Consider the following 72089-nt stretch of genomic DNA (forward strand, 5'->3'; position numbering starts at 1 on the left):
CTCATATATTTCTTTCCTTTGTTGATTATACTAAATAGTAAAAAAGAAAATGAATTGAGGAAAATGTAAATATATATTGAACAATTGTCTCTGAAGTAACTCATATTCAAATTTAAGATATAAAAATATTGTTATTAAAATAATACTTCCTTGAGGGAAAAGGAAAGTTCATGTAATAGCTGCTAAAGGATAACTTAATTTATTGACAAGTTAAATAAAATTATAAATAATAGGTTGTTATTTTAGAAAGACATTAGTACCAAGTACAATTTTTTGAATGTTGCAGGGGAAAGAACCATCATGTGCATTAATTATAAAAAGTTATTAAAATAAAACAATAAATAGCATGTGGTATAATCACAAATAAATGCATTATATTCCAAAAATCTCAGTGTAATTTGAAGCTCTGATATCTTAAAACTGCACTAAAATTTTTGAAAAAATTATTATATTAATGGAGTTAAGAAAATAGATCTATACTTCCTTACTTATACACATATAAAAATATTGAACAGATGAATAAACATATCTAGTGATTGAATTGTGTTATTCAAAATTAGACACTGGGATGCAAATTCTTACTGATGATCACTGTTAGTTTAGTTAGTCAAGTTTTCTGGATCATACTTCAATTATTTCGTGTGGTTAGCATGGTATCACGAAGAGAATCAGAAAGATCAAATCCCACCTCCAACATTTATTAACTGTATGATGATGGAAAAGTGACAATCTCTGAGGCTCATTTTTTTCTCATTTGTAAAATGAAGATAATCATGCAGTGTGTACCTCATAGGAGTATTGTTAGGCTTAAATGAGATAAAATATGAAAAGAGCTTTGCAAATACCAAAATACCATGTAAATATCTGCTATTGTAATAATTATAACAAACAAAATGGGAATAATGCACTTTCTTTTTTTTCCTACTATTATGACAGAATAAATGGTCTGTGCATAGTATAACCTAGTTTGGTAGAGACTTGAAACCCAAGTTTAAAGAAAAGACTGATTTAATGTGTTGCCTTATCCATGCTTATCCAAACTGAACCTCCTTACCTATTACAGTTTATCTATCCCTAATTGTTCATTTAGAGCAGTCATCATTAACCTGTGCCTCCAGTGTTAGGGTGATTCCGCCTCCAATCACCTCCTCAACTCAGGCATGAATCAGGTTGCAGGCACAGCAAGCAGAATGAGCAACAAAGGGGTTGTTACTACAAAGGGACAACTTTGTAAATGGGACAGAGCTGCCAATATCTCTTCCCACTCTACAAATTAGAAACTGCTAGAAGGAAAGAGGAAGAACCCTCCTCTTTTGTAATAGCCAAGAAATGAGACTGTGGAATATACAATTTATAACTGTAATTTATAATCGTTTATACTGTATATTAGTTAATGTCCATTATTCTGATTATTTATATTTGAGTCAAGGGAATGATCTCAAATATTTATTATTAAAATCTTTCCCCATTGGTATTTTCTATAGAGGATTCTTAAAAGGTTTTTTTTAAAAGAAAATATTTATTATATAATTTTAAAATGTCTTTTAACAAGTTTTGATTACAATTTCTTAGGAAAAGTAGTCCATATATAATTTTAGAAGTAGAATATTTCTATTAACATAGTATTTGCTGTCACCTGATCCTACCTTGCTTTTATTTTTATTTTTTTTTTTTTTTTTTTTTTTTTTTATTTTTATTTTATTTTATAATTATAACATTTTTTGACAGTACATATGCATGGGTAATTTTTTACAACATTATCCCTTGCACTTACTTCTATTCAGATTTTTTCCCTTCCTCCCCCAAACCCCTCCCCCAGATGGCAAGCAGTCTTATATATGTTAAATATATTACAGTATAATTTAGATACAATATATGTGTGTAGAACCGAATTTTTTGTTGCACAGGAAGAATTGGATTCAGAAGGTAAAAATAACAGTTTACATTCATTTCCCATTGTTCCTTTTCTGGATGTAGCTGGTTCTGTCCATCATTAATCAATTGGAATTGGATTAGCTCTTCTCTATGTTGAAGAAATCCACTTCCATCAGCATACATCCTCGTACAGTATCATTGTTGAAGTGTATAATGATCTTCTGGTTCTGCTCGTTTCACTCAGCATCAGTTGATGTAAGTCTCTCCAAGCCTCTCTATATTTCTCCTGTTGGTCATTTCTTATAGAACAATAATATTCCATAACATTCATATACCATAGTTTACCCAACCATTCTCCAATTGATGGACATCCATTCATCTTCCAGCTTCTAGCCACTATGAAAAGGGCTGCCACAAACATTTTGGCACATACAGGACCCTTTCCCTTCTCTTGTAGTTCCTTGGGGTATAAGCCCAGTAGTAGTATGGCTGGGTCAAAGGGTATGCACATTTTGATAACTTTTTGGGCATAATTCCAGATTGCTCTCCAGAATGGTTGGATTCTTTCACAACTCCACCAACAATGCATCAGTGTCCCAGTTTTCCCACAGCCCCTCCAACATTCATCGTTATTTGTTCCTGTCATCTTAGCCAGTCTGACAGGTGTGTAATGATACCTCAGAGTTGTCTTAATTTGCATTTCTCTGATCAATAGTGATTTGGAACACTCTTTCATATGAGTGGAAATAGTTTTAATTTCATCATCTGAAAATTGTCTGTTCATATCCTTTGACCATTTATCAATTGGAGAATGGCTTGATTTCTTATAGATTAAAGTCAATTCTCTGTATATTTTGGAGATGAGGCCTTTATCAGAACCTTTAACTGTAAAAATTTTTTCCCAATTTGTTACTTCCCTTCTAATCTTGTTTGCATTAGTTTTGTTTGTGCAGAAACTTTTTAATTTGGTGTAATCAAAATGTTCTATTTTGTGATCAATAATGGTCTCTAGTTCTCCCTTGGACACAAACTCCTTCCTCCTCCACAAGTCTGAGAGGTAAACCATCCCATGTTCCTCCAATTTATTTATGATTTCGTTCTTTATGCCTAAATCTTGGACCCATTTTGATCTAATCTTAGTATGTGGTGTTAAATGTGGGTCCATGCCTAGTTTCTGCCATACTAATTTCCAGTTTTCCCAGCAGTTTTTGTCAAATAATGAATTCTTATCCCAAAATTTGGGATCTTTGGGTTTGTCAAAGATTAGATTGCTATTTTTATTCACTATCTTGTCCTGTGAACCTAACCTATGCCACTGATCAACTAGTCTATTTCTTAGCCAATACCAAATGGTTTTGGTGACTGTTGCTTTATAATATAGCTTTAAATCAGGTACACTTAGACCACCTTCCTCTGACTTTTTTTTCATTAGTTCCCTTGCAATTCTCGACCTTTTATTCTTCCATATGAATTTTGTTGTTATTTTTTCTAGGTCATTAAAATAGTTTCTTGGGAGTCTGATTGGTATAGCACTAAATAAATAGATTAGTTTGGGGAGTATTGTCATCTTTATTATATTCGCTCGGCCTATCCAAGAACATTGAATGTCTTTCCAATTATTTAAATCTGACTTTATTTTTGTGGCAAGTGTTTTGTAATTTTGCTCATATAATTCCTGACTCTCCTTTGGTAGATATATTCCCAAATATTTGATACTATCGACTGTTATTTTGAATGGAATTTCTCTTTGTATCTCTTGCTGTTGGATTGTGTTGGTAATGTATAAAAATCCTGAGGATTTATGTGGATTTATTTTGTATCCTGCGACTTTGCTAAAATTCTGAATTATTTCTAGTAGCTTTTTAGCAGAGTCTTTGGGGTTCTCTAAGTATACCATCATGTCATCTGCGAAAAGTGACAATTTGATTTCTTCATTTCCTACTCTAATTCCTTGGATCTCTTTCTCGGCTCTTATTGCCAAGGCTAGAGTTTCTAATACTATATTGAATAGTAATGGTGATAGTGGGCAACCTTGTTTCACTCCTGATCTAACAGGGAAAGGTTCTAGTTTATCACCATTACATATGATGTTTACTGAAGGTTTTAAATATATGCTCCTTATTATTTTAAGGAATAGTCCATTTATTCCTATACTCTCAAGCGTTTTTAGTAGGAATGGATGTTGGATTTTATCAAATGCCTTTTCTGCATCTATTGAGATGATCATATGGTTTTTATTAATTTTATTATTAATATGGTCAATTATACTAATAGTTTTCCTAATATTAAACCAGCCCTGCATTCCTGGTATAAATCCCACTTGGTCATAGTGTATTATCCTGGGGATGATTTTCTGAAGTCTATTTGCTAATATCTTATTTAAGATTTTAGCATCAGTATTCATTAAGGAAATTGGTCTATAATTTTCTTTCTCAGTTTTCGATCTACCTGGTTTAAGTATCAGTACCATGTCTGTGTCATAGAAGGAATTTGGTAGGACTCCTTCAATCCCTATTTTTTCAAATAGTTTACATAGCATTGGAGTTAGTTGTTCTTTAAATGTTTGGTAGAATTCACCTGTAAATCCATCTGGTCCTGGGGACTTTTTCTTAGGAAGTTGGTTAATAGCTTGGTCTATTTCTTTTTCTGAGATGGGACTATTTAGACTACTTACTTCTTCCTCTGTTAATCTGGGCAAGCTATATTTTTGAAGGTATTCTTCCATTTCATTTAAGTTATCGAATTTATCGGCATAAAGTTGAGCAAAGTAGCTCCTAACTATTGTTCTAATTTCCTCTTCATTAGTGATGAGTTCACCCTTTTCATTTTCAAGACTATCAATTTGCTTTTTCTCTTTCCTTTTTTTAATCAGGTTTACTAAGGGTTTGTCTATTTTGTTGGTTTTTTCATAAAACCAACTCTTAGTTTTATTAATTAATTCAATAATTTTTTTACTTTCAATTTTATTAATCTCACCTTTTATTTTTTGAATTTCAAGTTTTGTGTTTGTCTGGGGGTTTTTAATTTGTTCCTTTTCTAGCAATTTTAGTTGTAAACCCAATTCGTTGGCCCTCTCTTTCTCTATTTTATGCAAGTAGGCCTGTAGAGATATAAAACTTCCCCTAATTACTGCTTTGGCTGTATCCCACACATTTTGGTATGATGTCTCATTATTGTCATTTTCTTGGGTGAAGTTATTAATTATGTCTATGATTTGCTGTTTTACCCAATCATTCTTTAGTATAATATTATTTAGTTTCCAATTATTTTTTGGTCTATTTTCCCCTGGCTTTTTATTAAATGTTATTTTGATTGCATTATGGTCTGAAAAGGATGCATTTACTATTTCTGCCTTACTGCATTTGATTTTGAGGTTTTTATGCCCTAGTATATGATCAATTTTTGTATAGGTTCCATGAACTGCTGAGAAGAAAGTATATTCCTTTCTGTCTCCATTTAGCTTTCGCCAAAGATCTATCATATCAAACTTTTCTAGTATTCTATTTACCTCTTTGACTTCTTTCTTATTTATTTTGTGGTTTGATTTATCTAATTCTGATAGTGCAAGGTTGAGATCTCCCGCTATTATAGTTTTGCTATCTATTTCCTCTTGCAGCTCTCTTAATTTCTCTTTTAAGAATTTAGATGCTGCACCACTTGGTGCATACATGTTTAATATTGATATGGCTTCACTATTGATGCTTCCCTTTAGCAGGATATAATGCCCTTCCTTATCTCTTTTAATTAGATCAATTTTTGTTTTTGCTTGATCTGAGATGAGGATGGCTACTCCTGCTTTTTTGGTTTTGCCTGAAGCATAATAGATTCTGCTCCACCCTTTTACTTTTAGTTTGAATGTCTCATCCTGTTTCAGGTGTGTTTCCTGTAAACAACATATAGTAGGATTCTGACTTTTAATCCAGTCTGCTAACTGCTTCCTCTTTATGAGGCAGTTTGCCCCATTCACATTTATGGTTAGAAGGACTAATTCTATATTGCTTGCCATCCTATTGACCCCTGCTTATGCTTTTCCCCTTTCCTTCCCTTTTACCCTCCTATCCAGTATTAAACTGGTAAACACCACTTGCTTTTCACAGCCCTCCCTTTTTAGGATCCCTCCCCCACCTTAAAGATCCTCCCCTTATTTTATCCCTTTTCCTCGAAATTGCTGTATTCCCTTCCCCTTAGCTTACTCCTTCCCTTTCACTTTTCAATGAAGTGGAAGAAGTTTCACCACAAATCGAATATGTCTATTGATACACGCTATGTTCATCTCCCTCCTTTCTTTCTCTCAGATACAATAGGTTACCTTTGCCTCTTCATGAGATGTAGTACCACCACTTTATACTTTTTTATGATATAATCTCCTTTCCACCTCTAGTTTCTAAGACAAATTGTACATATGTTCTTTACATATTTTTTTGACAGAAGTATAGTTCTCAAGATTTCTTTTTACCTTTTTTAGAATTCTCTTGAGTTCTGTATTTGAAGATCAAACCTTTTATGTAGGTCTGGTTTTTTCATCAAAAATAGATGGAAGTCATTTATTTCGTTAAATGTCCATCTTCTTCCCTGGAAAACGATGCTCATTCTTGCTGGGTAAGTTATTCTTGGCTGCATACCAAGTTCCTTAGCCTTTCGGAATATCATGTTCCAGGCCCTGCGTTCTTTTAATGTGGACGCTGCTAGATCCTGTGTTATCCTTATTGTGGATCCTCCATATCTGAATTGTTTTTTTCTAGCAGCTTCCAATATCTTTTCCTTTGTCTGATGGTTCTTGAACTTGGCCACTATATTTCTTGGCGTTTTGATTTTAGGGTCCCTTTCAGTAGGTGATCGATGAATTTTCTCAATGTCTATTTTACCCTCTGTTTCCAAAACGTCTGGGCAGTTCTCTTTGATAATTTCCTCGAAAATGGTGTCCAAGCTCTTTTTTTCCTCCCATTTTTCAGGGAGTCCGATTATTCTCAAATTGTCTCTCCTGGATCTGTTTTCCAGGTCTGTTGTCTTTCTGGTAAGGTACTTGACAGTCTTTTCAATTGTCTCATTTCTCTGGTTTTGCTTGACTCCCTCTTGGTTTCTCCTTGAGTCATTCATTTCTACTTGTTCCAGTCTAATTTTCAATGATGTATTTTCTTCACTCACTTTTTTTATATCTCTTTGTAATTGTCCAATTGAGTTTTTATCTTCTATGGAATTTTTTTCCATTGTATTTTTTAGAGAGCTGATTTCTTTTTCCAGCTCTCTAATCCTGTTTTCCTTGGAGTTGTTTACCTTTTCCAGCTCACTAATCCTGTTTTCCTTGGAGTTGTTTACCTTTTCCAGCTCACTAATCTTGTTTCTCAATGATTTGATTTCTTTATCCATTCTGTCTTTGAATGCATGGGATGACTTCTCCAGGCTCTCCCGCCAAGCCTCCCTTTCCTCTTCCCACCTCTCTTCCAGCTCTCTTGTGAGAGCCTTTTTGATTTCCTCCATGAGGTTCTTTTGTATTGAGGAGCAGCTTATATCCCTCCCAGGGGATACATCTGGGGACATTCTGTTCCTAGTCTCTTCAGCATTTGAAGTCTGCTCCCTCTCCACACAGAAGCTGTCAATGGTTAGAGCCCTTTTGAATTTTTTGTTCATTTTGTCAGAGTAGGAATCAAAGAAAACAAACTGACAAGAGAAACAATTGGTCTGTTTTGCGGGGGATAGGGCTGGATGGTATTAATGGGCTTCCTCTACAGACTGGGGGTAGGGCAGCAGAGAGCCACTAACAGAACAGCAATGACTGTACTGAGTCTGCGCTCTGAGGCTCCGAGAACGCACCGAGTCAGTCCAGGTGGGGGTTGGGGGTGGCCGGGCTCTGAGAGACGCTGGCTTTCTGGGGTTTTAATCTTCACCTCCAGTGTTTACACCCTCTCCACCGCTCCTGGCTTGCTGCCAAGACGGAGCATCCACACTGGGGCAAAAGCCCTTTTGCAGAAACGGCTGAGATCACACCCCTCCCCCTCCGGTCTGAGCTGTGTGAGCTGCCTGTCTTGCTCTGGCTGTCTGCCCTCAGTCTGCGCCCAGTCTGATTGACCCTCCCCCGAACAAACACAGACCTTTTCTGGCGACTTTCAAGGATGTCTTCTCTTGGTGATAATTTGTGGATTTCTTTCTGGGTCAAGCATTAAGTCAGAGGCTTGTCATGAAGTAAGTTCTGAGAGAAAACGAGGAGCTCAAGCAGCTATCTGCCTCCACGCCGCCATCTTGGCCGGAAGTCGCTTTTATTTTTATATTGAAAAAAAAAGTGAAGTTGGGTTTTTAAATAATTTAATTTTTGGTTCATTTTTTACTCCCACATAGATTTATCTCTCTTTTGAATTTAAATCTCCAATTAATAATGAGCAGAAATTCACCTGAAGTTATACAGCACACAGTGGCAATATCAGTTGGAACCCAGGAATACTTATACTTTTTTCTTTTGTTATTGTTGCCTGTTGTTCTTTATTTAATAACAAATCTTATGCCTTCCTGGTTCCTATTTTATACAAAACAAAACAAAATGAAAGAAAAAACAAAATCAAAAACAAAACAACCACCACCAACAACAACCAAAAACCATTCCCTAATGGAGGAACTAGGTTATAGTGAAAGAAAATGTTTTATATCCATATGTATATATATATCCATATCCAGATATATATATATATATATAGATAGATAGATATAGATATAGATATATATAGATATAGATATAGATATATATATCACTTTACCTTCAGTTAGAAAACTGATTGATATTCTTAAAATCTCCAAAGGGCCCCTGCTTGCTATTTCAAAGGAGAAGAGGGTTGGTGTGTCTAAATTGAGCAAAACATTTTTCTTAAATTTGTTCTCAAAATAGGAGCATAGAAATTAGTACAAAAAGACTGTCATCTCTGACAACTTACAGTTAAATTCTTCCACTAGAAGGTAAGTGCCTGGAGGACAGAAATGATGTTGCCTATTTTCTTTGGATTTCCCCATGGTACCCTCTGTAATCTTATACATGCAAGCAATTTCTGTCTGTCAGAGAGTGACTACATGTCAAATTACAGAATCAGAAAGTTACAGAATGTAAGAAGACATCTCTAAGGCCATGTTAGTTGAAGCCATATCTGAATAAGAATCCTTTATATGATGCCAAATAATCATCCAGTTTGTTCTTGAAGACCTCATATGAAGGAATGGTTGGTATATCCCTAAGGTAATACTTGCTTACATCAAACTGAAACATATATCAGTGTATGCAGACATTAGTAGCTACATATTCTTTAAGAATCAGACCTCCTACTATTTATCTGGTGACTTATATTTCCCAAATTATTTTCATATGCAGTACAAAATTTACACTTCAATGTAGGGAGGGAAGAGATCATTTTTCCCAACTTTCCCAGTAAAGAAATTGAGACTTAGATATTTTGTAATTTTTCCAGGTCACACAGTAACAGAACAAGGCAATGAAATAGAGTAGAAAAAAAAAAGCGAATTTAGAATGAAAAGGACTGAATTCAAATCCAATTTCTACCTCTAATTTCATTTTCATGGCATTTCAGGCATATCACTTTTCCTTTTTAAATCTTGGTTTTCTCCTCTGTAATAGTAAGGGATTCTACTAGATTACTTTAAGGTTACTTTTCAACTGTATACCTATGATTTTATGATCACAGGAACTGAGCAAGGATTTCTCTTTATCCAGTATGAAGCACTTATTTTTATCCTTTTATACCACACTCTAAAGAATTAACAAGTTGCACATAACAATAATATACAGGAGTAATTTTATGCTTTGTGATTATGCTTAGTTTATATGCTTAGTTTAAAACTAATTTATTTCTGTTATGATTAATTTATCAAGCACTAAATATTGTCCCAATCCATCTTACACTGAAAATTTTGGTGGTGACAGTAACAACAACTCTACAAAAGAGGAGTGTTATCCAATACATCTAGTTTCAGAAAGATTTTCTCCACATTAGAAAGGATTTGGGAAAATACAGAAATAGTAAGAGTGATATAGTGATTGGGGAAATACAGAAATAATGGCAAGGTAATTCACATATAAGACATGGTTTCATCAAACTGCGATGACAGAAGACAAGTACCAGTTTGGAAAGATAAAATATAAAGCTCAGAATAGATTTGATAGATTAGAGAGAATATAAAAATTAACTAGTAACAACATGTTTGTCACAAATTGAAGGTAAAGTTTCTCCTGCTTGAATACTCAGAGATTCCTTAATCCCATTTTGATTCACTCTGGAATTTTATCCATTAGTATATTGTTTGATTATAGGTTGATCTACTGTAGATTTAATCATAACTTCTGTTTTTTTACTATATGACTGTTGTAATTTTACTCTCTTTTGTGCTATTTCTAATAAGAAATTGACATGTAACTTTATTCCAGTTTTAAACTTGAAAACTTAAAGAAATATGTTTTTCTTCCCCAATAATGTAATAATAGTGTCCTTTCTTTTTTAAAAAGTTGACTATTATATGCAAATACTATTTTTTTATTTCAAGGAACTTTAGCATTTCTTCATATTAGATGAAAGAAAAAGGTTGAAATACCTCAAAAATATTAGTTTAGAATTTGAGCATATATTCTCTTTTCAGCTAGCTTTTTATTGTTGAGTTTAAACCAAATTCTGAGAGTAGGATGTCCAACTATTCCTATTGGTAATTGAATTCTCCTGACTGACATAATTAGACCCTATCAGTTAAACCTATTGTGTCAAAATTTTCTTGAAGAGTCTTCATTTACATATTTCTAGCACAGCAGAACTATAATAGTCTGTTCTGTCAAGGCCCAGTGTAGCATGCTTTCACTCTCAGATTGACAGTGATAATAATTGATACTATGGGTCTTTTATGTTACAGTGGCTGTGTTTTTGGCACATAATATTCAAGAAACCAAGCACTGAAAATCCTTTGGAAGTGTTATAGCAGGCATTTCTCACCCAATCTCTGTCCCTGTTATCTCCTATATTTGCCAATGGATTGTATTAAACTGTCTCTAAATGTTTTAAGAATGATTTTAGTCCTCTGTTTCAGATATCCCTCAGTCTACATATACATTATCTTTTATAATTACTTTGGTTTCTTGAGTATTGATAATACTTTTAAAGAGAACTATAATTGCCAATTGTCACAACCAAATGAAAGTAGACTAGAGTTATAACTATATCAAGGAAGGTGGATTTTTGCTTCAAGAAAGAAAATTATAAATGAATCTGGCATGAATACTCATTCTTCCCTGGCAACAATAGTCACCAGAATCATCACAAGATCTTGTGGTAGAAATATGACAGTACACTGGAGTTAGAGAAGCTCCTTAAGGAAAAAAAACACTCCATCTCATATTTCAATCAAATATTCTATTTCAATAAAATATTCCTACTACCTAGGTAAGTTATTTCTAACTGCTGCAGTAGTACTATTGTTCGCACCCTAGGAAAGAAGTCCTGCCTACCTTGCCTGGTTATTGCTATGCTTAATAGTTTCATTTTCTCTTATTGTTGGAGAAAATAACTCTTTCTATTTTTATCTTGAAACCTATGACTTTAATAAGGAAGACTTTGGTGTTCTCCCCACCCCAGTAAAACCAGCTTAGCCAGTGCTTTATTTTAAAATTACAGAAAAACAAAACAAAACAAAACAAAACAAACAAAAAAAACTAAGAGATAGATTTTTAAAATACGAAGAAAATATATTTCCACAATTTATAATATTTTTGTTTTTATGTTTGTATAGGACATCAATAATCTTTAACTTTCTAGCTATCCAATTCCTCTAATACTTATTCACTGTCTTAGAAGTAGTAGTTTTAGAAAACATGCAATTGCTTAATTATTGTGGTGTCTTTGGAATATCTGCATTTTTATATTTTAACAAAACCTGAATTCACTGATTATGAGAGAAGGCAAGAAGGATATCCTTTTAATTTGTTCTTTATCTATTTGGTAGTAACTGTTGTGCTAACATATCTTTTGTTTTAAAAATATAGGGAATGGTATTTAATAGCAGCAACAAGAGGTCATGATGAAATTTTTGTGTAAATAAGGTCTTGCACAAAAAAGTCTTTAAAGACTACATAATCCAGTCCATAAACTCCATATATAAAGGAATTGAGTATACTTATATATGTACATCTATCTATTGATATACATATATATATTATATATACATATGTATATGTGTGTATATATACATATATATATATGCATGTATATATACTTTTTTTCCTGTGTTTCCAACAGTCATGTGATTGTGTTTAAGTATTGATCTGCAATTTGAAACTCCTGGATTGGAGGGTTAGCTTGTTTAATATATGCCTTGGGAAGAATCTGTTTGGTAAATTTAAGAATCAGACATTAATTCATTAGTTCTATATTTAAGTTCTATAGCTCAATGTATAAACATAAAACCACTTATGCATTTAGTATATTAGTCAATAAACATTTATTAAGTGCTTACAAAATGCCTAAGTACTATACAAAGTGCTAGGGAGATAAAAGCAAAGAACAGTTTCTGCATTGAAGGAGCATACTTCCTATTGGAAAAGACAACATGCAAATAATCAACTATATTCATGTTACGTCCAGAGAAGGTAATCTAAGAAAGGAAGTAATTAGAAACTAGGGGTGATGAAGGCTCTTATACAAAGTAAAATTTGACCTGAATCTTGAAGGAAACTAGAGATTTACTGGACATTTTCAGAATGGAAATGGAGCTTTTTTTTTTTAATCTCACAACTCTTTTGCATTATTTTATTTTTTATGCAACTTCATGTAGTAACTAAAATGTCACATAATTTCAGAGCTATAAGTGCCGTCAGAGACTATTCCAACCTGTCCCTAAACAAAAATCCCAACATCCAACAAATTGGCCTTCCAACCTTCACATGAAAATTTCTAAAGAGGGAGTAACTACTGTTTACCAATTCAAAACATTTTATTTTGGGATGGCTTTAATTGGTTTTCCTACTATTAAACTAATTTCTCTACACCTTTCACATTTTCTTCCTTGAGTCTTGCTCTCTAAGGAAAAGCATTAGCAAGGCTAATTTTTTGATCACATGACAGTCTTTGAGCATATAAAGTTAATTATCATGTTTTCCTATAAGTCTTCACTTTTCCTTCAAATAATACTGATGATTATGATGACAACAATGATGATGATGGTGATAGTAATCATATTAATAGTTAATATTTATAGAGTGCTTCAAAGTTAGAAAAATACTTTATAAATAATATTCATTTTATCCTCATAATAACTCTGGGAAGTGGGTAATATCATTATCCCCATTTTATGAGGAAACTGAAGCTAACAGAGATTAAATGACTTGCATAGAATCATACAGCTTGTATCTTAGACCAGATTTTAATAGAGGCCTTATTGATCCCGTGTTCTGTCTATTGTTACCACCTGTCTCTAATGTAGCATGGTTTTCAGTAATTTCATCATCCTAGTCATCTTCTTTTGAATGTACTCCAAATTGTTCATATCATTCCAAACAAATAGTGAACCTGAATCAAATAGATGTGAGTTGAAATTCAGCCTTAGACACTTATTAGTTGTATGAAATTGGTCACATGGCTTAACCTCTGTGTACCTCAGTTTCCTTAAGTGTAAAATAAGTTATAATAACATTTACTTTCCAGAGTTGTTTTAAGGATCAAATGAACTCCTAATTGCAGTCCATTTAGCATAGTATCTGGCATATGATAGGTCCTTCCTTCGTTCCTTCCTTCCTGCCTTCCTTCTATCCTAAAATATGCTATTAAAAATATAACAGCACAGTATACCAAAGGTATTCTGATTTCCATAAAATTAGAAGTAATGTCCTGCCTTACGAAACCTAAGGTTACAATTGCTTTATTCACCACCGTATTGCACTGTGATCCTACATGCTAGTTGCAGTTCAATAAAACTTCCAGACCTTTTCCAGATAAACTGCTGTTTACCCACACTTTTCCTGTTTTATACTTGTGGCTATTTCAAAAGACCAAGTGAAAGGTTTTCATTATCCCTATTAAATTTCATCTTATCTTATTCTTCTTCTGTCAAGATCTTTTTTAATCTTTAATTCTGTCATCCAGTGTATTGGTTGTGGTTCACAGCTTTGTCATCTGAAAATTTGATAAGTATGCCATCTATCCCTTTATCCAAGTCATTGATTAAAAAATTTTTTTGATAAGCATAAGAGGAATAATCACAGATTTCTGGGGCACTGCCAAACTGTCCTATTGACTGAGTCATTAAGTGCACACTCATGTGTCCCTCAGTATCTGGCAGCTCCTAGATCAACCCTTTATCTTGGCCATATTCTCAATAAATGCACCTCCCCGTTCTCTCTAACATCTTCAACATTTGAGCACTATAGCCAAATAAATATAAACAGTGCTACAGGATAAAGGCATATCAAATAATGTCACTTAGGGCTCTAGTCATCAAAACTATGATTTACAAACCAAAACACTCTTTATGGTTCACCTTCAATGCCATATAGATGCTGTCTTATCCCTATTAGAATGTAAATTTCTTAAGAGTAGGAATTGCCTTGCTTTTATATTGTGTTGACAGTGTTTAGTTCAGTATTTTTAATATAGTAAGGAAGTTCTTACTAATGAGTCCTAATGAGCATTTTTCATTTATTTATTCAAATTAACATCAAACCATTATACCTACTCATTCATTCAATTCTAGAATTCATTGAATTGTCCTATTTTTCTAGCTTTCATCTTTCCCCCATATATTTCCACCAATAATATAAATGAATTCATTAAATTATTCACCAAGACCTAGCTAAACTACATCTATATCATTTCCATTATTTACCAAATAGTCAACCTATAAGCACATATTACACATTTTCTGGTTGCCAGAATTATTGTTAAGGCTGAGGATTCAAAGAAAGGCAAAAGCATGATCCATGCTCCCAAGGAATCAAAAATCTTGCAAGAGAGACATTATTAAGAAAAACAAACTATACACAAGCAAATCATATAATATAAATGGGAGATAATCAACAGAGGAAAGGCACTCACACACATTCAAGGGGATTAGGAAGTGCTTATTGTAGAATGTGGGATCTTGGCTGGAATTTGAAAGGAGCCAGGAAATTTAGGAGATGGAGATAAGGAGACAGCAAATTTCAGGCATGGAAGACGGCTATTAAAATACCCAAAGTTGAAAGATAGAATGTCTTATGCAATGAACAGCAATGATGCTAGGGTCACTGAATTACACAGTATTTTGGGGAGAGAAAAGTGAAAAAAGACTAGAAAATTAGGAGGGAACAAAGTTATGAAGGAGGTAGAGGCCAAAAAGAGAATTTTATATTGATCCTGAGGGCAATAAGAGGCAAATATATTTTATTGAACAGAGGGAGATATGTTCAGAAAGTGGACAAGGAAGAAGATTGGGGGGGGAAAGTAGTAGATTTTGCATTTAAAAGATTGTTGGTAATTTTAAAGTAAGCAGATTGGGATGAATGATGGTGCTGCAGATGGCCTTCTTAAGGAATTTAGCCACAAAAGGAAGAAGAAAAATAACAAGCAGAGATCAAATGGGAATTTTTTGAGAATGAAGGAGCCAAGGATGCATTTGTAGAGAGTAAGGAAACATTTAATATATGAGTCAAAATTGAAGATTAGTGAGGGAGTAGTAGTAATAGAAGGTAAAATATGCTGGAGGAGATGAAATGAAATAGGATGATTTATGAATACAGATGGATTTATCTTGGCAAAGAAGTCCACCTCTTCATGTGAGAAAGGGGTGAAAGATTAGATAATGGCAGAAGCATCTGAGTGATGGGAGATGATCAGGCAGGGAGAAAGGGAGTCCTTGGCTAATGGCTTCGATTTTTTCAGTGAAATTTAAGGTAAGGTTCTCAAATAAGATAATGGAGTCAGGAACAGCTATGAAGGATTACAATGCCTATTTAATTTTCTTCCAATTTTTTTTTTAATTCTCTATAGTGAGTAGGGTAATGAACCAGAGAAATATAAAAGATAGCCCTGTTTCAATGAGGACCAAGTTAAAATAATGTACCATAAATATTTTTGTGGACAAGTCATATGGATTTTCTCCATAGTTTTTCATGACTCCATGAGAAAGAGTGAAAGTCGTGGTTGGTGGTTGTAATTAAAAGATGAAGTTTGGTAGGGCAAGATTAGTTATAAGATAAGGTGACAAGATAAATGAAATAAGAAGACAATGTGGAATTGAAATTAAGGGCTAAAAATAGGGAAGAAAGAAAGGAAAATATAGCCTGTGAAGCTCTTATAGTATGTGGAAGAACTGAGGCATAGAAGTATTGGAGGACACAGTGAGTGCACAGGATAGTCAAAAATTCAAGCCAGAGGGAAAGAGAGGTGGAATGATATTTGATTTTGATCAAAGAAGGGAATCTTAGAATTATGAATATGGAAGGGGATTGTTTGTAGATGATGGAAAGATTAAGAGTACACACATCTCTATTTATACCTGAGGTGGAATGGAGAAGAGTGTCATGCAAAATCAATAAGTTGAAAAGCTTGGAGGTTAGAGAATTTGAGGGAATATTATTATTCATTTTGAAGTCCTCTAGGATAAAAGCAGAAATTGATGAGGACGTAAGTAAGGAGTAAGGTCTCAGAATCACTGAAGAAAAAAAGGTATTGTGCAGTAGTCAGTAGGCAGCAGCTATGAGGATTTTAAATGAGTGATAAATGTGGATTGAGTGAATTTGAAAGGAGAAATTCCTAAATGGTGCTGGAAGAAAGAAGAGCTTGGAAGTGACAGCACAGAGAAAGGAGCATTTCAATTTTCCTACCTTGACCAGTGTGAATTGGGGGAAATAAGTAAAAGTGTAATTTGTGATGGAAAGGGACTATAGGCTGAGAAGCAAAACTCTTAGGAATTATACAGATTATTGAAAGCCAGAAGATAAGAGCAGGAAATAAATTAGGATGAAGGCAATCTTAATAACCCTGTCTAAAAGGGAGGAAAATCAGTGTTGCATAACTTGATGAAGTCATGCTAGCTTTTTGTGATCACTAATATTTAAGTAAACTTATGGCAAAAATCAGAACATTCAACTTCCCATTCCCAGAAACTATGTTCAATTATCAATCTAATGAAAACTATTCTCACATCTATTTGACAAGTCATATTTCCTCTGAGTTTCAGTCCTGTATTGCCAATGCCTTTCAAACATCTCATACTCAACAAGTTCAAAACATAACCCATGTTTTGCCCTTCAAAGTTCTGTGCTTGTAAACTTCCCTGTTATGTCAAACATACCATCATACTTCCAGTCTCTCAAGCTGGAAATCTCATCTTACTTAAATTCTTTCTTCCACTCACCTCACCTACCTAATTAGTTGCCAAATCTTATCATTTTTTTCTCTACAAGATCTATTATAAGACTCTTCTTTTCCCAAGTCACATAGCTGCCATTTTAGTTCAGATATTTACCACATCTTGCCTGGCTGATTACAATAGATTTCTATATGGTCTACCTGCCAGATGTCCCTTCTCATTCTAATCCATTCTCTTCAAAGACAACAGAGGGATTTTCTTTTAAAATTATGTCTTGTCATATCAACTTCCTAACTAAATAGGCTTTAATGTCTCCCTAATACTTCAAAAATCAAATCTTATGCTGAATATTTAAAGATCTTCATAAATTGGTCCCTTTCATTTCAATCCAATCTTTTTAATTTTTACTTCCCTCCATGGACTATTATGGTATATATAGTCATCCTAGTCCATTTGCTGCTCCTCTCACACAAAATAGATCATTTTTTTTTTTACTTTCAGGTCCCATTACTGGAATCTTCTTTCTCCCAACATCTGATTCTTAAAAATATGGCCTTTTAGAGATTCAGTTCATGTGTTTTATTCTCCAGAAGGCCTTTACTAACTCTCTACCCTAAAGCTGCTAAATATCATTACCTTCCATATCTACTCTACTTTTATTTAGTACTCTCTGATGCCAGATAAATTGTTTGTTTCTCAATTGGATTGTAATTTCCCTGAGGTTAAAACTATTTTTGCTTTTTATTTATATCCCAAGCTTACATACTGATATATAGTGAACATTTAATAAATAATTTTTGATCAGTCTTTTGCTGGACAAAATTATATTTTGGTGGTCCCTGTTGATTTATGTTATGCTTTCAGTTCACTAAAACTTGCATTTTTTTTTCAAAACAATTGTGATTTAACCATGACTCTAGCTTATTGTTGAGGTGATATTTTGTGTGTCTACCTGTAAGGTTATAAGTTTATCCCTACTAAGTTTGATTCACTGTTCTAAACCAAAAAGATCAAATTGGATCCCAACTGTCATTCAATATGTTAGTTATTCCTTTCAGCTTGGTATCATCTGCAAATTTGATGAAGATGTCATCTATCCAAATTACTGATAAATTTTGAACATCACAAGACAGATGTATATCCTTATACTCAGTTCTACCATATTGACATTGAACTATTAATAACTAATCTTTTACTCCAACCATCCACCCATTTCTAAATACACTTAACTATATTCTCTTTTAATCGATATCACTCAATTTTCTGGGCAAGAAATAGTATGACATACTTCATCAAAAACTTCTCTTTAATATGGTTAACTTATATGCAGCATGCCCTTATCTACTACCTTAGTAGTCCTTTCCAAAAAGAAAATGAGGTTAGTCTGGCATGACTTAATTTTTATAGACACTTGCTAACATTGTAAACATCACTTGCCTTTCTAGATGTTAGCCAATCATCTTTTTTATGGTCCATTCTAGAATTTTTCTAGGAATTTAAGTTGAGCCGACTGGCCTATTTTCTATAGGCTCTGTTATTTTCCCTTTTTGAAAACTGGAATAGTGTTTTTCCTTCCTCTAATTTTGTGGTACTTGTTCCATTTTTCATTATCTTTCAAAAAAAAAAAAAAAAAAAAAAACCTCTCATAGTAGCTCAACAATAACATCTGCTTGTTCTTTTAGTTCCCATCTGGGCCAAGTGCCTTAAATTCAAGGGAAGTTTGGATGCTGTTTTTACTATTTTCTTATTATCTTGGGTATCAGATCTCTCTTAGTCATTTTTGTTCTATCATCTCCATAGAAAGGTCATTCTCCTTAGCAGAGAAAATAAGGAAAATAAGAATTTAGCAACACTTTTTTTTTTTCTTGGTTGTCTGTCATCACCATTGTCATCCCTTTCTATAACATTATCTGGTACATGCCAAAGAAAAGTATTATTCCTTCTTTGATTTTTCCACCTCAAAAATTGCTTTTAAAAAGATTTATAAAATGTTCTCTTTTCAGTCCCCAAAATATGCTGTGCACTTCTATTACCCCTCTGTTATCCAACTTTGCTTCTCTCTTTTGTAAATTTTAAAATATGGGTTGTTCAGTGAGTTTCCTGTGCCAAAATTATTTTCTTTAAGCTTTGTGGTCTATTTTCTTTTTTTTTTAATTTCTAAATTATTTTTTTAATTTAATTTTTATTTTATTTTATAATTATAACTTTTTTTTTTGACAGTACATATACATGGGTAATTTTTTTACAACATTATCCCTTGCACTTACTTCTATTCAGATTTTTTCCCTTCCTTCCCTAACCCCCTCCCCCAGATGGCAGGCAGTCTTATACATGTTAAATATATTACAGTATATTCTAGATACAATATATGTGTGTAGAACCGAATTTCTTGTTGCACAGGAAGAATTGAATTCAGAAGGTAAAAATAACAGTTTACACTCATTTCCCAGTGTCCCTTTTCTGGATGTAGCTGGTTCTGCCCATCATTAATCAATTGGAATTGGATTAGCTCTTCTCTATGTTGAAGATATTGTGGTCTATTTTCTTAAAAAAACATAATAAATAAATATTTATTGTATTTCTATATTATATTTATATATAATCTTCATGCTTGCTATGTTTGCTTGCTATTGAAAATGCAGTGGACTAGAAATGCAAAAGAATAAAATATATGCTAAATAATATAACAAGATAATAATATTAAGCATAATTAACAAATAATTTTGAGTTTTATTTCAAAATATGTTTGCTTCTTATGCTGAAAGAATTTTTAGAATAGAAATATGTTCAGATTAAGACAGTAAATAATGAGGGGCCATTTTGATGAGAAAAGCTAACTACTGATAATAATTAAACAGGAAATTTTAGTTATTTCTAGATTACTATTGAAGTTTAAATGAGGTAATTCCAGATCAAATGAGATAATATTTGTAAAACACTTAGCAAAGTGCTTAGAACATGGCAGGTCTTTCCCTTCCCATACATATATACCTAGCTCAAGTTCCAAAATATTAAGAAGACGTCAGTGGCTAGACCTAGAAGCAGAAAGACATGAAGTCAAATTGAATCTCATTTATTGTCTGATCCTAGAGAAATCACAATTTGTGTCATGATTTCATGCTGAGAGGTTCCACTACAAATTTATGTTGTATATCAACTAAATACTATAGTGAAGCAATTCTTTGACATTTCCTTAATTGACTTAATTGACTATTATTTTCCACAGTGGTTTTTCCAAATATTTTCATTACTCCTCTCTACCTCAACTTTCTCAGCTGAAAATCTTGCCTTTTATTTCATAGGGGAAAAAAAAGGCAATTCAATAAATACTCCATTATCTTTCTTTCTCTTCATCATATGTCATTCAGATGTCTTCTGGCATTTTTCTTTTCCTTAACCTTTATGTTACATGAAGGAGTAGGCTTCCCCCTCCCCCCCCTTACACAAGTGATCCTATTCCTGTCCCATCTTTTATGGCAATTTGCCTCCTTTTATCATCATCACTCTCACTAATCTTTCATCTCTCTTTGCTGCCTGTTTCCTTACTGCTTACAGACATGCTCGTGTCTTTCTCAACTTTGAAAAACCTTAAGTTGATCCCTGTAAGTTACATCTTATGTAACTTCTCTCTTTTGTTCCTAGACTCCTGAAGAAAGGCTTCTACAGCAGGTATATCCACTTTATTTCCTCTCACTCTCTTCTTAATTCTCTGTAGTCTGGCTTCGATCCTCATCATTCAACTGAACCTGCTCTCTCTAAAGTTAATAATGATCTCTTAATTGCAAAATCATATGGCCTTTTTGTGATCCTTGTTCTTCTTTATTTCTCTAGATTGGTTATCCTCTTCTCCCAGATACTTTATTCCATCTAGTTTTTCATGACACTCTTGTCTAGTGATTTTTTTGCTACCTATCTGAAAGCCTTCTCAGATTCCTTTGATGTATTTAAATATTGATTGGGGGTTGTCTTACATTCTTGAAGAGGACCAAAATGAGCTCACTATGTTAGAATCAAGTTATAATGTGTCTGAATGTGGCCAATCAGGCCATTACAAGCTCAGAATGCTCTGCCACAAATCAGACACACATAATCCATGTGAACATTTGGAATGGATTCTCTAAATATGTGCATCTTGTATTTCTTTTACACTATTTCAACCCTTTAGTCATAGAGCACAGTGCTTTCTTTGTGGGTATACTATGAGGGGTCCTTTGCCAATGCCTTCCATATCATATAATCAGTTCCAAAGTTCTTCAGAGAGACAAAGTGTCCTTGTGTTGTTTGTTTATTTGCTTTCTGACCAGCCTATGAGTGTATTGTATGAATTCTCCATAAAATAATCTTTTAGGCAAGTGTATGTTTGGCATTTGAACAACATGACCCACCCATAAGAATTATACTCTCTGCAATAGAGTTTGAATGCTTGACTGTTTAGTTTGAGAAAGGACCTGAATATCTGGTACCTTATCCTGCCAGGTAATCTTTAGAATCTTCCTACAACAATTCAAATGGAAGTGATTCAGTTTCCTGACATGTACTGATATAGTGTTCAGATTTCACAGGCATACAACAATGGGGCAAGCATATCGACTCTGTAGACCTTCAGTTTAGTAGGAAGTCTAATATCTCTTCTCTTCAAACATATATAAGCGATATAAAGAGATAATTCCAATAGTCAATATAAATTTATTAAGCTTATACTGTGTGCCATGTACTCTGTTAGGTACTAGAGATACAAATATAAAAAAAAATCAGGAATATATAATCTGATGGAGAAAGACAACACATAAAGAAAGCTTAAAAGATGGCAATGGTTTGTTGTGGTTATAGGGAGTATCTGTCATGGAAGCATGATAGGAAAATTCAATATATCACAAAGTGATGTACATATCTCAGCATACATTCATACATATATTATTTCATCCTAACAACATACATATATGTAATACATATTTGTATATCATAAAATTTGTAACCTTTAAACTTTTTATTTTGTTATTGTTATTTTAGTGGCATCCAACCCTTCCTGATCCTATTTCGGATTTTCTTACCAAAAATACAGAAGTGATTGGCAGTTTCTTATTCCACCTGGTTTTACAGGTGATGAAACTGAAATAAACAGGGTTAAATTACTTGCAAAGGGCAATAAGAGGCCAAATTTAAACTCAAGTCTTCTGACTCCAGACTTAGAGCTGTATCCTCTGTACCACATAACTGTACCCAAAGCACTATATAAATATTATTATTATTATTATTATTATTATTCTATTTTATTATTCCTCATTTGATGAAGTTTGAGAAATTTTCTCTTCTGATGAATTCAAAAGAGCATTGAAATTAACCAATGTATTCTATATTAGCTAATAATAAATTTAAAGAAATGAATCTAGAAAGGATTTTGATACTACCCTTCCCCATGCAAATAGAATAATTATATGTAATGCAATCTCTTTTATTTCTTATAATTAATATTCTTCTTGCTATACATTTTGGATATTGGTAGAACTTCTACAATTAAACAATAAAATGTAAGATTTCAAAGAACTTATGATTTCATACTTCACAGTTTCCTTTCTATTTAACGTTTATTCGTTCTAAAAAGTGATTAAATATTTTTAAATGTAGAAGAATTTTTAGGTGCTGTCGACAGTTTCCAGATTCATAAATGTGGTCATCCATGATGGAACTCTTCAGTATTTTTTACAAAATAAATAAATAAATAAATAGATGAACCTGTATTTTTCTTAATTTAAAGAACTCCTGGTTTAGAAACCTTTCTACTAATAAAGCTCAGCATCTTGACTGACACAAGGAATATTAAGGAATTGCTTGCCAAATGGAAAAATTAAGTGACCTGCCTCTGATCATGTAATAGTTATAGATCAGAGGTAGTAAACAAACTTTGGACTTCCACCATCTCTACACATTTGCTTTTCATTCCATAGAAATAGAATTCAGAAGCCATTTGATTTTGGAAAATCACAGATTCTTAACTCCCATGGTTTCAATTTTAGATACAGAAACCCCAAAGTTCACAGATCCCATTCTTAACTCTTTTCTGAGATCCATTCTCACATCTTCAATTGCTTTTGGTGTATCCTTTCAAATATATCCTGCAGGCATCTCAAGCTCAACATTTCCAAAACATCCTAACTATCCATATCTCCATTCCTTTAGTTACTAAGTTTTATAATGAGGAGTTAACCTTGATTTATTACTCTTACTTATGTGTACTGTCCAAACAATCACTCAGTCACATCACTTCTTATTCAATTTTACATCTTCACTTTACCTTTGAAAGAACAGCTGGCAAGTGATTTCATTGAAATCCTTACTATTACTCATGAGAAAATAAGTTAAAATTCAGATAAATTCAGTTACTGTTTATTAATGAAAAACTGAAATTGAAAATATCTTGAATTCTAGGACAATGCTTTTTCTCTCCTGGAAGAAGTATGATAGAGTTCTTAGTTCATATTTCAATACTTCAACAACTCATGATTTCATCAATATAGATACTGCATCTATTACTACATCTCTCAACTCCTTAATAACTTGTTAAGATATCTTTGAGACTTCCCAAGAACAACAGCAACAAAGTCCATCATCTCAATTGGTCAACAGGTATCTATTAAGCCCTTGTACCAGGCAATTTGCTAATCATGAGAATGCAAAGAAAGGCAAAAACATGGTCCCAGCACTAAAAGAGTTTATTTTCTAGTGGGGGAGATAAAATGTAAAACAAGAGTTCAGATAAGATATATACAATTTAAATGGAAAGTTATCTCAGAGGAAAAATTTAACAATGTCAAGAGATTCTGCAGATGGTGTTCTTTGAACTGAATCTTGTAGGAAAGCTAGAAGGTAGAGGGAAGAACATCCAAGATGTGGGATAAAGACAGTGAAAAAGGTATGGAGTCAGGAAATGGTTGAGGAGCTCCCAGTAGGCCAGTATTTCTTAATCATAGAGTGCATAGAAGAGATTAAAGTAGGACAATAGAAAAGTAGAAAAGGACTAATATGTAAAAGGCTTTAAAAATCAAACAGAATTTTATATTATATTCTAGAAGTAATAGGGATTCAGTGGAGTTTATTCAGAAGAAAAAAGGTTGGTATAATCTGACCTGAAATTTAGGAATATAACTTTGGCAACAGAGTGAAGGATAAATTCAAGTAAAAAGAGACCTGAGACAAGAAAATCAACCAGAAGTGTGTTATAGTAGTTTGGATATGATATGATGAAAGCATCATAAACCACTGTGTCATGAATATGTGTATGAGTGGAAATAAACCACATGTGTATGAGTAGAGATAAAAGATATACAGGAGAGAAGTTGAGAAACAAGTTTTGGCAACAAATTGGATATTTGAGATAAATGAGATTGAAAAAATTGCACTGAAACTGGGAACTTAGATAACCTGGAAGATTATAATATTTGTCACAGTAATAGGGAATTTTAAAAGGAAAAGTGAAAGAAAGTGAGTTCTCTTTTGGACAGGTTAAGATTGGACATATTTAGAATTGCTGTGAATCATCCAGGTTGTGATGTTTAAGAAGGAATTGGTGTTGGAGATCCTAGAGAGTGGTTAGAGTTTATATACAGCTGAGGAGCAACTTCATAAAGATCACAATTGAACCCACACATGTTAAAAAAGCCTCCCATAAAGATAATATGGAAGGAGAAGATTTGAAAAGTCTAGTATAATTCCTAGGGGAAATCAATCAAATCACTAGCTTTTTCTCTTGGAATTTAGCTGGAAATTTTGTTGTTGTTATTATTGTTTATTTTTAACACAGATATAGAATCCGTCCCTGGTCCTACACTTGAGGTCCATTATTATTTAGAGGGCTGAACTGGAGCGTAACCTTTGAGAATTCAGATGCGGACATCAGAGTTGATCTTTTTTCTCAATTTTACAGATGCATTGGAATAGGTATATGTATGCATATGTCTATACATATGCATACATATACCTATTCCATCTTTTCATTCATGTGATTATTTATTTATTCAGGAGAATTAGGTAAACAAATCTTGAGCCATCAAAAATTAAGCCAACTTTCACAATTTGATGTATTTAATTAAAAAAACCACCAGCTTATTACTGACCATGCCCTACACAGATACAGATTAAAATGTAGATATTACATGATTGCCATGATAGGAATGAAATGCCTTCTGAAATAAGTTTCAGAAGACTTTTTTCAAAATTTGCTATATGATCAACATGATTGTCTTTAATGCTATTAAACATGCTATTGATGGGGGGGGTCCCTCAAACTATCCTCTTTGAAACTGTCCTTGACTTTTGGGGTGAACTCTGAAACTCTCCTCTGAGAGGGACCCACCCTTCAGGGCAGTTTCATTAAGATTAGCCTAGGACCATTCCCTATTTAGTTCAAACTTAAGTGGTCTCATTTAGCTGGAGATCTGGACCTGATATTTCTATTGAGTAACTGTAGCCTCTATTGTGCTGGAAATTAGTCCAGGACCACTCCTACTTAGCTCTAAATTAAGTGGTCTTATTCAATTGGAAATCTAGACCTGGGGACAGTGACAACATTGAAGAAATTTCATTCAATTGAAACTTCAGTCTCAGATTTCTTATTAAAGGGCAAGTTAGGGCTCATTTCTTTGCAGAAGGCCTGAAGTAGGAATCATGCCATGCCAAGGAACCTCTTTCCCCTTGGCACAGCTGCCTACCAGGAACCCTGCCCTCTGTGAAGACACATTTTCTTCTCAGTGATAAACCTTTTGTTATCTCTCTGCCAGGATTTCTCGGCTAATACCTTTATTTCTCTGCCAGGACTTTGTTACTTGGGAGTTAGTCTCTTAGCGAAGGTGACTTCTGCAGTGCCAACAATAAACTTCCTATTGCCAGTCTAATATTTTGGGTTCCTGAATTCTTTCACATGGCACTGGTGGACCAAAGAGGGGTTCCCACAACTCTCTGCACTACCACTAACCACATCACTATAAACATGTTTTTTTATATCACATTCTTGCTACCATCACAGCTATGATGATCTGGAAACATTTTTAACTGGGTGCTAAACATAAAACTGAGATTTTTTTTTTTTAAATTGGAATAATTAAATGTAAGCATTATTTCAGTTCTATGGAAATTTAGATAAACACCCTCAATGTTCAAGCTATCTTGTAAGCACTAGGGATAAAAAGATAAAAATAAAATTCTTGAATCAAGGATGTTAAGTTCTACCTATATAAATAAATGGAAGGTAATTTTGACAAGAGAGGAAATCTATGTGGCAGGGGTGAAGAGAACTTAGCTCTGAAGAAATTGCAAAGTTATAACAGGTACAGGTGAAAAGGGAAGTGCATTCCAGACATAATAAGAAAGATTGTGCACAGGCTTTGGGGAGGAGATGGAATGTTGTATTCAAGGCATTGTTTCTAATCCAATTTGGCTGGAACACAGAGTACATAAAGGCCAGAAATAACAGTGGAAAGTTGTATTGGAGCTGAATTGAAGAAAACTTTTTTGTTTGTTTGTTTCTTTGTTTAATCAGCATAGATTTATCTTGACTCCAGGTAGCATTCAACTCCCATTGTTCAATGAGAGCTACTTAGATAGATAATACCTCAGGACTTAATAACAAACTAGTATTTATACTGCTTCTTTGGTGACCTTTGTATTTGATCATGTATTAATTGATCTTAGTGAGAGATGAAAAGATTCTAACTATGCCATTTACTTCATTATCTCCTTATTGTCCTAGCTAAATATTTTTGGGTTTGTTTATTTTTAATTTGAATTTATCAGTTACATTTAAGAAAAAAATAACCTTTTTTTTTTTTTTTTAGTTTTTAGTTGAAAATTCTGTCCCTTCTCACCACTCAAACCTTTCTGAGAAAGCACTCAATTTAGTTTCAATTATACATATAAAATCATGTAAAACATATCTCCATAAAAACCACAATGCAAAAGAAAATGAAGACAAAATGATAAAAATAAAGAAAGTAAAAACAATAGGCTTCAATCTTCAATCAGATTTTACCAGTTCTCTCTATGGAAAGGGAAAACCTTTTTCATCATGGGTCCTTTGGAATTGTCTTGGATTGTTTTCCTCAAAGTAGCTAAGTATTTTCACAGATTATTACCATAACAATATAGCTATAACTATTTGCAATGTTCTCCTAAGTCTGCTTATTTCACTTTGCATCAGTTTATATAAGTTTTTCAAGTTTTTCTGAAACCATCCTTTTCATCATTTCTTGCAATACAGTAGTATTTAATTACAATAATATATTATTTCAATATTCCCTCAATTTTCAATTCTTTACCACCACAAAAATAACTTCAAAAATATTTTTGTATATATAGGTCTGTTTCCATCTTTTAAAAACTCTTTTGTCATTTATCAGCTAGATTAATCTAGGTGGTATTATCATTTTTATTTTATTGCCATGAGCAATTAATATTTCTCCACTTGTTTGGTTCTGACTATTTCTATGAAAGTTGTTCATAATTGTGTTCATATAATTCCTAGATTTTTCTTGATTGGTAGGCTCATAAGTATTTTATATTGTCTGCTATTATTTTAAATGAAATTTCTTTTTCTATCTTTTGCTGCTAAGTTTTCTTGGAAATATATGGAAATGCTAATTATATGTATTATTCTATGTCCTGAAATTTTAATGAAGTCATTTCAGCCATTTTTTTAGTTGAATCTCTGAAGTTTTCCAAGAATGATAATTTTGTCTCTAGATTGTTTATTTTTATTTCAATTTTGTTGTTTTATTATTATAGGCAGGTTTCTCATAAAATAATTGAATAATAGCAATTGTAGTAGATATCCTTGCTTCACTCCTGATAAGTTTGGGAAGTCTTCAAGTTTATTTCCAGTACAGAAGATGTTTGTTCTTGGTTTTAGATAGCCAAAACTTTTCATTTTAGGCAAGATTACATTGATTCCTGTATTTTCAATTTTTTTTTTTAATAGGAATGGATACTGCTTTGTGTCAAAGGATCTTTCTGCATCTATTGATTTAATAATCATATGATTTTTGCTTTTAATTATATGGTCAATTATTCTGATAATTTATAATATTGAACCAATCTTGCATTCCTGGCACAGATCTACCTATTTTTAATGTATGGTCTTTGGGTATTATAATCATACTGCTATTTAAATTTTTCACCAATATATGAAGGAGATAGCTTTCTGTCTCTGTTTTTGCTCTCCTTATTTTAGGTTCCATATTCTTATTTGTTTCATAAAAGAATTTATTATGAATTTATTTATTAGTACAATAGTTTTCTTAGTTTCAATTTTATTAATTTCTCCTTTGAATTTCAGAATTTCTAATTTGATCTTTAATTGGGGGTTTTTAATTTCTTCTTTTGTCTCACTATTTTAACTGCATGCAAAATTCATTGATCTCTTCTTTTCAGACATATAAAATTTCCCTAAGAATTAATTTGGCTGCATCCCATAAGTTTTTGTTTTTTTCTCATTATTGCCATTCTCTTGGATGAAACCATGGATTGTTTCTGTAATTTACTGTTTGACCTACTCATTATTTAGCATTAGCTTATTTAATGTCCAATTGGTTTTTAGTCTATTTTTCCCTTGCCCTTTAGAGAAAATAATTTTTATTGCATTGTGGTGTGAAAAGGAAGCATTTATTATTTCTTCCTTTCTGCATTTGATTGTGAGGTTTTTATACCCTAACACATGGTCAATTTTTATGTAGGTGCCATGTACTTCCAAGAAAAAGGTGTATTCTTTTCTGCCTCTTATTCAGTTTTCTTCAGAGGTCTATCATATCTAGATTTTCTAGGATCATGTTAACCTCTCTAATTTCTTTCCTGTTTTTGTTGTTGTTGTTGTTGTTGTTGCTGTTGTTTTTGTTTTGTTTTGTTTTGTTTTTTTGATGGTTAGATTTGTTTGATTTTGAGAGGGGAAAGTTGAAGTCCCCCACTAATATTGTTTTGCTATCTGTTTCTCCTTTAAACTGACTTAATGTATTCTCTAGGAATTTGGTTGCTCTACAACTTGATGCATATGCATTTAATATTGTTACTACTTCATTGTTAACAGGACCGTTTATCAAGATTTTACTTTCCTTCTTTCTTTCTTTTAATTAGATCTGTTTTTACTGGTCCTTTATCTGAGATCAGAATTGCTACACTTTTTTTTTTTTTTTTTTTTTTTTTTTACTTCAGCTGAATCACAATAAATTCTGTTCCAGCTTTTTTATATTTACTGTGTATTGTCCTCTCCATGTCATTTGTGTTTCTTGTAAACAACATATTGTAAGATTCTGTTTTTTAATCCATTCTGCTATTAGCTTCCATTTTATGAGGGAGTTCATCCCATTCCTATTCACAGTTATGATTACCACCTCTGTATTTCCCTCCAACCTATTTTCCCCCTTTGTATACTTTTGTTCCCTCTTTCTACCCTGTCCTTAGTAGTATCTTTGTTTTCTTTTGTTTTGTTTTTGACCCAGCAAACCCACTCTTTTATCTCCTATCACCCCCCTTCTCTTACCCTTTTTCCTAATGTTTCTGGCCTTACTTCTATCTAGCCTACCCCTTTTCTTTCCTCGTTCTCTTCCTATTTTTATAAGGTTAAATAAATTTCTACACCCAAATCCAGGAGAGCTCAAACTGATGAAAGCAAGCTTCAGACAATGCTCATCCTCCTTCCTTCTTTCCCTCTATTGTAAAAGAACTTTGTTGTCTCTTCAAGTGATCTAATTTGTACCATTATACCCTTCATCCATGTGGTGCCCCTCTCTGTCTGACCAGTAACAGATACAGTTCTGTAGACTTACAGATTTCTTCTCATCTAGGGATGTAAATAGTTTAATCTTTAAATAATATGTTTTCCATTGTTTTACCTTTTTACATTTCTCTTGAGTCCTGTTTTTGAAGATTAAATTTTCTTATTAGTTCTGTTTTTTTTTTTTTTTAATAGAAATGATTGAAAGCCTTCATTGAAAATCCATCACCTCCCCTGAAAGATGATGCTCAGTCTAGCTGAGTAATTCTTGGTTGTAATCCCAGTTCCTTTTCCTTCTGAGATATGTTGTCTCAGGTCCTTGGATCCTCATTGCAGAAGTTGCTCCTTGATATTTGAATTGTTTTTGTTTGGTAGCTTGAAGTATTTTTCCCTTGTGATTGAAGTTTTAGAGTTTTGCAACAATATTCCAAGGGACTTCCCTTGCGTGATCCCTTTCTTAAACTGATTGATTGATTCTTTCAGTGAATATTTTCCTTTGTGTTTCTAGAATATTGTGGCAGTTTGAATGCTATCTAGGCTCTTTTCTTCTTTTGTTATGGCCTTCAGGTAAAACAACATTTTTAAAATTATGTCTTCTATATTTCTTTTCTAGCTGTTTTCTAATGAGGTATTTCACTCCCCCCCCCCCATTTTTTCATTCATTTCTGTTTGTTTGATTCTTCATGTCTCATAGAGTCATTATGTCCCATTCTAGTTTTTGGTGTGTGATTTTCTTTAGGTAGCTTTTGTATTTTTTTTTTCAATTTGATTAATTATACTTTTTAAGGTGGTGTTTTTTCAGTTTATTTTTTTTCCATTTGACCAATTGTATTTTTATAAAAAATTACCTATTACCTATTTTTATAAATAATTACCATGTTCTTGAACACTGACCAGATTACGCAATAAAGGAGCAGAGCCAGGACAGAGGAACTCAGTTGCTGATCTACTATGTTTAAGACTGTCCCAGAGTTTTCCCAAAGTCCATCTGAGCTTGATTGAGTACTCTTTTCATCCCAGTGAGACTGACCTTTCTTGAAGTTCTTCCAGTCTATCTTGAGGTGGATACTGGTTTCATAATGTCAGATTCTATTCAAAGACTTGGTTTCATGTCGTTTTTGAGGAAAACTAGGACAGCTCTCTACAGTTTCCTGAGTTCTCTCCACCATCTTGACTCTACCTCTGGAATTCCTGCACTGCTATTTCACAAATAATCCTTGGAGTTTGGAAATTTTTGATGAGCTGGAGTGTGGTATAATCATTATTATCTTGGTCTACACTCTGGTCTTTATCCTAGAAAGTCTCCTGATCCCATGGGATTGCAAATAATACTCCTTCCCAGTGCCCTTACTACCTTGGGACTGAAAATGGTGTTGTGTGTAGAGTTCCTGATCCCTTTGATCTAGAACAAATACTATCCCTTAGAGTTCTTTATCTCTCTTGATTAAAAGTGCTCACTCAGCCTTTACATGATCCAGAAGTGGATATAAACAATAGAATTGCCCAATAGCATTTGTTCCTGTGTCTAGTGTTAGTACAGGGGAACCTGATAATCATATTATGTCAAGTTTCTAGATTCTCTTATTTTCTCTGTTGTGGGAGCTTCTGAAGCTGCTTCTGCTTTTGGCACCACCACCTAACTCTGCCACTGATATTTCATGGACATGAGCTCTGGGTCAGCATCCTCCCCCATGTCATATAGTTGTCTTTCTGATTTCCTTTACTGTCTTGGGAAGAAGAATATCTCATTCTGACTTCTTATTGACTCTTCTACTTCAGAATTCAATTTGAGATATTCTTTTAAAGTTGTTTAGTATGAAGTGTTGGGAAAACTCAGAGAAGCTGAATGCTTCTCAATTCTTCTATCTTGATTTAGGAAATATGTTAAATAATTATTTTAAGATGTATCTTACAAGAGAAAATTTCCATATGTTTGACATATATCAAATAATAAATATTTATAGAACTATTTATTACTAAATAACATAGAAGACCATTTCTCCTTATATGAAATAACTCTTATTAAAAACAGGCATCATACTCAATTTATAGATTAGACATTCTCCATTTTATGAAGAGTCACTCTGATTAGTTGACTTTCAGTATTATGAAGTACTATTATTTAGTATCTTAGTTTTTAATGTCTTTGAAGTACCATTGTGTGAACTATAATAATCTGAGAGGGCAGTCAAGGGAGCTATTGAGGTCTAATGAAAATAAGTCAGTATCTGCTTCTTAAAAACAAAATAAAACAAAAAAATCAAGAATTTCTGCTATGTTTATGCCTCTTGATCTTGAGACTTCTTGATCTTGAGGTACCTTGTTCTTGAGAGAGTTCTGTCCTATCAGTATAAATTATATTCTATCCCTTTTCCCTCTAAGTTCCATAACAATATTGAATACCAATAAAGCCTCACAGATGTCTATATCTTGTGATTTCTTTTCATTAGGTACCCATTACATAATGAATTAGACATCCCTTTGATATGTTTTGTAATACTTGTATGCAAATCATTGTTGATGATATGGTAGCCATTTCCCTTGGGTTGACTTGAAATTTTAATTCCTCTAACACTGCTTGGCAGATTGTCATAGTTTATAGAATGCTTGTCTTGGGATTAGCAAAGCATGGGTTTGGGTCTGATTCTTTTGTCAGTATGACCATAGGCAAATCACTTAACAATTATAAGCCTTAGTTTTTCCATTTGTAAAATGGGAGTGACACTTCAAATATCTGATTCATATAATAATTTTGTAACTCTTATGAAATAACATACATGAAATCCCTTTGTAAATTTTAAAGTGATTTAATGATTTCATTATTAAATTTTATAATCATTTAGCATAATTGGAAGAATATCAATGTTAAAAAGAAAGATTTTTATTAAAAGGAAGCTCAGAATTATTGAAAGAATTATAGAATGTTTCTTAAATGATCTATTCTAGTCTTTTCTTCTTGTTCAATTCTGAGCTTGCTTTATTATCCATCTTTATTTCCCTTACCTACTGCCACACAGTGTTGAGTTGGTATATCAAATCAGTAGACTGTTCAGGCAACTACAAGACAACAGGTATTCTTCATCCGTTTAGCTTTTCCTTTATGATTTATAAGTCTAAACCTATTTGAGTAATTAAGTACTTAATTTAGAACACTTCAAATAGTTTCAGGTCTTAATATAATCAACAATATGTCATCTCTTTACCATACTAAGTAAAATTTCCTCTCATTTGAACTCTAGGATGCTCATCATCCACTTTTTTTCATCATATAGTCCTCTATTCTATTTTCCAAGTTATATGAATAATTAGGGGATTGACATTTTGTCTCAATTATTCTATTTTTTAAAGGACTATTATATGATTTCAACATATGCATGGAAGGCATCCTCTTGGATCCGATTCATCAAGGCTGAATTTCGCTTTCCAAATCAAATACTTTTAAGTAGTTCAACAAAAGGTAAGTAAAGATCTTATATTCATTTAAAACTTCAATTTTGTAACTATAAAATATGGTTAACTATAGAAAAGTATTTGTGAAAATCTCCTCATTCCTTTTTAATGTTTTCAGCAAGGCAATATCAATATATGCAAATATTATTTTCATAAAGAAAGGCAAAATATTTGTTTTGGTGTCTTTAATAATTTTAATAGTAAAACTATTAAATTTTTCTAATCTTTTCATTCCTGCATTTCAGAATTCTTAAGAATCAATCCCTCAATATCTTAATATTTTCTGTTTTTTCTTAAATATATCTATATATCATGATCTCACTTAGCAGCACTTTTCTTTCTTGTTTTCTTGTTTCCATAGTCAGGGTTGTGTTGTCATAGTACAGCTGTGGTAACTCTTCTGTAATTGGTGGAGAAAAAAGTTTATTAGAGAAATGTAGACTTAATTGTGCTTTACAACCAATCTTTCTTCAAACTTCTTTTATCTTGAACTATTTTTCCATCTTCTTTAGGATTTTGCAAATGAGTATAGAGGCAGATGGGGCTTAGTAGATATAGTGCTGGATTGGAATAAGAAAGAATTGAGTTCAAATTCTTGTGTGGGCCTGGGAAAGTCACTAAAGTCCTGCTTGCCTCATTTTTTTCTCATCAGTAAAATGGGAATAATAGTAACCGTGAACTCAATGAATCATGAGGATCAAATTATGTTAGAATTTTGGAAAATATAAAGTACTAAATAAGTAATTATTATTATTATCATTAAATATTAAACACATCTGGTCTTGGATGTCACATGTTTGTGCTTCTAAAGGAGATTAAGTTTTTGTTAAATTATTCTTTTGGCTTTTGTATGGTGATTATTTTATAAGTTAAATTTAGAAAATTTTGAGAGTAGATATTCAATATTTATTATTTGATCCATTCACTTTTTTTGTGGGAAATAGTTTATTTCAATATGTCATCCAATTGGGTATTAATTTTTGTTTTGATAAGTTGATGGTCTAACTTTACTTAGAAAGTTGATTCAGAAATTACTGCCATATCAGTTACCAGACATTTACTATTTATTAAGATAATATAAAAATTTAATTTAAATTGTGTTTTTACTTTTGAATATTAAATATGCACATATATGTATATATATATATATTACACTTTCTATTTAATTTATTTTATTGATTAATTTCTATTAATTAGTTTCTATTAATGAACTGTATTGCTATAAAGTTTACTAAGAAAAAAATATGCAAATTATATTAGGATTAACATTCTGTTAGTTTTGGAGTATATGAGGCAGCCATACTATAAGTTTTGCCTAAAAGCAGCAGGGATTGATTGAAGAAAATTGTACTTGAAAAATCTCCAGTCTGAATTATAATCACACTTCACAGAAATTACTTCTGAACATACTACATGTGATACATTTTTTTTCTATTAAATCATGCCACTTTATGGCACAATTCTTGTTAAGCATTTTGTCAATTAAATCAGGATCATCTACTGAGGAAAATAAAATAATACTTGAATCAAATAAAACAAGTGTCAAAGACTGCTTTCAGTTCATTCTGATTTTTCCACATGCATTTGTAGACTTAAGAGAATTTGTTACCACATCCTTGTTTAGGGACCAAAATGCAAAAAATAGTTCCTTGATAATAGTAATAAATACATCAGCTCTTTTTGAATTATTTTATCTATTGTATAAATGACACGAGATTATTTTCAACTAAAATATTTATTTTAAAAAGTTACCACATGTTTGAAAAAGAAAAAGGCACAGAGTAGTGAGATGAAAAGTTAGGATATCAGTTATTTTAGTTATCTGACCATTTGTTAGAGTTCTTTTTCTATCAAAAGCAGTCACTAATATTTCTTCAATTCATATGATACAAATGTCATTGTAAACTTCTCCTATCCTCTAATAACACAATGAAATGAACATCTGATTATTTTATATAGGATTCTTACCAATAAGGAAGGATATAAAAAGGTGGCACCCATTTGTAAAGTGAGCATCTTTGAATATTTAAGTCAACATTTGCTGAGCTTTCTTACAATTCCCATCTTAACAACTTCAATTTGTGGAAATGATTTTTTTTTAATTTCATAAAATAAAATTTTAAAATGCCTTAGGGGCAGAAGCTGTAATAGTGGAAGCAACACCAGCCACTAGCACTGAAAGTGGTACCAGGGGCACTCAGCATCTTGCCATGATAATGAAGTTGCACATCTACTCAGAAAGAGACAACAAGGAACCCTGTACTAGCACTGGTCACACAAGTGGGTGACATTTGGCAATCCCATTGTTTTTTTATCCATTTCTAGGGCAAAGAGGAAGTCCTGATGTCAAAAGGAATCAGAGATCCTTTTTTTGGGCTCACTTCACAGTAACAAGGCAAAGAGAAATTGTGTTTATGAGAGAGTAGAAACACTAGCTGGGAAGGGCTAGAGTGTAGGACAGTTATCTTACTTCTTAGGCAAATTATTCCAACTTGAAAGCACTAAAAAACTCATAGGCTCCCAGAGGTAGTTGTGAAAAATAGCTAAATATAAAAGCCAGAAGCTTTGAATAGTCACCCTACTCTCTCTCTCAAGGTAAGCAAAACCCAACTCTAACAATGACACTAAAGTCAATAAATGACCTAGAAAAGTGAACCAACAATGACAACAACAAAAACCTGAGTGTAAAAATATGCTATTAAAACCCCAACACAAATTCAGAAAAAAATAATAACTTGCAAATATTTACAAGCAAAGCCTAAAAATAAAATAAAGATTGGATACAAGCCAAATAGGAATAACTAGAAGAAGAAAGATTTTTTAAAATAATCAAATGGATGAAAATATTAGGAAAACAAATGAGAATAATGCAATAAAAATACAAAGAGATTAATAAGCTGATAAAATTCAATTTTCAATTCAATTAACATTTATTAAGTGATTTTTGTTTGCCAGACACTGTGATAAAAGAACAAAATTATTAATGAAAACAAGTAAAAAAAATTCAGAATTGGTCATATGATAAAAAAGGTACAAAATCTAACAGAAGAATTTGACTCCTTAAAAATTAGAATTAGGTCAAAGTTAATGACTACCTGAGAGATCAAGAAATAATAATTGTAAAAGACTGAGAAAATAGAAGAAAAAATGAAATAATCTACAGGAAAAAATAACTAACAGATCAAAGAAAGATAACTTAAGAATTATTGAACTACCTCAAATTCATATGTAAAAAAGAACCTAGATGTCATTTTTCTTTTTTTTTTTTTTTTTTTTTTTTCTTTTTTTTTTTTTGCTGAGGCAGTTGGGGTTAAGTGACTTACCCCAGGTCACACAGCTAGGAAGTATTAAGTGTCTAAGACCAGATTTGAACTCAGGTCTGCCTGACTTCCGGGCTGGTGTTCTATCCACTACTCTACCTAGCTGCCCTCATTTTTCATTTTTTTAAGAAAATATGTATCACTTAATTTGTGTCTCATCTTGTGCAGGAGCCATGTTAATCTTCTCTGATTCATTGCCAAAGTGATCACTAGACATTATGTTTAAAGAAAGTAAAAAGGAAAATTGCCCTGTTATTTTAGAACAAGAGGGCAAAATAGAAATTAAAATTAAGACAACTTTGAGATACCACTACACACCTGTAAGATTGGCTAAAATGACAGGAACAAATAATGATGAATGTTGGAGGGAATGTGGAAAAACTGGGACACTGATGCATTGTTGGTGGAGTTGTGAAAGAATCCAACCATTCTGGAGAGCAATCTGGAATTATGCCCAAAAAGTTATCAAACTGTGCATACTCTTTGATCCAGCAGTGCTACTACTGGGCTTATATCTTATATCCCAAGGAAATACTAAAGAAGGGAAAGGGACCTGTATGTGCCAAAATGTTTGTGGCAGCCCTTTTTAAAGTGGCTAGAAACTGGAAAATGAATGGATGTCCATCAATTGGAGAATGGTTGGGTAAATTATGGTATATGAATGTTATGGAATATTATTGTTCTATAAGAAATGATCAACAGGATGAATACAGAGAGGCTTGGAGAGACATTAACTGATGCTGAGTGAAATGAGCAGAACTAGGAGATCATTATACACTTCAACAACAATACTATATGAGGATGTATTCTGATGGAAATGGATATCTTCAACATAGAGAAGAGCTAATCCAATTCCAATTAATCAGTGATGGACAGAATCAGCTACACCCAGAGAAGGAACACTGGGAAATGAGTGTAAACTGTTAGCATTTTTTGTTTTTCTCCACAGGTTATTTTTACCTTCCAAATCCAATTCTTCCTTTGTAACAACAACAACAACAAAATTCGGTTCTGCACATATATATTGTACCTAGGATATACTATAAGATATTTAATATATATGGGAATGCCTGCCATCTAGGGGAGGGGATGGAGGGAAAGAGGGGAAAAATTTGGAACAGAAGGGAGTACAAGGGATAATGTTGTAAAAAAAATTACCTAAGCATATGTACTGTCAAAAATGTTATAATTATAAAATTAATAAAAAAATAAAAAAAAGAAATAACCATAATTTTAAAAAAAGTAAATAGGCAAAAATGCATTTTTAAAGGAAACCCCCCAGGAGCAGGTGGATTTATAAGGGATTATTTATAAAGGATTTAAGGAAAAAAGAAGGGATCCTACCAAATTCCTTCTTTGACAAAAATATGATTTTGATTCCGAAATAGAGACAGCAAAATCAAGAAAGAAAATGAGACCAATTTTCTTAATAGATATTGGACAAATATTTGAATAGAATATTAACAAGGAGATTTCAGAAATATATTATAATGATCATACACTTTGAAAACATTGGATTTATGTCAGGAAATGAAGGTCTGATTCAGAATTAGAAAAATTTTCACCATAATTGATCTTATAAATAACAAAAGAAAAAGTATAATGTAATTATATGCATAAATGCAGAAAAAATTTAACAAAATGAAATGTCCATTCATTAAGAAACATTTGAAAGAATAGAAATTAATGAATGAATCTTTTCTTAAAATGACAAGTGTTTATCTAAATCAAGATCAGACTATTTGTAAAAGGGATAAAATCTGAGCCTTTCCAGTAAGATCAAAATTAAAAAGCAACATTCTCTATTATCACTGTCAGTATCTGATATTGTACAGAAATTCTAGTTATAGCAATAAGACAAGAAAAATACATTGAAGGAATTTGAATAAGTAATGAAGGAATAAAACTATCACTCTTTGCAGGTCATGTAATGATATACTTACAGAATTCTGGAGAACTGATTTAAAAAATAGTTGAAATAATATCTTTAGCAAAAATGTAGGATATAAGCTAAACCCATATATATCATTAACACTACTATACATTGCTAACAAAACCCAGCAGTGGGATAAAAAAAGAGCAATCCTATTTAAAGTAACTATGGATTATAAAGTACTAGGGAGTCTATCTGCCAAGATAAACCCACGGACTGACTATACAAACACAATTTACAAAACACTTTCCACACAAATAAAGAAAGGAGTCAATATAATAAACTACCTTAATTAATTTACCTATTCCGTGCCATAGAAATTAAACAACCAAAGAATGATTCTGTAGAACTGGTATAAATAATAACAAAATTCATCTGGAGGAAGAAAAAGAAATCCAAAAATATCAAAGCAATAAATGAAGAACATAAAGGAAGGTAGCCTAGTAGTATTCAATCTCAAACTATATTACAAAGTGGCAATCATTAAAACAATTTGGTAGCAGATAGCAAATAGAATAGTTGATAGATGGAATACATTAGTTACACAATGTACAAAAGACCCAAACTATTGGGACAAGAATTCACTTTTTGACAAAAACTTCTGGAAAATGTTTAAGTCAGCAGAAATTAGATACAGATTATAGCTTAAATCTATACCAAGAGAAGCTCAAAATGGGTACATAGTTTAGAACTAAAGGGTGATACCATAAGCAAATTACATGAACAGAGTTGGGAGGGGGGATAACTCTCAATAAATGTAAAAGGGAAGAGTTCATGACCAAAAGAGAGAAAATTCATAGTAGGTAAAATGGAGTGTTTATTAAATAAAATTTTAAAGTTTTTTTTTAATAGGATCAAAATACATGTGGGCAAAATTAAAAAGAAATCAAGAAACTAGGAAACATTACAGCAAGTTCATTTCTGAAATATATAGGGATTATACCAAATTAATAAAATTAGTCAATCCCTAATTGATAAATGGCCAAAAGATATGAATAGGCAGGTCATAGAAAACAAAACCAAATTTTCATTATCATTATATTGCTTTCTAAAAGAATTAAATCTTTGTTATTGATTAGAGAAATCCAATGTAAAATGAATCAGGGGTATAACTTCACACTCATCAGATTGGCTAAGATAACAAAAAATGCAAATAACAGATGCTGAAGAGATGTGGAAAACTTGGGATACTAGAGTATGATTTATAGTTCTGTGACTTGGTCCAACCATTCTGGAGAACATTTTGAAATGTCATCCAAAGAGTTATAACATTGTACAGTATTGCTATTAGGTCTATACCCCAATGAGATCATAGAAAAGGGGAAATATATATATATATATATATATATTCATATATAAATCAGCTATTTTTGTGACAGCAAAGAATTGGAAACTGGCATGTTCAGCAATTAGGGGATGTCTGAACAAGTTGGAATATCTGATTGTGTTGAAAAATACTCTTGTGCTGTGAGATATGATGAAGGGAGTGGTTTCAGAAAAAAAAACTGGGAAGCTTTCTATATCCTGTTGTAAACTGAAGTGAACAAATCAAGGAAAATATTATGCACAATTATATTCATGTTGTAATGATAAGCAACTGTGAAAGACTTAGAAACTTTGTTAAATGCAATAATCCATGATAATTCCAAATGGTTTATGATGAAAAATTCTATCCATTTACAGAAAGATAACTAATGAACTTGGAGTGCACATTGAAACATCTTTTTTTTTTCTTTATTTTTATTGTTTTTCCACACAACATGATTAATGATGAAATGCTTTTGCATGATTTCTTATGTGGATATTGTATTTCTTACTTCTTCAGTAGTTAGGGGAGAGAGTAGAGAGAAAGTATTTGGAACTGAAAATCAAAATAAAATTTTTAAAAATTTACAAAGAACAATGCATTTCTGGTATTGTAGAAATGATGGAAAGTTAGGTGAAATTAAACCTCTTTTTAGAATTTATTGCATACAAGAAGAAAACTAAGCAAAAACATGCATCCTGAATTTTGGAAGATCAGATTTCAAAGGATTTAGAAAAAAAGGAATGTAAGATCCTATTGTCTACAATTCTATAAGTCAGACAACCCAGGAGGCATAGGAAGCTCTCAAAAAGGAATTCTGGAAGACATGAAGAAAAAAATTTATTTTTTTTTTAATGATAAGAAAAAAAATGGAGTTGTTTAAAGTGACCAATATGGATATAATGGAATCTTCTTGATCATTTTAGCTTTTAATAATATAACCTAAGCCTATCAATAAAACATATTTACAAAAGTGTATCATGGTCCTGTGAAATAGCAGCAAGCAACCTTTTAACAATGGTGAACAAATTCTCCAAATCACTGATTACAAGACAAATGCAAAATAAAACAATTCTGAAGCTTCATCTCACTTTACAAATTGACAATGATAAGAAAGGTGAAAGTGTTGAAGTGCTAGTGAGATGATAGGTTTATTAGCATATTGTTTGTGGAACTGTGAATCAATACAATCATTTTGAAAAGCCATGTGGAATTATGCATAAACAATTGATTAATATACCCAGACCCTTTAACCAAGGGATTCTACTACAACAAATATTCCAAGGCTATTGATAAGAAAGTCCTATCCAAATACACACACACACACACACACACACACACACACACACACACACACTTTGTGATAAAGTTGCTAATTGTTTGAAGATGGCTAAACAAATTGTGGTTCATAAATCTATAATAGAATGTTACTATATTTAAAAAAAATGAAAGTTAAATCCTGAGAAGCATCTAAAGATCTATATGAACTGATGGAGAATGAAGCAGGAAGAGACAAAAATATATATGCTACATATAACGAATTCAACAATGTAAACAAAAATAAGAATTTTTATTTCTATGATAGCTTTATGCAACTAGATATGATTGTTTTCATTGTTATAACATTAAATTGGTAATAATATTCATAAAATGCTTTAAAATATTTCATTTCATGATTCTATAAATTGGAGAAAGGCCTATTTCTTCTTTTATATATATAGAATCTATTTCCTTAGCTTCATATTAAGTTTTTTTTTTTTTAACATTGTTTTTAACATGGTTTATTCTCATTTTTTATATTATTCTATTATCTCAGACAAATTGAAATGAAATAACAAAAAGCTTTTTCTGAGAGAGAATAAGTGATTAATGCAGAGCATCATTGGTACTTAATGGCAGAGCTGAAATTTTTAACATGTGTCCTGACCCTCTTTGTTCATTGTACTATACAACTCTGTCCCTTCAGGATCATTTTCAGGGAAGTAAGATGCAGTCAAATGCAGTCAAATTTCCAGCAAAATAGCTTCTCTGAGGTATCTGTGTGTGTGTGTGTGTGTGTATCTTTCCTTTCACTTAATAGTATTTTATTTTTTCCAATTATATGTAAAAATTGCTTTCACCTTTTACTTACATAAGATTCTAATTTCCTTTTTTCTCCCTCCTTCCCCAAGATAGCAAGCAACCTAAATTAGAAATATAATCATATTAAACATTTCCGCATTAGTTATGTTTTGAAAAAAAAGAATTGGGAGTAATGGAGGAAATAACAAAAAAAAAAAAAAAAAAAAAGTGAAAATAGTGTTTCATTCTGCATTCAGACTCCATAGTTCCTTTTCTGGATGTTGATAGAATTTTGCATCATGAGTCTTTTGGAATTGTCTTTGATCATTGAATTGCTAAGAACAGCAGTCTATCAGACTTCATCATCACAATATGTTGCTGTCACTGTGTATAGTATTCTTCTGGTTCTGCTCACTTCACTCAGTTCTAAGGTATCTTGATCTTGAATTTGAGTGTTGCAGGGCAACCAGCCTAAGAGATAATTTATCATGGCAACCTATGATGAAATAATGACAATTCTACCATATATCTGTTTAACAATTATTTATTAAGCACTTACTATTTGCCAGGAACCAGGTTAAGTGCTAAGGACACACACACACACACACACACACACACACACACACACACGTGAATGCACTAATGCACCAAAAAACAAACAAAAAACCAATCCCTAAAATCAAGAAACTTACATTCTAAAGGGGATAACTGTATAAATATTTACTATTATAAATATAAGTAATTTCCAGGAAGAAAACCCTAGCAGGTGGGCTTCAAACAGGAAGTAATGATTGATGGAAATTTTCAAGGTATTAGGGACTCTACAAGGTGGTAGTAAGGATGCTTATTCCAAGCATAGATAATAATCTGAACAAAGAAACAAACAAACAAAAAACCAAGTGGAATGTCTTATATGGTGAACTGTGCGAATGGAACACAAATTTGACTGAAACATGGAGAGTAATATTCAGTAAGCCTAGAAAAGCAGGCTGGATCCATACTATGAAGTGTTATAAATGTCAAAAGAAAAACTGCATCCTTCATATTGAATATTGCTCTTGGTCTAACAATTATTATTTTAAAATGAAATTACCAAATTTTAAGGTATTTTGAAGGACCTTAATGTTTAATATTAATATTAATGTTTGTCTAGTTATGTATAATTGAATCCAAATAAAACCTCTATAGAAATCAATACAAGGTAATAATCATTTTATTTCATCATTTTATTTTTTTATTTAATATATATTTTAGAAGAGAAACAGTAACAGACAGCAAAATATGTTACTTATTTATTTGTATGTCTATATGTTATAGAACCATGAAAAAGAATAAAAAGATGCTCCTGCTTTAAAATTTTGTCTTTGTCTTGCTAAAACTATGGCCTATGGGGGGAAATCGTATGATAGGAGCAGTTATTCTTCTGTAAACATGAAATTATACTATTATAGAAAAACGAAGAGATGTTTCTGGAAATATTTGTTCCAAAGATTTCTCCAAACATGTTTATAGTAACTTACTATTTGAATTAAGTTGCAAAATTCAATTTTAGAATTTTCTTCTCTTTCAAGGAACTCTTTTTTTTCTGTTTCATTAGTTACAATTCATTAAATACTCACAATATTTTAGATACTATGAAAAATTGAATAATCTATAAACTTCTCTCTGAACATGTATATTTGAAGATTTTTAAAATCATTAAATAATTTATTATATTATTTCAAAAGAATCATGGGAGCATAGGAGCATTTCCCCCCACTGACTTAGATGGAAATCATTCCACATTATAGTAGATGATTTTGTGGATTATAGACACCAAATTAATTAATTATATATTGGTCAAACAGCATATCTCTAAGTTATATCTCTCTGACTTCAACTAGGCTTTCCCTCAGAAACTAATTCATTATACTTTAAAGTTCTACAAAATCACGATTTGAAGTTATAACTTTAGTTGACTAAAAAATGGAGCATGACACCTTTCTCTTAGAAGAGAAGTAATAGATTGTGGTAAGAGAATGAAAAATGCATTTTCTATACTTATTTTCCAAAAGGGAGAGCTTCAGTTGAGATAGGAGATGAGAGAAGCAAAAAGGAAAGAAAATAATATCAATAATATATTTTAAAATATGTGGAGGAAAGTATACTATGTTATATTTTTATAAAATTAAAAAAACCCAAACTACGTACTATAGGGATATATAGTTGTATATCAATTGTTTTTGAATAATGAAACATTGATGTTTCTTGAAGATAACTAAATTCATTTTAAAAAATACTTTTGTAAAAAAAAGAAAAGAAAGAAACAAAATAATCCATGATAAGGGCTGTACTAAGACTTTTCCTGGATTGTTAGAACTTTCCAAAAATTTGTTTTACAGATTAAAAAAAAAAAGCAGACTCAGATATATAAAATATTTTTGTCCATAATCTCATGACTAGTAAGTATCAGGGCTGAGAAATGAATTCATATTTTATAATCCAGAGAATCTAACAATCAGAGAAATAGAAATCTTGGTAGGAGTTGGAGCATCTTAAAACAAGGCATCTTACCTAATTGGATTATTTTTCTTTCAGGTGCTTGCCAGATAAATAAGGTTATATCTCTTTTGTCTAATGGGATCAGAGAACTTCATGGCCTAAATTTTCCTAAATGCAGCTTAGCCTTTTTATAAGGATAAAGTTCACATGTTTACTTATTAAGTTAGGTATTAGGGATTTTTCATTCCTTCATATTATATTAGGCTGTTATCTTTTGAGTACTGGTGATCTCATTGAAGAGAATATAGAAAATGGTAGGGCTTGATACAGTCAGAAACAATGGAAAAATTATTACTTTTTAAAAGACTATTTCTGCTGTTGTTTGGAGAGATGAATATTAAAACAATTCTGAGATACCATCTCACATCTATCATTAACTAATAGATAATAAAAGTAAAATAATTTTATAAGACATGTGGGAAAACTGGAACACTAACTCCACCATTGGTGGAGCTGTGAATAGATCCAATCATTCTGGAGAACAATTTGGAACTATGCTATAGAAATGGGTATACAGTTTAAAGAATCAATACTTCTGCTAGGTCTATATCCCAAAGAGATCCAAAAAGGTATGGAAGATCTATTTGTACAAAAATATTTATAGAGGTTATTTTTGTGGCGGCTAGGACTTAGAAAGCAAAGAAATGCCCATCAATTGGGGAATGACTAAACCAGCTATAGGATATGGTGGTTGTGGTGAAATATTATTTTGTTCTAGAAGAAATGACAAGCAGGATGGTTTCAGAAAAACCTGAGAAGATATACATGAACTAATATATAGTGAAATGACCAGAACCAGAAGAACATGGTGTATAGTAAATAGCAATATTGAACAATTAGTTATGAATGACTTAGCTGTTCTCAGTAACCCAATGATCCAAGACAATCCTTAAGGACAAATTATGAAGTGTACTTCCCACAGTTGGAAAAAAAATTGATATTGTTTGAATGCAAATTGAGCATGCAATCTTTTACTTTTTCTTTCATTCCTTTTATCTATTTTAATTGAATCTTCTTGTGCAAAATGACTAATATGAAATTATTTTGACTGCAAAAAAAGCATTTGCACACACATATATAACCCCACAAAAATTGTATCTTTTCAACTCATCTAGTTTTCAAGTTCTAAGATTGTTCAAAAAACCAATCCCACTGCTGTTTTGCATAAAAATCTTGATTCCTATTTGTTCCTTCTTAGAAAAACCTGGTATAAACTCACATCTAGAGGCGATGTGAACACCCTCTCAGTATATCCCACTGCAGATCAGAAAATCCAAGAGCTCTTCTAACCTCAGCTTCTCTGGTAACTGGGATTACCAGTGTGCATCACCATGTCAATCAATATTGCTTTTGAAAAAAAATAATAAAGGATATGCAGTAAAAGAATTTGTGTAATGAGCGACAATTAGAATGGTGAATAAGACAAATATTTAGAATGCCTCACTTTTCCTTCTAAAATTTATTTTGCTTTTGTCTTTTTGTAGTTATGTTAATTTTTTACAAATTGATAGGAAATTAATATACAGTAAGACAAACATTTTGAGTCACGGCTAACGTGGAGTTTGTTTTGCTGAACTATGAATGTTTGTGATGAAAGTTTTCTTTCATTTTTGTTGTTATTGAATTGAGGGGAAGCAATAGGAGGGATGAATATGGAAAAAAACATAACATAAATACATATTAAAATATTATATTCAATCCTGTCATTGAACTTTAATATCTATGTGTAGTTAATAATAGGTAGCATTTGTATAGTACTTTACATTTTGAGAATTAATTTTAAATATTTTATCTTATAATAATCCTGAGAGATAGGTGTTATTCTTATTCTCAGTTTACCAATGCAGAAATTTAGATAGACATACATTGAGTGACTTGCCCAGGATCACATCACTGGTAAGTTTCTGGGACTGGATTGAACTCATGCATTCCTGACTCCAGATCCTGTGCTTTATCCATTCTTCCACCTACCTACCTATTTCTATTATTTAATAGGAAAGACATGGACAAGATGGGACATGTGGCCAAGATTAGGAGAAAATTGGAGATTATGTCATCTGTAGATCAATCAAAGAAAGTAGGGGAATATAGCACTGAGAAAGGAGATAGCTAGAATAAGATAATTGTCTTCAAATATTCAAAGAACTGTCATATAAAAGGGGAAACTTTCTATTATCTTCAGACTAGAATTTAAAAATATATCTCTCCTTCTACACTCATCTTTTCTGTCAGTTCATAATATTCCTCCTTGTTTTCTATTCTTATTACTCTCCAATTCATTTTACTCCATGTTACTCTGCATTTTAGCTACACTGACTTTAAAGTTATTTCCTGCCAATAACATTCCATAAGTGGTCCTTTTTCATAAGTGGTCCTTCAAGTCTGGAATGCACTATTTCCTCTCCTCTGTCTCATAGAACATGCTATTGAAATGAACCCTTCCTTGTTTCATTTTACCTATGGTCTATGACTAATTCGTTGTCATGTGAAACATATGGATTATTATATGAAAGGAATTGGTTTTATTAGTTAAGTTAAAGAGTTAAAATCAGTTAAAAAAAAAAAACATAGCTTATTTCAAGCCACTAGTTATGTGCCACTTCCTAAACAGAGTTCTTTGGCCAATTCCTTAGGCCTGTAATAGCACACTTTCCTCTTTAAGTATGTATATTACATTATACACACACACACACACACACACACACACACACACACACACACACACACACACATATATCTTAGTGACTTGAACATAATTAGTTTTTTTTTTTGTTTTGTTTTGTTTTTTTGTTTTTGTTTTTGTTTTGTTTTGTTTTTTTCCCAGCAGCGTACAATTCTTTGGGACTTCATTTGGGGTTTTCTTGGCAAAGATGCTGAAATGGTTTGTCATTTCCTTGTCCAGCTCATTTTACAGACAAGGTAGTTAAATGACTTGGCCAGGGAGTCAGCTAGTCAGCTAGGTAGCACAGTAGATAGAGCACCAGTCCTGACGTCAGGAGGATCTGAGTTCAAATTTGGTCTCAGACACTTAACACTTCCTAGCTGTGTGACCCTGGACAAGTTACACCAGAAGCAAAAATATACAGACATACATAAAAATTAATAAGAAAAATATAAGGGGATACATTTAGGTTTGATATAAGGAAAAACTTACTTTTTAACAATTAGAGCTTTATAAAAGTGGAATTGGTTAACTGAGAAGTAATGTATTAATTTCCTTTCATTAGAGAAAACTTCTCATCAAGTTTCAACAGGTGGGTGACCACTTTTTTGCCATATTGGCTAAATAAATTTTGTTCAATTATGTGCTAGATAGCCTCTGAGATCCTTTTGGACACATAAATTTTCTTTTATATTTTGTTATTTTCTATATTTCACAGGATCAGAATCAGAGTCATTATCTCATTTACCTATACTAAAATAAAATCCACTGCAAAAAAACAAAAACCTGTTAATTGAGAATCCAACATTTCTTGGTATACTCACATGAAAGGGCACCTACTATTTCTTAAGTAATACATTCCACTTCTGGATAGCTCTAATTATTAGGAAGACTTTTTTGTATACTAAGTGTAAATTTATCATTTTGCAATTTTTACTTAAAGCTCTTTCTGTCTTTTGTAGCCAGGCAGAAAAATTATATTACCTCTACAACATTAGAACCCTTATAATATATAAATAAAACCAGAATTTCTTTGCAAATTTTCTTTTCTACAGGTTAAACATTCTCAGTTCATTTTTATTTTATTGGGTGATAAAGTCAAGACCTTTCAGTCATCTCTGTATGTTCTCCAAGCTACCAATACCCTCCTTAAGATATAGTGGCAGGATTCATAAAAATATTCCTGGTGTCATATCTCAAAAAATAGAATATCACATCACTAGACCTGAACTTGTTGCTTCTCTCAAATAGTCTAGATTGCATAAGCTTTATTAGCTGACTTTAAAAAAATTTCTCTGCCATGTTTTCCTTCCTTCTATCTGTATTTTCCCTCTCAGAACTTTATTTCCACATCACTATTTTACTCCACCAACCATTTATTTTTCCCATTTTACCATAGTCCTTTCATTTCCCCATGTCTTGCAAATTATTTTTTTACTCAGTTATATTCATGTATTAGGATAAATATTTTATTCATTATATATTTCATATATTTTATTCATTTATATATTTATTTATTTAATATGTATTTATATATAATATATTTATAGTATACATCAATATATTAATTATTATCCTAATAATATTAGGATAAATTATTTATTCATAACTATCTGCTTGATAATCTTAATCAACAATACTGCATAGTACTTTAAAGGATGTACACAATGAACTTCAATAGAAACTGGGTGGTCTTCCTGATCTAGCAGGGAAGGTATGATATTTACTAATTCTTTTATGCTATAGCAGACAAAAGCTCAGCAATTCTTATTCTCCCAATGCTTTGAAAGAATATAAGAGAGTATCATTATTTTTATTTTTCACCAGAATACCAATTCAAAAAATTCAATTTGGATGATTATTCACAGGACTATATTATGGAATTTCATGTTAATGGCAACTCATAAATAATTAGAGAGCATATTAAAAGTCACATCTAGCTCACTGTCTCAAAATGGAGTGACCTCACAAAATATCATATTTTGATAATAAAATTTTACATTGATTGATCAGATGTATGTTCAGTGGCTTAGCTTACTCATTATTTTCCTTATCTGAATTCTTCTAATCAGAATACAGTTAACTTCTGAATCACAATTTGTTCTGACCTAACTGCATCAGAATTGGTAAACAGATATTTAGTATCTACCTCTTAATAAATTAATCAATCATCTATGGCCATTATACTCATTGAGGGAAGATCAATTTCTAGTATTTGTGCATGTTGTTTCCTCAATGAGTATAAGGTTAAAGTGATGTCCACAGACCACGCTACCATTAAAGAATTGTATCATACCTTACAGGGAAGGAGAAGAGGAGGGGGTTAAATAAAAAAGAAGGAACTGAGAGAAGTGTGGGCAGATTGTGGCAGAATGTGATCAGAAACAAAGTATCAATGAGGAAGGAAAGGATGAAAGAAGAGAGAAAAGGATAAATAGGAGAAAAAATAGGATGTAAAGAAATACTCAGTAATAACAACTGTGAATGTGAAAAGAGTGAAATCTTCTATAAAATAGAAATGGCTAGCATAGTGAATTAAAAAACAGCACCTTACAATATGTCATTTACAAAAACCAAACTTGAAGCAGGGAAATACACACAGAGCAAAGGTAAGAGGATGGAGCAGGATTTATTATGATTCAGCTGAAGTTTAAAAAAAATGTCAGCAACATGATCTTAGTCAAAACAAAAATAAAAATAGATCTAAATAAAAGATACAGAAGAAGACGTGCTAAAATATACTATAGAAAATTAAGTAATACCAATATTAAATATATGAATTCCAAGTAGTAAAGCATTAAAATTCTTAAATTAAGTTAGTTATAGGAGGAAAAAAGACAACTATACTGTAGGGAGCCTCTTTTCCACCACAGAACTAGATAAATTTAACCACAAAATAAACAGAGAAGAAGTTATTAAGTGAATGGAATTTTTGAAAAGTTAAATATTCCGCAGGAGAAAATGGAATAGTGATAAAAAAGAATACCTTTTTCTCAGTTGCACATAGCACTAACTCAAAACTTGACCATCTGTTAGGGAGAGAATTGAAAAACCTCAAAAATAAAAGGCAGATATATTAAATGAGTCCTTTTCAGATCATAATGCAATAGAAATTACATTCAATAAAGGGAAGTGAATGGTACTTTAAAAATTAACTGAAAACTAAATAATCTCATCTTAATAAGTGGATCAAAGAATAAATTAAAGAAACAGTCAATAGTTTCATGAAAGAGAATGGCCACAAGTCAGCATACCAAAATTTATGGGATGCAGCTAAAGCATTACTTAGCGGAAATTTTATTTCTCTAAATTCTTACATCAATAAAATAAAAGATTAAAGAATTGAACATGCAATTTTTAAAAATGCCTCAAAAAGGGACAAATTAAAAACTCAAAATTGAACATCAGATTGGAAATCCTGAAAACAAAGGGCAAGATTTTAAAAAACAAAAGTAATAAAGCTATTGAGCTAATTAATAAAACTATGATTTGGTTTTATGGGAGAAAAACAATAAAATAGATAAACCACTGGCTAGTTTGATTTTAGAAAAGAAAGAACAAAACCAACTTGACAATATCAAAAAATGAAAAGAATGAAAAGGTCAATGCATTGGACAATCTAAGTGAAATCAGGGAATATTTATCAAAATATAAATTGCTCAAATTAACAGAAGAGGATGATACTTTAAAAAATCCCACCTTAGAAAAATAAATTAAACAAGTTATCAATGAACATCCTAAAAAAATTCCCTTAGGAAGATGGATTCACAAGCAACTTGTACCAGATAGCTAAAGAACAATTAATTCCAACAAGATATAAACTCTGGGGGAAAATATATGAAGGAGTTATATCAAATTCTTTTTATGACACAAATATGGGACAGTTACTTCATTCAGGAAGATCTAAAATAGACAGGAAAAATTATAGACTAATTTTCCAAAAGACTGATACAAAGATTTTAAATAAAATGTTAGCAAAGATCATATCAATACATCAAAAGGATCATTAATTGTGATCAGGTAAAAATTAGGCCAGAAATACAGGGCTATTTCAATATTAGCAAAATATCAGCATATCAATAAAAAACTAACAAAAATCATATGATTATATCAAGAGATGTTCAAAAAGCTTTTGACAAAATATAACACTCATTCTTATTAAAAACAATAGAAACCCTAAAAATAAATAGAAATTTCCTTAAAATATTAAGTATCATCCATCTAAAATCATCAGGGACAATTTAGAAGCCTCCCCTACAATATAAAGGGTGAAGCAGGAATGACCATTATCACCACTATTAATTAATATTGTAATAGAAATGCTAGTTATTACAATAAGAGAAATGAAATAAATTGAAAGAATTATAATAGGCAATGAGGAAACAAAACAATTACTGTTTGTAGATGATATGATGGTATACTTAGAGAATCCCAGAGAATCAACTAAAAATCTATTTGAAATAATTAACAATTTTAGTAAAGTTGAAACATATAAGATAAATTAACATACATATTTTAACATTCTTTTTTTATTTTGCATTCAAAATTTTCTCCTTTTCCTTTCATTAAGATGGGCCACAATTTGGTATAGGGTATACATATGCAATCATGCAAAATATATTTCCAGCATCTATTAGTTCTTTGTTTACATATGGATTGCATTTTTCAATTTGGAACTTGCTTTTTAAATTTTTAATTTATTTATTTTAATACACATTGGTTAATGAATCATATTGAGAGAGAAAAATCAGAACAAAAGACCTGATGGTTAAATTATACCTTGTTCACGTAATTTACTTATGGTATTAACCTTTATGCTCAAATCATGTACCCATTTTGATCTTATTTTTGTATGGGCTATGAGTTTTCCCAGAAATTTTTGTCAAATTGTGAGTTCTTATTCCAGAAGCTGAAGTTCTGGGCTTATCAAATACTAGATTCCTACAGTCCTTAATTATTGTGTTGCAATTCTCTAATCTATTCCATTGATCCACTAATTTTTTTGGCCAGGACCAAATGGTTTTGATGACTTCTCCTTTATAATATAGTTTCAGGTTTGGTACTACTAAGCCACCATTCTTTGTATTTTTTTTCAATTATTCTTTTGATATTCTTAACTTTTTATTCTTCCAGATGAACTTTGTTATTATTTTTTCAAGCTCTGTAAAATAACTTTTTTAGAAGCTTGATTGGTATGGCACTGAACAAGTAGGTAAATTTTGGTCAAATTGTAATTTTATTATATTAGTGCAGCCTACTCATGAGTAATTGATATTTGCCAGTTGTTTAGTTCTGACTTTATTTGTGTGAGAAGTGTTTTATAATTGTATTCCTATAGTTGTTGAGTTTCTTTTGGCAGGTAGACACCCAAATATTAATTTTAAATAGAATATCTCTTTTTATTTCTTGCTGCTGGGATTTGCCAATAATATATAGAAATACTGATAATTTGTGTGGGTTTATTTTATATCTTGCAATTTTGCTAAAGCTGTGAATTGTTTCCAGTAGATTTTTGGATGATTTTCTAGGATGCTCTAAGTATATCATCATATCATCTACAAAAAGTAATAGTTTTAGTTCCCCATTGTCTATTCTAATTCCTTTAATTTCTTTTTCTTTTCTTATTTCTCAAGCCAACAATTCTAGTACAATGTTGAATAATAGTGCTGATAAGGGGCATCCTTGTTTCCCCCTTGATCTTACTGTGAGTCTACCCTGCTTCTCTCCATTACAAATAATATTTGATCTTAGTTTTAGACAGATGCTGCCTGTTTTTTAAGGAAAGTTTCATTTATCCCTATGTTCTCTAGTATTTTTAATACGAATAGGTGCTGTATTTTGTGAAAAAATTTTCTGCATCTATTAAGATTATCATGTGATTTCTGTTGGTTCTGTTATTGATATGTTTGATTATGGTGACAGTTTTCCTGATATTGAATCAGTCTTGCATTCTTGATATAAATTCCATTTTGTCATAATGTATTATCCTGCCCCTAAATTGCCATAATCTCTTTGATAATATTTTATTTAAAATTTTTCATCAATATTCATTAGAGAAGTTGTTCCATAAATATCTTTCTCTTTTGGCTTAATTTGGTTTAATATCAATGTCATATTTGTTTCATAAAAAGAATCTAACAGTACTCCTTGTTTACCTATTTTTTCCAAATAGGTTACATAGTATAGGAATTAATTATTTTTTAAATATTTAGGAGATTTCAGTTGTGAATCCATCTGGCCCTGGAGATTTTTTTTTTAGGGCATTCACTAATGGCTTATCCAATTTCTTTTTCTAAAATGGGACTATTTAAATAATTTGTTTCCTCTTCTATTAATCTGGGCAATGTATATATTTGTAAATATCCATCATTTCAGTTAGATTGTCAGACTTGCTCCCATACGGTTGGGCAAAATAGTTCCTAATTATTGCTTTATTTTCATTTTAAATAGTGATAAGTTCATATGTTTCATTTTTTGATGGTGGTGATTTGTTTTTTGTTTTTTTTTTTTTTTTTTTTTCCTTTTTCTGGTCAAATTGACCAAAGGTTTATCTATTTTGTTAGTTTTTTTCATAAAATCAACTCTTAGTTTTGTTTTTAGTTCAATACTTTTCTTAGTGTCAATCTTATTAATCTGTCCTTTGAGTTTCAAAATTTATAATTTGTTATTTAATTGGGGGTTAATTTATTATTTCTCTAGTTTTTGTTTTGTTTTGTTTTGTTTTTTTACTTGCATGTCTTATTCATGGATCTCCTCTTTCTTTATGTTATTTATGTACATATTTAAAGATATAAAAGTTTCCTAAGAACTGCTTTGGCTGCATTCCACAGATTTTGGTATATTGTCTCATTATTGTCATTTTCTTGGAGGAAATTTTTGATTGTTTCTGTGCGAAGAATGAGTTAGCACCCTGGATAACTTAGAATCAGCCAGAGTCAGGATAAGTAAAAGTCCTTGGTCTTTAGGGGTAGAAGTGAAGGGAATGGATGAAGGCTCTCCATGACCTCTCCTTTCCTCTTCTACTGACAAAATGAGTCTAGCTTGTCTTACTCCACCCCCTAATCCTTCCCACAATTCTCTGTATACACCAAAAGAATGAACCAGCACAGAATAGTGGGAAGGGCTATTTTCCAAGCATATGTTAATAGAATATTGTCCAATCGGTAATTAGCCTTAAGTGCTAGATTGTCTGACCTCAGTGCATCAACTCAGAGTTTGAACCCTTTACATTTCTGTGATTTGTTATTTGATCCATTCATTCTTTAGTATTAGATTATTTAATTTCCAATGGGTTTTTAGTCTATCTTTCCCTGGCCCTTTATTGAATATATTTTTTATTGTATTGTGGTCTGGAAAAGAAGCATTTACTATTTTCTGCCTTTCTGCATTTGATTGTAAGGGTTTTGTATCCTAATATATGGTCAATTTTTGTGCAGCTGTCATGTATTGCCGAGGATAAGGTTTATTCTGTTCTGTCTCTATTCAATTTTCTCTAGAGGTCTATCACACCTAAATTTTCTAAGATCATATTAATCTCCTTAATTTCTTTCTTATTTTTTTATTTTTTTTTTGTGATTAAATTTATTTGATTCTGAGAAGGGAAGGCTGAGGTCCCCCAGTAATACAATTTTGTTATTTCTTCCTTTAAATAGCTTGGTGTATTCTCTAGGAATTTTATGCTCTACCACTTGCTGCATAAAAATTTAATATTAATATTATTTGATTGTTTATAGGATCCTTTATCATGATTTTAATTTTCTTTCTTCTCTCTTTTAATTAGATCTATTTTTACTTGTTCTTTATCTGACAACAGAATTGCTACCCCTGTTTGTTTGTTTGTTTGTTTTTTTTTTTTTTTTTAACTTCGGCTGACATATAATAAATTCTGTTCCAGCCTTTCACTTTTTCTCTGTATGTGTCTCTGTGTCACCTGTGTTTCTTGAAAACAACATTTTTTAAAATTCTGTTTTTGTTTTAGTTTTTTTATCTACTCTGCTCTTAGCTTCTGTTTTTATGGGAGTTCAATCCATTCACATTCACAGTTACAATTACCACCTATGTATTTCAGTCCATCCTATTTTCTCCCCTGTTCTTCCTTTCCACCCAGTCCTCAGTAGTGTTTTGTTTTGTTTTTAATCCACCAAACCCACTATCTTATCTCCTATCACCTCTCCCCACTTCTTTTAGTAATATTTTAACCCACCCTGCCCACTACCTTATCTTCTATCTTTCTTCTCCTTCTCTTAGCTTTTTTCCTTAGAATTTCTGCCTCCCTTCTATCCATGTTGTGGCACAGTTCCCTTTTATTGTCCTGACTCAGTTTCCCTAATAGTCCTGACTCAATTTCCTTAAATTGTTCTGCTTCAGTTCCTAATTGTGATGTTCAATCCTATGCCACCCCTCCCCCCTAATCATGATGAGCTAGATAAGGAGAAAGACCTTCTATTTTAGACATCATCAGAATGTTGGGTGCCTCTCCCCATTCTGTAATCCCAATTTATCAGAATGTCCTGATAGTCCTATTCCTACTGTCAGCTCTCTGATTCCACCCCAGCCTCAGTCTACCCCTGTAGCTGAGCTACCTGCATATATACGTCATTGAGAACTCACATTACTTGCTGGATGTTTTGGGCATCAGCCCTGGGGGCAGCATGCCTCCAGCACAATCTTTCCCTTTCAAATAAAATATTAAAAACTCTCTAATCTCTATCTTGCCTCAGTTTCTCCAGCATTACATCCAGCCCCTCCCTTTTCTATCCTCTTTCTCCTCCTACTTCTTTATAGATTAGATGAATTTCTGTACACAACTACATGATTTAATTATTCATTCTTAGAGCCCAAACTAGGGAGTTCAAGGTTCAGACCATACTCATTCACCTCCCTTCTTTCCCTATATTTTAAAAGATCGTTTGTGCCTCTTCAAGTCATGTAATTTGGTCCATTACACTTCTCCTTTCCTCTTCTTCCAGTACAGATCTTTTTTTTTCCCACCCTTTAATGTCTTTTTCTTTATTTTTTCCCTTTTTTTATTAATTTTTATAATTATAACATTTTCTTTGACAGTACATATGCATAGGTAATTTTTTTTTTTTTTTACAACATTATCCCTTGTACTCCCTTCTGTTCCAAATTTTTCCCCTCCTATCCTCCACCCCGTCCCCTAGATGGCAGGCATTCCCATACATATTAAATATCTTATAGTATATCCTAGGTACAATATATATGTGCAGAACCGAATTTTGTTGTAGTTGTTGTTGCAAAGGAAGGATTGTATTCAGAAGGTAAAAATAATCTGGGAAGAAAAACAAAACAAAACAAAACAAAACAAAAAAAACAAAACAAAACAAAAAAAAACAATGCTCACAGTTTACACTCATTTCCCAGTGTTCCTTTTCTGGATGTAGCTGAATCTGTCCATCATTGATCAGTTGGAATTGGATTAGCTCTTCTCTATGTTGAAGATATCTACTTCCATCAGAATACATCCTCATACAGTATCATCATTGAGGTGTATAATGATCCCCTAGTTCTTCTCGTTTCACTCAGCATCAGTTGATGTAAGTCTCTCCAAACCTCTCTGTAATCCTCCTGTTGCTCATTTCTTACAGAAAAATAATATTCCATAACATTCATATACTATAATTTACCCAACCATTCTCCAATTGATGGACATCCATTCATTTTCCAGTTTCTAGCCACTATGAAAAGGGCTGCCACAAACATTTTGGCACATACAGGTCCCTTTCCCTTCTTTAGTATTTCCTTGAGATATAAGCCCAGTAGTAGCACTGCTGGGCCAAAGGGTATGCACATTTTGATAACTTTTTGGGCATAATTCCAGATTGCTCTCCAGAATGGTTGAATTATTTCACAACTCCACCAACAATGCATCAGTATCCCAGTTTTCCCACAGCCCCTCCAACATTCACCTTTATTTGTTCCTGTCATCTTAGCCAATCTGACAGGTGTGTAATGATATCTCAGAGTTGTCTTAATTTGCATTTCTCTGATCAATAGTGATTTGGAACACTCTTTCATATGAGTGGAAATAGTTTTAATTTCATCATCTGAAAATTGTCTGTTCATATCCTTTGACCATTTATCAATTGGAGAATGGCTTGATTTCTTATAAATTAAAGTCAATTCTCTGTATATTTTGGAGATGAGGCCTTTATCAGAACCTTTAACTGTAAAAATGTTTTCCCAATTTGTTACTTCCCTTCTAATCTTGTTTGCATTAGTTTTGTTTGTGAAGAAACTTTTTAATTTGGTGTAATCAAAATTTTCTATTTTGTGATCAATAATGGTCTCTAGTTCTCCCTTGGACACAAACTCCTTCCTCCTCCACAAGTCTGAGAGGTAAACCATCCCATGTTCCTCCAATTTATTTATGATTTCGTTCTTTATGCCTAAATCTTGGACCCATTTTGAACTTATCTTAGTATGTGGTATTAAATGTGCCTAGTTTCTGCCATACTAATTTCCAGTTTTCCCAGCAGTTTTTGTCAAATAATGAATTCTTATCTCAAAAGTTGGGATCTTTGGGTTTGTCAAACACTAGATTGCTATTTTTATTCACTATCTTGCCCTGTGAACCTAACCTATGCCACTGATCTGTTTCTTAGCCAATACCAAATGGTTTTGGTGACTGTTGCTTTATAATATAGTTCTAGATCAGGTACAGCTAGACCACCTTCACTTAATTTTTTTTTCATTACTTCCCTTGAAATTCTCGACCTTTTGTTGTTCCATCTGAATTCTGTTGTTATTTTTTCTAGGTCATTAAAATATTTTCTTGGGAGTCTGATTAGTATAGCACTAAATAAATAGATTAGTTTAGGGAGTATTGTCATCTTAATTATATTCACTTGGCCTATCCAAGAGCACTGAATGTCTTTCCAATTATTTAAATCTGACTTTATTTTTGTGGCAAGTGCTTTGTAATTTTGCTCATATAATTCCTGACTCTCCTTTGGTAGATATATTCCCAAATATACTATCGACCGTTATTTTGAATGGAATTTCTCTTTGTATCTCTTGCTGTTGGATAGTGTTGGTAATGTATAAAAATGCTGAGGATTTATGTGTATTTATTTTGTATCCTGCAACTTTGCTAAAGTTCTGAATTATTTCTAATAGCTTTTTAGCAGAGTCTTTGGGGTTCTCTAAGTATACCATCATGTCATCTGCAAAGATTGATAGTTTGATTTCCTCATTTCCTACTCTAATTCCTTGAATCTCTTTCTCAGCTCTTATTGCCGAGGCTAGAGTTTCTAGTACTATATTGAATAGTAATGGTGATAGTGGGCAACCTTGTTTCACTCCTGATCTTACAGGGAAAGGTTCTAGTTTATCGCCATTACATATGATGTTTACTGACGGTTTTAAATATATGCTCATTATTATTTCAAGGAATAGTCCATTCATTCCTATATTCTCAAGCGTTTTTAGTAGGAATGGATGTTGGATTTTATCAAATGCTTTTTCTGCATCTATTGAGATGATCATATGGTTTTTATTAATTTGATTATTAATATGGTCAATTATACTAATAGCTTTCCTAATATTAAACCAGCCCTGCATTCCTGGTATAAATCCTACTTGATCATATTGTATTATCCTGGGGATGATTTTCTGAAGTCTTTTTTAAGATTTTAGCATCAATATTCATTAGGAAGATTGGTCTATAATTTTCTTTCTCTGTTTTCAGCCTACCTGGTTTAGGTATCAGTATCATGTCTGTGTCATAAAAGGAATTTGGTAGGACTCCCTATTTTTTTTCAAATAGTTTATATAGCATTGGAGTTAGTTGTTCTTTGTTTGGTAGAATTCACATGTAAATCCATCTGGTCCTGGGGATTTTTTCTTAGGGAGTTCGTTAATAGCTTGTTCTATTTCTTTTTCTGAAATGTGACTGTTTAGACTATTTACTTGTTCCTCTGTTTATCTGGGCAAGCTATATTTTTGAAGGTATTCTTCCATTTCATTTAAGTTATCGAATTTATTGGCATAAAGTTGAGCAAAGTAGCTCCTAACTATTGTTCTAATTTCTTCTTCATTAGTGGTAAGTTCTCCCTTTTCATTTTCAAGACTAACAATTTGCTTTTTCCCTTTCCTTTTTTTAATCAGGTTTACTAAGGGTTTGTCTATTTTGTTGGTTTTTTCATAGGACAAACTCTTAGTTTTATTAATTAATTGAATAGCTTTTTTACTTTCAATTTTATTAATCTCACCTTTTATTTTTAGAATTTCAAGTTTTATTTTTGTCGGGGGGTTTTTAATTTGTTCCTTTTCTAGCAATTTTAGTTGTAAGCCCAATTCGTTGGCCCTCTCTTTCTCTATTTTATGCAAGTAGGCCTGTAGAGATATAAAACTTCTCCTTATTACTGCTTTGGTTGTATCCCATACATTTTGGTATGATGTCTCATTGTTGTCATTTTCTTGGGTGAAGTTATTAATTATGTCTATGATTTGCTGTTTTACCCAATCATTCTTTAGTATAAGATTATTTAGTTTCCAATTATTTTTTGGTCTATTTTCCCCTGGCTTTTTATTAAATCTAATTTTGATTGCATTGTGGTCTGAAAAGGATGCATTTACTATTTCTGCCTTACTGCATTTGATTTTGAGGTTTTTATGCCCTAGTATATGATCAATTTTTGTATAGGTTCCATGAACTGCTGAGAAGAAAGTATACTCCTTTCTGTCTTCATTTAGCTTTTGCCAGATCTATCATATCAAACTTTTCTAGTACTCTATTTACCTCTTTGACTTCTTTCTTATTTATTTTGTGGTTTGATTTATCTAATTCTGAGAGTGCAAGGTTGAGATCTCCCACTATTATAGTTTCGCTGTCTATTTCTTCTTGCAGCTCTCTTAATTTCTCTTTTAAGAATTTAGATGCTGCATCACTTGGTGCATATATGTTTAATATTGATACTGCTTCATTATTGATGCTGCCCTTTAGCAGGATATAATGCCCTTCCTTATCTCTTTTAATTAGATCAATTTTTGTTTTTGCTTGATATGAGATGAGGATGGCTACCCCTGCTTTTTTGGCTTTGCTTTTATAGTAGGATTCTGACTTTTAATCCAGTCTGCTAACTGCTTCCTCTTTATGAGGGAGTTTACCCCATTCAGTTTATGGTTAGAATGACTAATTCTATATTGCTTGCCATCCGGTTAACCCCTGCTTATGCTTTTCTCCTTTCCTTCCCTCTTACTCCCCTACCCAGTATTAAACTTGTGAACACCACTTGCTTTTCACAGCCCTCCCTTTTTAGGATCCCTCCCCCACCTTAAAGATCCTCCCCTTATTTTACCCCTTTTCCTCCCAATTTCTGTATTCCCTTCCCCCTTTCTTTCTCTCAGATATAATAGGTTAACTTTGCCTCTTCATGAGATGTAGTACCACCACTTTACACTTTTTTATGATATAATTTCCTTTCCACCTCTAGTTTCTAGGACAAATTATTCATATGTTCTTTACATATTTTTATGGCAGAAGTATAGTTCTCAAGATTTATTTTTACCTTTTTAGAAATCTCTTGTGTCCTGTATTTGAAGATCAAACATTTTATGTAGGTCTGTTTTTTTCATCAAGAATAGATGCAATTCATTTATTTTGTTAAATGTCCATCTTCTTCCCTGGAAAATGATGCTCATTTTTGCTGGGTAAGTTATTCTTGGCTGCTTGCCATGTTCCTTAGCCTTTTGGAATATCTTGTTCCAGGCCCTTCGTTCTTTTAATGTGGACGCTGCTAGATCCTGGGTTATCCTTATTGTGGCTCCTCCATATCTGAATTGCTTTTTTCTAGCAGCTTCCAGTATTTTTTCCTTTGTCTGATGGTTCTTGAACTTGGCCACTATATTTCTTGGCGTTTTGATTTTAGGATCCCTTTCAGTAGGTGATCGATGAATTTTTTCAATGTCTATTTTACCCTCTGTTTCCAAAACGTCTGGGCAGTTCTCTTTGATAATTTCCTCTAAAATAGTGTCCAAGCTCTTTTTTTCCTTGCATTTTTCAGGGAGTCCGATTATTCTCAAATTGTCTCTCCTGGATCTGTTTTCCAGGTCTGTTGTCTTTCTAATAAGGTACTTGATATTCTTTTCAATTATTTCATTTCTCTGGTTTTGCTTAACTACTTCTTGGTTTCTCCTTGATTCATTCATTTCTACTTGTTCGAGTCTAATTTTCAATGATGTATTTTCTTCACTCACTTTTTTTTATATATCTTTTGGTAATTGTCCAATTGTGTTTTTAAGTGAGTTTTTTTCTTCTATGGAATTTTTTTCCATTTTATTCATTTAATTTTTAGAGAGCTGTTTTCTTTTTCCAGCTCACTAACCCTGTTTTCCTTGGAGTTGTTTACCTTTTCCAATTCACTAATTTTGTTTCTCAATGATTTGTTTTCTTTATCCACTCTGTCTTTAAATGCGTGGAATGACTTCTCCAGGCTCTCTTATCAAGCTTCCCTTTCCTTTTCCCATTTCTCTTCTAGCTCTCTTGTGAGAGCCTCTATGATTTCCTCTATGAGATTCTTTTGTTTTGAGGAGCAGCTCATATCCCCCTTAGGAGATTTCTCTGGGGACAGTCTGTTTTTAGTCTCCTCAGTATTTGAAGTCTGCTCTCTCTCCATACAGAAGCTGTCAATGTTTAGAGCCCTTTTGAATTTTTCATTCATTTTGTCAGAGCTAGAATCAAAGAAAACAAATTGACAAGAGAAACAATAGGTCTGTTTTGGGGGTATGGAGCTGGATATTGTTAATGGGCTTCCTCTACAGACTGGGGGGGGGGGAGGGCAGCAGGGAGCCACTAACAGGACAGTGATGGCTGCGCTGTGTCTGTGCTCTGAGGCTCTGGAAACACACTGACTCACTCCAGGTGGGGGTTGGGGGTGGCCGGGTTCTGAGAGATGATAGCTTTCTGGGGTTTTATTCTTCTTCTCTGATGTTTACACCCTCTCCACTGCTCCTGGCTTGCTTCCAAGACAGAGTATCCACACTGGGGTAAAAGTCTTTTCGCAGAAACGAAAGAGATGGCACCCCTCCCCACTATGGTCTGAGCTGTGTGAGCTGCCTGTCTCGCTCTGGTTTGCCTGCCCTCAGTCTGCGCCCAGTCTGTTTGATCCTCCCCCAAGCAAACACAGACCTTCTCTGGCGAATTTCAAGGATGTCTTCTCTTGGTGATTATTTGTGGGTTTCTTTTCTGGTCAAGCATTAACTCAGAGGCTTGTCATGAAGTAAGTCCTGAGAGAAAACATGGAGCTCAAGCAGCTGTCTGTCTCCACGCTGCCATCTTGGCCGGAAGTCCCCTTTAATGTCTTTTTCTTTCATATCATCACATCAGAATCCATTCACAACCACACCCTCTGTCCATGTCTTGCCCCACCCCTCCTCTGTCTGCCCCAGTAACAGATATGGTTCCATAGAGTTATCAATGTCATTTTCTCATCTAGGGATATAAACACTTTAACTTTAAATGCATATATTCCCCTTTTTCCCTTTCTATGTTTCTCTTGAATTCTGTGTATGAAGATAAAATTTTCTGTTTAGTTCTATTTTTTCAATAGAAATTATTGAAAGCCTTACTAAAGATCAATCACCTCCCCTGAAAGGATTGTCAGTCTTGCTAAGTAATTTTTGGTTATAACCTCAGTTTCTTTGCCTTCTGGAACATGTTGTCCCAGTTTCTCAGATCTTTATTGTAGAAGCTGCCAGATCCTAGGTAATCCTATTGTTTCTCCTTGATATTTGAATTGTTTTTATCTGGCAGTTTGCAGTACTTTTTCCTTGAGATTATAGTTTTGGAATTTTGCAATAATGTTCCTTGGAGCTCTCCATGTGGGATCTTTTTCTGAAGGTGATTGATAGATTCTTTCAATGATTATTTCCCCAGTGTTTCTAGAATATTGTGGAAGTTTTCCTTGCTCCCTTGAAGAATACTATCCAGGCTCTTTTTTTTTTTTTTTTTTTTTTGTCATTAGATAAACCAATAATATTTATATTGTTTCTTCTGTATCTATTTGTTCTGTCAGCTATTTTTCTAATGAAGTATTTCACATTTTTTCCATTTTTTCTTTCTTTTCAATTTGTTTCACCAATTCTTCATGTCTCACACAGTCAATAGCTTCCATTTGCCCATTCTAATTTTTAGTGTGTGATTTTCTTCAGCTAGCTTTTGTATATTTTTCTTTTTCATTTGAATAACTCTACTTTTCAAGGTGTTATTTTCTTCAGTGGCCTTTTTTTCCCATTTGACCAATTATATTTGTTATTAATTATATTATTTCTTTCCCATAGTATTGACAGTCTCTTGCATACCTCTTATTTCTTTTCTCATCTTTGATCACAGAGGTCCCTTGTGTTTGCAGGTGGTAGCTTTATCTGCTTTTTTTCAGGAAACAACCTGATTTCCCAGAGTTTGCCTTCTGAGCTGGTATTAGAGGCTGCCCTACTGATCTGCTCCACTACTGACCCAAGACTGAGAGTGTCAGTTGCTGATTTATTGTGATTAAGAACCTCTCACTTGCTTTCCCACAGTCTGTCTGAACATTCTTTTCACCCCAGTGAGACTGACCTTTCTTGAAGTTTTTCCAATCTATCTTGAACTGGAGAGTGGTTTCATTCTCTCAGATTCTGTAAAGATGCTTGGTTTCACATGCTTTTTGAGGCAAACTGGGAGAGTTCAAGCAGCTTCCTGGGTTTACTTCACCATTTTGGTTCCACCTCCAGAACCAACATATATCACTGACATTTCTTTATGTGACCAACAAGGCCCAGAAGCAAGAGATGGAAAAAGAAATTCCAGTTAAAACTGTAAGTAATATAAAATATTTTGGAATCTAGCTGCTAAGACAAACCCAGGAACTATATGAACACAATGACAAAATGCTTTTCACACAAATCAACTCAAATCTAAATAACTGAAAAAATAGCTGTTGGTAGACCAAGCCAATACAGTAATATGTAAATATTTATAATATGGTAAATATAGTATACAATATGTAGTATAATATACTAAATATAGTAAAATGATGATTCTGTCTAAATTTATTTAGTGCCATATTAAACTACTAATAAATTGTTTTATAAAGAAAAAATAATAAAATTCATCTGGAAGAACAAAATGTCAAGAAAATCAAGAGTATTAATGAAAAAAAATGCTAAAGAAGATGACCTTGTCATAACAGATTTCAAAGTATCTTATAAAAGCATAATCATCAGAAGTATCTGATACTATCTAAGAAATGGAGTGGTGAATTAGTGAAATTGATTGGCTAAAGAAGACAAAATAAAAAATGATCATACTAACATAGTGTTTAATAAAGTCAAAAGCTCTAGCTTCTGTGATGAGAACTATTTGAGGAAAAACTTTTGGGAACACTGGAAAACAATATGGCAGTCACTGGATATATAAGAGGAGAATGTCAAAATGTATACATGATTTAGACATAAAGGGTGATATCATAAGAAAATTAGGAGAACAAGAAATATTTTTTCCTGCTAAGTCGATGGAGAAAGGATTAATTAATATCAAAAAATATATTTTGGGAGAGTGTTTCAAAATGTAAAACAAAAATTTGGTTATATTTTTTAAATTACACAAAACCAATGCAATCAAGATGAAAAATAAAAGCAGAAAGCTAGGAAACAATATTTTTAGCAAATATCTTTAATAAATACCTCATTTCTCAAATTATAGATAACTGAGTCAAAACTATAAGAATACAAGTCATTCTCCAATTGATAAATGATCACAGGATATGAATAGGCAACTTCCAGATGAAGAAATAAAAGCTGTCTATAGTCACATGGAGAGAAGCTCTAATAATGATTGATTAGAGAAATACACATTGAAACCAGTATGCAATACCAACTCATACCTATTAGATTGACTAATATGAAAGAAAAGGAAAATAAAAATGTTGGAAATGATGATTTCAAGAAATAGTGAAACAGCTGATGGAGTTGTAAACTAATTAAAGCATTCTGGAGATCAATTTGGAACTTTAGCAAACTGGGCATATCCTGTGATTCAACAATAAAATTTCTAGATCTTTATCTGAAAGAGATAAAAAGGTGTGCTTGTGGGAGACCTATATGTAGAAAACTTATATCAGTTCTTTTTTTGGTGACAAAGATTGGAAATTGCTGAGGTATCCATCAGTTGGGGGATAATTGAAAAAATTGTAGTATATGACTGTAATGGAATACTGTTGTGTAATAAAAAAATGATGAGCAAGTTGATTTCAGAAATACCTGGAAAGCCTTACATGATCTGATAACAGTCAAGTGATCAGAAACAGAAAAACATCATACACAGAAAATACAACATTTTATGATGAATAACTGAATGACTTAGCTCTTCTCAGTAATACAATGACCTAAGACTTCTCCAAAAGACGTATAATAGAAAACATTATTCATAGCCAGAAAAAGAACTCAATTCAGAGTTAAGCATACCATTTTCCCTTTCCTAAATTTTCATAGTTCTTTTGGCCTGTTTTTCCTTTCATAACACAACTAATATGGAAATATGTTTTATAAGATTACACATATATAGGCTGTATCAAATTGCTTACCAGTTTAGGAATGAGGTTTTGAGGGAGGAAGAACATTTGGAATTTTTAAATGAATTATATAAAATGCTTATCTTATTGCAAAAAAATAAGATATTATTTTAAAAAGAGTATTTAAAGGACTCTCCAAGGTCTCTGAGATTATTCCCAGGGAATATGGCTGAATAGGTTTAGACATCTTATTTGTTCTGCACCTAGAATAGCACATTATTTTTTTTTAATGTTTCATATTACTTATAAGTTTTTTTGTATAATAAATATGTTTATACATTTTTATTTCTAAAGTTTTCTTGTAATAGCATTGGCAATTTTTGGGCAAGATTTAGAATAATATACTTAAAACAAAAAAATACATAATTAATGGAAGTAAGATAAAATAATAGTTTGACAGATTAGAAGTTATACATGTATTTTCATTGTTGCAATATAATATATTTCCCTACTTGCATTTTTAATAAAAATGACTGGTTATCTACAAATATTCATAGATTCTGATATTTTAAAAATCCTACTTTTAGATATATTTTATCAAAATTTATTATTTAATTTAAAAAATTACTTTGAAATGTAGAAAACACTACACATTATATCCATGTATTCTATACATGGGTTCTTTATCTTGTTCTACTGATTAGTTTTTCTGTCCCTTTTATACTAAGAGGCTTCAGAAAACATATAACAATTGCTATTTTTGAATTTATTTTAATTTAATAATAGTTGTCCATCATCAGAGTTTCTTTTTCATAGTTCTTAATATTATTACATGCTTAATCTACATTCATTTTTAATAATTTCATTTAATTCATTCAAAAGACTTTATAGTCTTTTTATTATTATATTAAATCTGTAAATAGTTTGAGGAAGTCATGCCATTTTAATTAACTAGCAAGGGGTAGTTTTCTGTTTTTTTTTTTTCCTTGATTTTTGCCAAAGTCATTTTAAAGTTATCTTTGTATGTTTCAAAGGATATTTTTGTCTCTATAGTATTGTCTTTTGCTTCTTATGTAGAAAAGCAGGGTTTTGTTGTTGTTGTTGTTGGATTATCTCATGTCCCAAAACTCTTCTGAAGTCATGAACTAATTATTGCTTGTTTTTGCTGTTGATTATCTTATGTTTTCAAATTATCCAAGAAGAGACATTTTAAATGATAATGCTCATTCTTTATTATGCCTTTCTGCTAACATTTTTATAAGCATATTACATAGTAGTAGACATTTTTCTTTTAAATATCTGTTTTTAATGTAAACTGTTCTAGTTTTCCCATATAATATTAACTCATAGTGTCAATATATATGCTATCTTCTATTAATAATCCTTCTATTAATAAAATTGAGTTATGTGGAAAAATATGTCAACATGGCTTATATTTTATCACAGTCTTTTTATTTTTCTGATTTGATTTAGTTTATTGAACATTTTCTTTATGTTGCCCCTGCATTTACCTTTTCTTTATAAGTTTAAGCAGGTTGAAATAGATAAATATATTCTATTATAACAGATTTGTGAGATTTTTAATTAAGATAAAATATTTATTGAAAATATTAATTTATAATTTTCTTTCTCAGCTTGTCTTTGTTAAATTTAGGTATTGTCAATATATTTGTCTTGCAAAAAAGACTTTTTTACAAATAGATTAATCTATCTATCTGGTATTTAGTTTGGAAGAAATTTATTTATGAATGAACTTTGTCCATGTGTCTTACTACAAGATAATTCTTTAATGATTTGTTTTCCTTCAAAGTTAGGCCTATTTATTTAATATTAATTATTCAATTATTAATTTTACATTTTAAAATCTTCCTTTACTATAAGTTTCTGTTCCTTACCTTTTAGTACATTATAGCTTATATTTAAATTTGGATTACATCTGTTTAAATATCAAAAATTTTCCCATTACAATTTTAAACTCCTAATTCATTGCTCTGGACCCACCTAGTGACGACTTTTAAAATGCATTCCCTTAATGTGTATGTTTTATACTATATACAATATAAAGTTTTATCATCTCTGCAATATAATAGTAGGTAATATTTTACAAATAATTTCATAAAGTTTAAGTTTCCTCTTTTCTCCCTTTATATTATGTACTGTATAAAAAAGTAGATAATCAGTAAATAAATAACTATGGGTTAAATTCTAGCAAAACTACTGAAAAGTATGACATCATTTTTTCCACATCATTCATTCATGAGGCAAATAGGTAAATATATGGAGGCTATACTCTGACTACATTTTTAAATTGAATTTTCAGGTCTTATTTGATGTATGAAAAATTTTATGTTTATTAATATTTCATTTTAAACATAAACATCAACAAATTTGTTGGATATCTAATAAATATTCACCTTCATATATACAAAATATTTAAAAGTGTAAGGTATAGGTATGTTACCAAAATTATATTACAAATTTATATGTTCTATGTCCTAAATAAGTTAAAATAATTGACTTTGTGTAAAGATAAAATGCATTTATTAATTTCATTGACATTTAATTCAGCATCAAAATTTGGTTTAGGTCATTTTGTAATCATTCTTTGACTTAATTTTTTAAAAATTAAATATTCAAAATGTTTTGTTTTAAATCAACTTTAACACTAGTCAGCCTATGAATTATAAACTACATGCAAATCAGAATAAGTAGTCCATTTGAAAATTGGTTTGCTTCTATACATGGGTGCATTAGCACACAAAGAGAAGAGGCAGCCCCTAGACTTGAAATCAGCAAGAGCTAAATTCAAATATTTGCTTTCATACTTACGAATTATGTGAGAGTTACCAAAGTCTTTTAGTGTCCCAACCCCTACTGATAACTGATCTTACACCAATTCTAAAAGTTTTACCTCCAAAATATCTTCTAATCCATCTTCTCCTTTTCATTCCTATTATTACCAAGCTATTTCAGATTCTTAAATTGAATGTCATTTGGTTCTCTCTGGAACAGAATATTATATTCTATATAATTCTTTATCTAAGGAACTGAAAAAATAACTATCAATGTTTACTATCCTGGCATATATATATATATATATATATATATATATATATATATATATATATACACTCAGTAAGATATTGGGGACATATTTCATTTGATATGAATAAATGATCAGGTTTTTAATTTTTTCTTCCTTTTTCATGTATTCAAGGTGCACTTTTGTTTCCTCATTTACTTCATTAGACTGTCGATATGATAGCTTTGTATTTGATTGTTTAATCAGTATTTTTATTTCATTTAAAGCATGTTGTATTTGGGGGGTTAGATATAGTCATTAGAATGCCCTTTATGTTACAGTGCTATTTCTTTTTAGAAGAATTTGCTTACATTTCTTGAACCAAGTAAAAAAAAAAAATTGGCATCTTTAGCACATGTAGTTGTATTCAGTTTTTCACATTCCAATCTCTCATATGTATCATTTCTAGAGTGATAGTGGGAAATTATTAGTGTCTCCATTTAATGCAACATTTTAAAAAATTGGATGAGATCATTATAATTTTTTTTCTTAGTAAATTGTGGGTTACTTTTTCAGTGAAGCAAAATATTCAGGTTGCATATGAACTTCAGCCCTTGGCACAGTGTCACTAATGATTTCTGCAGAACCTTAAACTAAAATAAAAGTAAAATCTATCAACAAAGAGGTATAAATGGATTATTTTTAGAATAAAAATAAAATGCAGTCAATTTTTACTGGAAGAAAAAGGACAACAGTGGTAAAAACATACTTGATCTAGTTTAAAGGCAATCAGAAGTGACATGGGAATATACTACTAGCCTATGAAGAAATGTGAATAGAGCTTATATTCAAAAATAATTATTTCCTTCTTTAAACTAATAAATAAGTTCATTTAACTGAAGAGATGTTAGTTATATAAAGTTTTTGTTTTGTTTTGTTTTGTTTTTAAGATACCAAGTCTTTCATCTTATATTTTTTCTATCTACTAGTACTCACAAAAAACCTACTTTTTCTAGAACATACAATGCATGTCTGGTCACCTACTCCATTGTGGGTTGCTTCTTCTCTAATGATACCCCCTTAGAACACTACCAAAAACAGTGAACCAAGAGAGAATGAGTCTATTATCTATTCCCACAGTCAGGTGTTCTCTGCTGCTATCACTATGTAATATATTGACCTCCAAAATGGATGTGCTGGTAAATGTTAAACACTCACCTATCCAAAAATAATGATGATTAAAAAAAACAACTGTTGCCAGTATGCACTTTTATGATTAGACTGCATTATTAATATTTTTCCATCACCTTCTTTTTTGTTATCAGTTGTTTTGAAGTTTTGTTTGACTCTTTGTGACCTCATTTGGGTTTTTCCTGGCAAAGATATTGGAATGGTTTGTCATTTCCTTCTCTAGCTCATTTTACAGGTGAGGAGACTGAGGCAAAAGAGATTAAGTAATGTTTATAAATGTCTGAGGCCTCATTTGAATTCAGGAAGATTAGTCTTTCTGACTTCAGACTCATTGCTCTCTCTACTGTACAACCTAGTTCACAAAACAGTAAGTTGAATTCTGATTTCAATTGAATGATTTCCGAAAGATAAATATTGCCACTGAAAATTTAACAGTGGACTCTTAGGAATTGGTATGAAATAGCTTAAGCACACCCCATCCTTTAGATTACTTTTTCCTCCTTTCATACATGTTCTCTTTTCTTCTTGTAGATTTCAGTATATGTGTTGATGCCACTCTCAAACAAATGAGCCATTTCGACTTACATTGTCTGCACTGTCACTGCTACCTTTAAGGGAAATTATTATTTAAAACTTAAAACACTTATTTAACAATTTCATTTTCATAACCTTACAGTCTGAGATTCCCCCTTTTTTAGTCACAATTCACTGGCCTTCCATCCACATTTACCTTTCTTTTTTCTTGTATACACTTTATCTAAAGATGATTTATTCAATAAGTAATCTGTCTCCAATGCCCACCACCACTCCTAACTTATCTCAATGATGTACTACATAGAAATGTGGTATACATACTGGCATGTCACAGTAAATTGTAAATTCCTCATAGCTAGATTCAATGGTGCTTTTTAGTACTCACCCTCCATATTATTTCTGCTGTATTTTATATTTGATCATGTTTCTTTGAAACTTTTCTACTCCTGATTCAATGGCAGTAGTCTCCTAGTTCTTCTTTACTATCTCATTCTTCCATTCCTCCAATGATTTATTTCTCTTGATTAATGTATTTTTTCAATTACATATACAGATACCTTTTTCAGCATTCATTTTATCAGATTTTTAGTTCCAAATTTTCCTGAGATAGCAAATAATCCAATATAGGTTGTAGATATATAATCATTTAAAATATTTAAAAATATATTTCCGTGTTAGTTTTGTCATGAAAGAAGAATCAGAACAAAGAAAAAAAATGTGAAGAAAAATATAAAGGTGAAAATAGTATCTTTTATATGCATTCAGACTCCACTGTTTTTTCTTTGGGTATGGATGTCATTTTTTATCACAAGTCATTTGGAATTGTCTCAGATTACTCTATTGCTGAGAAGAGCTAAGTCTATCACAGTTGATCACCATACAGTGTTGCTATGGTATACAATATTCTCTTGGTTCTGCCCTCTTCACTCAGGATCTTTCTAAGTTTGTTTTTTTTTTTTCCTGAAATCTGATAGCTCATCATTTCCTGTAGTATAATAGTATTCCATTATATCTATATATCACAACTTGTTCAACCATTCCCCAATTGATGGGCATCTCCTCAATTTCCAATTCTTTGCCACCATAAAAAGAGCTGCTATAAACATTTTGTACATGTTTGGCTTTTTCCCCCTTTTTATGATCTCTTTGAATACAGACCTAATCCAATTTTATTTTAATCTTAGGTCCCAGTTAATTTTTTTCTATATTTATTATTTTGGCAAGTTCCAACAGGGTTGATTGAGTTCTGATTCAGAGGAAGAATACCTAGGTTCCAAACCTATCTCTGTTGCTTACCATCTGTGGGATATTGGACAAATCAGTTAATCTCAGCCTTGCTTTTCTTACCTGCAAATTTAAAGATATTGTAAATCAAAATTTGCATGTTTGTATGGTTCAGATTTAGTAAAATGAGCTACTTGTGTCACATTTTCATTTTAGAAAAGGTTTGCTTAACCACAGCTCGAAAAGGATATTCAACAAAAACATAACTGATTAAGTTGAGTGCAACAGCCCTATTTCTATATTTGTCATGAAGACTTATTATATTTAAGCCTAATAGAAGAACTCCTGACTACTTGTATGATGATTTTTTAAATTTAAGTTACCAG

The 72089-nt window shown here is 31.9% G+C and overlaps 1 pseudogene; it reads right to left on the bottom strand.

The window, feature by feature from the left end:
* Window positions 1–36845: 36845 nt before the first annotated feature.
* Window positions 36846–36940, bottom strand: LOC141545246 (U6 spliceosomal RNA; annotated as a pseudogene).
* Window positions 36941–72089: the final 35149 nt, after the last annotated feature.

Source organism: Sminthopsis crassicaudata, chromosome 5, assembly GCF_048593235.1.
Source record: "Sminthopsis crassicaudata isolate SCR6 chromosome 5, ASM4859323v1, whole genome shotgun sequence".
Taxonomy (NCBI): Eukaryota; Metazoa; Chordata; class Mammalia; order Dasyuromorphia; family Dasyuridae; genus Sminthopsis; species Sminthopsis crassicaudata.